Source organism: Tamandua tetradactyla, chromosome 9 (assembly GCF_023851605.1).
Source record: "Tamandua tetradactyla isolate mTamTet1 chromosome 9, mTamTet1.pri, whole genome shotgun sequence".
Taxonomy (NCBI): domain Eukaryota; kingdom Metazoa; phylum Chordata; class Mammalia; order Pilosa; family Myrmecophagidae; genus Tamandua; species Tamandua tetradactyla.
This window is the reverse complement of record NC_135335.1, coordinates 50,089,641-50,161,729: the sequence shown is the minus strand read 5'-3', so window position 1 is coordinate 50,161,729 and position 72,089 is coordinate 50,089,641. Positions and strand designations below refer to the sequence as shown.

The 72,089-nt window shown below is 46.7% G+C and overlaps 1 long non-coding RNA gene across 4 annotated transcripts; it reads right to left on the bottom strand.

Moving 5' to 3' along the window:
* Positions 1 to 30,874: 30,874 nt before the first annotated feature.
* Positions 30,875 to 70,860, bottom strand: LOC143646096 (uncharacterized). Of its 4 annotated transcripts, XR_013157273.1 has the most exons (5): positions 70,432 to 70,860; positions 62,044 to 62,194; positions 52,908 to 53,022; positions 51,714 to 51,791; positions 30,875 to 31,069 (listed from the first exon to the last, which is right to left on the bottom strand). It is a non-coding gene; the product is annotated as an uncharacterized LOC143646096 (long non-coding RNA). The 4 variants fall into 4 exon arrangements; XR_013157274.1 differs by lacking the exon at positions 51,714 to 51,791; XR_013157272.1 differs by lacking the exons at positions 30,875 to 31,069; positions 51,714 to 51,791 and adding an exon at positions 52,329 to 52,423.
* Positions 70,861 to 72,089: the final 1,229 nt, after the last annotated feature.

Sequence of the window (72,089 nt, the reverse complement as noted above, 5' to 3'; positions counted from 1 at the left end):
AAAGCCTTCCCATGGCCAAGAGGTGAGACCCTCAGAGCGGGAGGTTAGCTTACACCTGAAGGCAGGTAGGGGTTCTGGACGGATTTATTACAGACGTCCCAGGAGCAGCAAACAGTGCTCGGCAGGCTGGTGGGGGCCTTAGTCCAGCTGGACCGCCTCTGACTGACCGTGGTTCATTACTTGGGCACATCGCTGGAAACCTCTAGAACACGACAGCCAATGCGACAGCCACGACAGCATCTGTGCACAGAGCCTGCTGCTTTCGCCTCGGAGCTGCTCTTCTTGGGTGGCCATGGACTGTCCCCACTGACAGCAGAGATGCCAGCTCGTGCGGTCAGCGCAAGGGAGGCACAGCTGAGTGGAGAAGCAGCAGCAGGAGCAGGTAACATGCGTGTGCTTAAAAATTTTAAAGACCCAGTTTCCTTGGAAGAGGTCTCTGGAGGCAACTCCTCTGTGAGGAGCCGTCACAGGAAAGCAGGAGGGCACCGAGGCAGGAGCTGGGGAATAGAGAGGCGTGTGCTTGCGTGGCCCGAGCACAAACATGTGCAAGCACTGCTGGCCCCTGTCCAGCTCTAACCGAGAAGTGAGGAGGGAAAGAATTAGTATAATTACTAATTCTCTGCCCTCCAGCCCTCGACAAGGCACAGACACAACCCACCAAGCTCCTCAGCATAGAGAAAAAGGGAGGCACAGAACGGGTCCAAGTCAGATAACCAGAAGACCTGGAAATGAAGTTTAAATTTGGCATTTGAAAGTCCCTAGGGTGTGGCGGGCGTTGGAGCTCACAACTGCTCTGCCCGGCACCTGGCCGAATGTCCACTATGACGAGGCTGCATGCAGTGACCCTGGCAAGGACGCCCAGCAAGGCCGGCCAGTGTTTCGATGATGGGAGCACAGACCCATGCAAGGAGCCACCTGTTATAAGTGCAAACGGAGTAACTGTGGGGCAGCCCTGAGTGCCTCTAGGAGCTGCTGCTGCATTTATATAAATGCACTTCAGAGGCACCTCAGTAAATGCAGATTGGTGCTTAAGAAGACTATTATTTATGTAAACTAAAATTCCTTCTTGTTGGATGCTTCATTTCTCTAGTCTTACTTTACCTCTATACTCTGATTATTATATATTTCTTTTAAGATTGTTTCCAGCCAGCCTTATTTTGCTATCGCATTCTATTAATTTGGCCCTTTTATTATTAATGTATATATTGGCTGCTACTGTACGTGTCTGTCAGTTCCACTGTGAATTCTCAATGCAGGCATTTTGTTGTGTTTTTAATATCATTTAATATACATAGCAACAAAGCAAACACACTAAAGGCATAACTGTTATTTCCACTAAACTGTCTTTATAGCTTTTGTATGAACTTGGAGGTGCTCAGAAAAGAAGGCTCCTGCACTGTGGAATTCTATATATTTGGTTATTTCACAGTCAGATGCTTCACCAGGGCCTTTCTCCTGAAAATGGTTGACTGTCTCCCAAAGATTAGCAAGTTGTTTTTCCCAGCAGTGCTGAAAGATGCCGCTGAGTCTCCTGCTCGCGCAGTGTCCCACTCTACTGAAGAGGTTTGGATACAGGCACAGAGAGGTCAAGCAACTTTCCCAAGGTGCCACAGGATGAATCCCATGTATCCCAGGCAAGGCATCCCAAAGTAGCCTGAGAAGGTCATGGATGCAGAGCAGACCTGTAGAGCTTTACCACATGGGAAGGGTATAAATTTAAATTTTGGATTTTTTATTTTAACAGAAAAATGTTACAAGCTTATTATTACAATTTTGGAAAGCAAAAGGGAAAAACATCTTGCATTCTTACCCAGCTATGAGCACTGAAAATGTTTATGCCTTTCCATCTAGTTCCTGTTTTTCGTCTGCCCCCAACTCTTGTATGTATATCAGTTCCCCACGATTGCCATTATCTCCATCTTACAGAAAAAGAAACTGAGGCACGGATAGCGGGGTAACTGGCTGAAGCCGCACATCAGTGAGCAGGGGAACTGGAGGCACAGCCTGGCTCGGATTTCAGCATCCTGACAATGCCGCTTCAGGCTGCACACCTGACGAACGAAAGGACTAGAGATGTCAGCAACATCTCACCACTTTTTATTTCTGGGCCCACATCGTCCACATACTCTACGTCCATCTCCTCAGGGTAATTTCATGTTGGAAATGTTCCCAACTCATCAAAAAGGGCTGGACACATCCACCCTCCTGGCAGCCCCCACTCCAGCCGCGCCACCACCGATTCCTGCTTCCTGTGTTGGATGCTGAGAGGCTTGCAGGCTTGCCCATTCGCAATACCCTCCCCTGCACGTTTCCTTGTTCATAATGCTATTTGTGTCTAGGAGAGTTTTCTCGGGAAAGATTCCACACAATGGCTCTTCGGTGTAGACAGGAGCCTTTCCCCAGGCTCGGGAGAAGTTCTGTGTGGTTCACGCAGGAAAAAGGAACCCTACTCCTGCCCAACTTTCAAGATTGTTGCTTTCTTCACTTTTTATTGGCAGAGATTATCTTAATTTGCATTTTTTGTTGGTATAGTATTTGTGCTTTATAAAATGTTTCTTTCTCTGGCATATGACAAATGCCACTTTTTTTTTCACTGAGAGGCTGAGTTTTCCTTCTTGATTCACACATTTTAGGGACTCAAAACCTTTGTCTGCCAAATTTGTTAGACATATTTTTGCACTTGTCATTTGCTTTGGTTATAAGAAATCTGGTGACTTTTTCTCACTGTCAACAAGATACGTTGGGTGGGCCACGGTGGCTCAGTGGCAGGGTTCTCGCCTGCCATGTCGGAGATCCGGGTTCACTTCCCAGTGCCTGCCCATGCAAAAAAAAAAACCACACCCATAGTCTTAATTATAAGCTAGAACAATCACAGTAAATATTTCAGTGTTTTTCCTGTGAACAAAAATATACATTTTGCTTTTCAAAAATGGATTATACAATTTACAACATGTATCATTGCTGTTTGCAATTTAATTTTTTTAAATTTACTGCCGCATGAATATTTTTCTATATCACCCAGCATTATTTGCCATGCATTATTTCTCAATGGACAAATAGAGTCAATTAAGAAAGTACCACAATTTCTCAAGTTTCACACAGAGGTTGCTCCTTGTGTATTTGGTTATCAGCATTTCAGTTGCTAATAATCTGTGCATATAAATGGCCCTTTCCTGGAAACAAGCATTGAAAGGGAGTGTAGGACATCTGCTCTGCCGCCCCAGAGTGAACAAAACTGAATGGCCGAGATGGCGTCCAGCATGCAGGCTTCGCCCTCAGGCTCTCCGTGGCCGGTGAGCTGGTAAGAGCCCACGGCAGGGAGTAAATCACACACTACATAACAGAGGCGGAGCCCTGGACACCCTTCAGGGTTCCTGTCTCATGCCCTTTCCCTACTCACGGAGCTCTCCGGGGACAGGGAAACTGGGGCTGCCCATCTCATCCCGTGGACAGCGGCCTGGTGGCAGTGCTGTCACCTGACCTTCCTGAGCCCCTCAGGTGCCTGATGGAAGGTGGCAAGCCCCCATCAAGCCCGAAAGCAAAAGGACTTGCGGCCCAGAGCAGCTTCCCAGTGTGTCCTCCATTGGGCATTGCTGGCCTCCTCCGGGGTCCTACTGGGCCTCAAAGGAATTTCTCTAAGGGCACACACACGTATTTTCAGGAGAGCATTAATTTAAATTCTTTCTCTTTGGGCAAAATAGTCAACCAGACAAGCTTGTTTATAAAAAGTGCTTTGACATAATAACTGACACATGCAAATTGGAACACCCAGACCAGGTGGCTTTGTCTGCACACCTGTGTGGGGATGTCAACTGCCCCCTTCTCTATGGGTCTCCCAGGGCCTCGGGGAAGAGGCTGACCGTTCCCTGACCGACCTTAGCCATTTACAGGAGACTCCCAAATGCAAACCACTACCTTGAAAGCTCTCATCATTAGGGCCTCCTGGCAATATTATAATGAATATTGGATGGACAGAGCACCGAGAGAGGTCCCATGACAGAGAGGCCTCCACTCCCACAGCAGCCAGCACTGCTGGGGCTGGAGACTCTGCAGGCCCCAGTGGCCTGGACTGCCTGGGGTCAGGGGTCACTGGTGAGGGGACAGGCAGAAGCCTCTCCCACCCCAGCCATGCTGTGACAGTCTCAAAGAAGGTATGTGTCTGACCGCTTTCATAGCGTTCCCTGAGGGAGAAGCTGAGAGCCTGTCACAGCATCCAGCCACAATCCTCTGACCTCACTGGGGACACTGAGCAGCAGGTTTCTGGTCCATCACAGAAATATAGGAGAAAAGCCAGAGAAAATGTGAGCAAAGAGGCTTGGAGCTGGAGATGGTGTAGACATTTTCCTTCTTTGGGGTAGTCCACACTGTAGACAAGACACATGCCTTGTATGACCTCTGCAAGAACAGACATTAGATGCCATCTGTCCATCCCCCCGTCTCCCAAGTGAGGGGATGATGCCACTGCTGGTGACACCGGAGCCAGCGCTGAGGAGAACTCCCAGAGCAAAGACGGCCCGGGGAGGCCAGAGGCAAGAAAAGCCGTCTCCTCTCCTTTCTCGATGGCAGGCACCTGGGGACACTGTAACTCCTCATCGCAGCGGCACACAAACACACAGGAGTCGCCAGGGCAACCAGAAGTGCCCACCATCTGTGCTCCCTGACCACCAAGGAAAGACACCTTCCCGGCCCCAATCTGCCAGACGTCCGAGCTGAGCACCCACCAGCCCACCTGCCAGACGCCCCAGCTGAGCACCCGCCAGCCCACCTGCCGGACGTCCCAGCTGAGCACCCACCAGTCCACCTGCCAGACGTCCCAGCTGAGCACCCACCAGCCCACCTGCCAGACGCCCCAGCTGAGCACCCGCCAGCCCACCTGCCGGACATCCGAGCTGAGCACCCACCAGCCCACCTGCCGGACGTCCCAGCTGAGCACCCGTCAGCCCACCTGCCGGACGTCCCAGCACAGCAGACAAGAATTCAAAGCCCCAGTAGAACCTTCACAGTTTTTTTGCACAGGTAGGCACCAGAATTCAAACCTGGGTCCCCAGCATGGCAGGTGAGAGCTCTGCCACTGTGCCACCATGGCCCACCCGAACCTTTACTTTTGGGCTCCCACCGGGCTTAGAATGTTCTCCAGTGCACGGAGTCACCCCTCTCCTCTGTAAAGTAAAAGCCTCCTGTGTGGTAACGCCTAATGGCCTCCCCACCTGGTCACTCATGAGGCTGACGCTGTGGCCTGCCCCCCACAGCGCGCCCAGGGACCACACCCAGGGCTGCAGGGGGCCTCCCACCTCTTCCTCCTGCCTGGGGCAGCTCACCTGTGCCACCAGCCCCCAGCCCCCACTGGCCGCCATTGCTGGGGCGCTTGCCTCACTGGCCAGCTCTCACTTGTAACAAAATGTAGATACCCAGCAGCAGGACTTCTCCTACTGTAAGCTTTCAGGCAGGTAATAGATACTTCATCACGTTGCACGATGTGTTCTGTAACTTCCGTGACTTCCTCTGTGTGCATGTCATACATTTGTGGAGACGTGTCTGAATACACATAATAAACTACAGACAGACGCAGTATAGGAGACCCACCGACGCTATCTATGCCTCCCCCAGTGGGGTGGGGCTGTGAGAACCGGACACAAGCTCATGCCATAGCTAAAGCGAGGGCCCCAGAGGCAGCGTCTGGACCGGCTGGGCGAGGCTCACTCCATGCCTCGGTCTCCCCGTCTGGGAAACAGAGGCAGCAGTAACTCCTCCTGAGCATGCAGGGAGGGTGACCCAGGTCATCCCACGGGAGCCCGCTTACACCTCCAAATGCTACTGGAAAGGTCACGGACTGCAAAGCCACTGGCCTTGATGCAGATGTATGTCTGTCCGCCTGGCCTCGAGCCAGTGACCCAGCTCTTTTCGAGAGAGATCCTCCTACATGTGTAAACCGGACAACTGAGGGATGGCGCTGTGCCGGGACCTGGGTCAGGACTGGCCGCCCCCTGCCCCTCTCTCCAGAGATGCTGGCCCAAGCCCAGGCAGCTGTGGTGGCAGCAGGACGGGGGAATGAGTGGACTGGGTCAGCGGTGTGTGCGTGGACAATGACACGCCAGCCCAGACGCGGGAGCTCCCGAGCGCTGCCTCATGCTTCTTCAAGGAGAAGCAGAAGTGCTGTTCACGCGGCCTCCGCCCGGGTCCCTGCCGCCACCAGCCTGCAGGTGGACCGCTGGCTCCTGGACAGTGAGCACCTGGCAGCCTCCGTGCCTGGACGTCTGCTGAACTTGACCAGGCTGCCTGGCAGGACCCTCTTTCCTGGCGCCTGCATTCCTGGGGTTCAGGGCTGGGAGTTCGTCCCAGGGATTGGCGGTGGCTGGGTTCCCTGAGCAACCAGTCACTAAACGACCCTGGGTGGCCCCAGGTAAGGCACCTCCTCTGCGCAGTGGAAGCGTTACAACTGTAACTACTTCCCGGTTTTCTTTACGTGCTGTACAAAAGAGGCCCAGGAACCCTCCGGTTTCAGTGTATTCGTACTCTCCGCCCTTCGAGGTACTTTCAAATCACACAGCATTTGCACAATGGAAAGGTCTTATCGGTTTTCATTTTCTTTCAACAGCTGCAATCACGAATCAATCTCCAGCTGAGCCTTCTCAACTCTCCCCAGAAGGCTGGAGCCAAGAGCCCACGATGGGGTCCAGCTGTCAGAACACACACCGCCAGGCAAGGGCCATGCAGAGCAGCTCACCCCCGGGGGCCTACGGCTGCGTCCATGCCCTGGCGGGTGGGCCAGCTGCCGGCCACGCTGTGCTCAAGGTGGACGAAGGTGCAGCTGGAAGCCGCCGGCTGCAGCAGCACGTCCCTGTGCCCCACCAGACCCCGCCCTGGGCCTCCCTCCCCATGCTTTGCCACGTCATGACAGATGTAGAACTGCTTCCAAATGTAACTGTCTGCCTCCAAATGTAAATTGCCAGGCCCCCAACATTCCTCTCAGTGTGTGCCTGTGCGTCTCTGTGACTCCCCCAGGTGCGGGGTAGGTGGGCCGTGTCTCCCCCCAGCCAGGACAGCATGAAAGTCTCTTGGGACACGCAGTGGAGGCTGTGTCCAGCAGGCAGAGGGACGAGCAGAGAGCCCGCAGTGCTGGGGACACAAGGCTGGACAACAGGGGGCACGTGCAGAGTGGGAGAACTGCAGGGAAGCTCCCCGGGTTGGGAGGTGGGGGCGCAGGGGAGAGGTCCCTGGGGACTGAGAGCCCAGACCCCACACAGCCCTCCGGGCGGGCGCTGGGCCATGGTCTGCAGCCGCCCTTGCCCCCCACACTAAAAGATCAGGAAGACCAAGCGGCGGTGTGTTTGGAAAGCTCCCAGCTGGCCGTGGAGGAGGATAATTTGCTGCATAAATAATGAACCAGATGTGTGTTAACTTGGAATTAGTTCTCCGGTGGTTTGAAAAGCACGGGCGTGACTCCCGGCCCCGTGGGCTGCTGCGTCCTGGCGCGCCGGGTCTGTTTAAGCCTCTCACCAACCTCCCCTCGTGAGTTTCTTCGCAGGGTCCTCCCCAACTCCGTCTGCTGTGGCTGAAAGTCAAAAAATATTCACGATGTGAAAGGGCCCTTTCCCAGTTGCAAAGGGAACTGGAGGGCTCAGCCCCCTTTCCGTGGCTCTCGGCCCCTGCAGGAGGAATTTCAACGTCGATCTTTCCCCTGGGACTTCAAAGGCTCAGAGCCGCCCGGGGGAGAGGATCCCTTTCTCCTTCTCCCTCCCGAAACCACACACCTGCGCGTGTCCAGGCAGGCCAGGCGAAGACGACAGAATCCAAGGGAAAAGCTAGGAAGTGGGGCAAGAGTTGTGAAATACCACCTTGATGACCCGCCAAACCCGCGGGGGAGGCCGGGGGGCCGAATTCCAGGAGGCCCGGGCTGCCCACGGTGCGTGGGTTCCACCTGCCGGCAGCGAGGCCCGAGGAGGAGGCTCACGGGGCCTTCGGAGGGTCCTCGAGGCAGCAACCTCATCCTACCTGCCCAGCCCGGCCGGGATCATCCGGTCAGCAGTGGAGACACCAGGGCAGGGCAGCCAGGGCAGCCCTTCCCCCTCCCCAGCGCGAGCCACGAGACATTCCAGAGCCCGTGGCCCGAGGGAGCGCCTGTTCACGCTGGAACGCGTTGCTGGATGCAGCCGGGAAAAATTCCAAGATTACCACCACGCTCCAATTTTACACGTTTTCGTTTTTTTCTGCCCCGCGCCTGGGAACGGTTCCCCCCCCTCCCCCAGCTGGAGCCCCTCCTGCGGCCTCTGAACTAACTGCTCCAGATGCGCATCTCCACGGTGCTGGGCGTGTGGCCCCCTGTGCCGTGGGCCCTCCATGGCTGCCCGGCCTCTGCCAAGATGGTCTGTAGACGACGGGAAGGTCCTGGCCTCCAGGGACCCCCAGCACTTTGCAAGGGGGTGTCCTCTCTCAGGAAAGCATTGCTGGACACGAGAAGAGAACCAGTGCCCAGAAGCCACAAGCACGCACGGTGCCAAATGCACACTGGGCACCGGCTCCCTGGGCCTGGCCCATTCTCTGTGCCCCTCAGAGGGAGCTCCACCTCAGGTCAGCCCACCCCCTCCCCGACCCCCAGAGGCGGTGGTGGCTACAGTGGGCGTGGAAGCAGAGGGGAGAGCCCCGGGCCCCTAGCAAACCCAGCAGGGGCATGACGGTGCCCGGAGGCCTGGGGAGTGTCCCCCGTAGAGGTCTCCAGACCATCTTCAGGAGAAAGCAACTTGAAAAGCTTTTTGAAAGAATAACCACCCTAAATCAGAGGCCAAAGTTCTGCTTCATTTCAGTGGAGACCCACCCCACCCCCCACCCCATCTGCCCACCTTCCATTTGGACACGGGGACAAGTCGGGCGTTTTAGCACTAAGGGGTGAGCCCTCCTTTGTCAACCCGGGGGTGGGGGCCAGGGGAGCCCTGCCGGGACACTCACACGTCCCCCTAAGGACAGGCCGCTGAGGGCATCGCTTCCCAGGCAGGGACGGAGTTCTCCAGCGCGGCTCTTGCACAAGCAACTGGAACCTTCCAAGCAGTCGGGGTAATGAGCTGATGGGTGCCAGCCTGGACTTTGGGAGAGGCAGGATGGGGTGCAGGGAGGCTCGGGGTCAGGGACTCTGTGGTGGGCCCCTGGCAGTGTGAGGAAGGAAGGTGGCTGCGCACAGTGGGGTGGGCCGCACTCCAGCAGGGGAGAGCCAGTGGGGCAGGCGTCCACGGCCAGCGGAAGCCACTCAGTGAAGCAGAGCGTGTTGTGTCCGTCTCCCCATCCACAGCTCTCCCGGGTGGGCTGGCGGGCATGTCCAGGGTGCCCAGCGCTGGCCATGAGGGTGAGGGGGCGGGGTGGGGGCGGGGTGGGGCTGGGGGAGCTGAGCCAGGATCCCGCGAGGGCTCTGCGGGCGCAGGGTTCCGTAGGCTGGACTCCAGCCCTGCAGGGAGGGGACCAGGAGCTCATGGGGGGCGGCCAACGCCCCTCAGAGGGCACGCCCTGGGGTAGGGCTGCGGGTGGAGCGGCTGCCCCTTGGGCTGGGGGCGGGGCAGGGCCCGGGAGCCGCGCAGGGTCGGGAGAGGTGCAGCAGCGGGAGTGCCACAGGGAGCCAGGGCGGGAGGGGCCCACGGACAAGGAGGGGTACCCCTGGGGAAGGGATGGGGGCGAGCACTGGCCACACCGGGTGCCCACGTGGAGGCAGAACCTTAGCCCGTGGGCCTGACCGGGCAAAACCATTCCCCTGTCGAGCAAGGCTGGGCAAGGGTTCAGACCGAGGCCGAAGCCAATGGGATGGGAAGGACCGAGGGACATAGGACATGAGGCAGGAACTTGGATGGTGACCAGCGAGGTGTCAGTGGCAGAAAGAGGAGGTCGGCACAGAAGTGGCTTTGGCAGCAGCTCGGGCAAACATGGGCAGCGAGGTGGCCAGCAGGCTCTGGGACGTGGTCGGCCGAGTAAATCACTTAGTGCTGGTGAATCATTTGAGGTGTTCAAATTCAAGATGATTTTGTCTCCTTGTATCATTATTATGATGATTTTGCCTTTATAGATTACCCAAGTCTCAGCTGCTTTCCTTCTGCTTTGTCACAGTCTGGAGGTTTGAGACCCGAAGATGGAAAGCCCATCCCTCCAGGGGTCTCTGGGGTCCCTGGGGACCACGCTCCCTTCAGCGTGCAGCAAGGCCCTTTGTCACAGATGCCCTGCCCCCCACCTGTGCTTCGAGTCTCTGCCTCTCAGCTGATGGGAGTGGGGCGCCAGGGGGCCGGAGGGCCGGGCCCTGGACGAGACGCTCGCTTGCCCGGAGTCGGGAGGCATCTTGGCCTCGCCTTGGCTCCAGGGGTCCCAGCTGGCAGACGCCGGGAACACAAGCAGCGGCCAGGACCAGCCTCGGACATGCTCCCGTGCTCCACGCACCAACGTCACATTTCACACGTCCTGTTTGGGGATGGCTGAAGTTCCACCGTCTATGTTTCGGTGATGAGACTCTATGAAGAGCAAGACAGCTGCTCCTGCCGACAGCGTGAGTACATGTCTGTCTCCATGTATGAGCCGCAGCCCTGGGCCCGGCCAGCGTCCTCGGCTGGTGTCCACCTGGGACGACGCGTCCAGCTGTGCATGGTGGCCGCTGCTTGGCTCCAGCTGCGGGAGTGACAGAGTCAGTGCTGTGTCTTCACCAAGTTCTGCCAATACCGCGAAGGGGTCATTCCAGTTTCTAAAATAGCCATATTTAAGGCGCGCATTTTTAGAAATTATTCATCAGATTTCCTCTTGGTAATGCTGGGAGGAAGGTTAGTTGATTGCAGGTGGAAGCTGAACTCCTGAGGAGCTGGTCGCTGCACAAGTTCCAGAGGGAAGAAAGAGGGCGGGTGTCAGGGAGCAGCGAGGGGAGAGGCCATGCCGTCCCACGTGACCCCTCACCCCATCCCTTTTCGGCGACACCCACAGAATCTCTTGGTGCACTTGGTTTCTCGTGGTGGCTTCAGAGGTGAAAGGCGATCAGAGGGTGATGGGGTCTGCGCGGAGGCTGTGAAGATGCTGGACCCGGGGCCAAACAGCACGAGGGGGCCCAGGAACCCCTGCCAAAGCCCCGATGCAGGGTGAGCCACGTCGGGGTCTGTCCCAAGGGGGGCGTCCTTGGGTCTGTGACCCTGCGTGTCCCCACGGAGGGGGCACACGCTGCCTGCATGAAGATCAGCCCGTGACGCTTCCATAGGACGCCCTGAGCAGGAGCGCCAGCGGCACTCCCCGTGGGGGCTCAGCCAGCGGGGGTCACCCGCCCTGCCCCTGGGGGTGGGGGCAAGATCGACAGCAGCCCCCACTCTCCAGCACTGGACGGTCCACACTCCCCAATGCGGGGGTCAGTGATCTGGCCAAGCCAGCCTCCTTGGACTGCCAGGGAGTAGGGTAGGGCCGTCGGCCGGGCCTGCTGCAAAGTGCCTGCCACTGCCCCTGTCCCAGCCCCTGCCCCTGCCCCAGCCCCTGTCCCAGCCCCTGCCCCTGCCCCAGCCCCTGCCCCTGCCCTGCCCCTGCCCCAGCCCCTGTCCCAGCCCCTGCCCCTGCCCCAGCCCCTGCCCCTGCCCTGCCCCTGCCCCAGCCCCTGTCCCAGCCCCTGCTCCTACCCGTGCCCCTGCCCCAGCTCCTGCCCCAGCCCCTGCCCCTACCCCTGCCCCTGCCCCTGCCCCTGCCCCAGCCCCTTACCCAGCCCTACTCCCTGCCCTGCCCCAGTCCCAGCCCCTGCCCCTGCCCTACAACCAGCCAGAACCACCCACGCGGCCCCACTACCCAGGGCTCGGCCTGGCCAGCTCTGGGTCTTTTCCCTTTAACCTAATTGTGTCTCAACTAAAGGAGCCTCCTGTGGGTCAGCTCTCCTCTTTAAGGTATAGAGTCCACGTATTTCTAAGTGCAAACTCCCCACACTGGTCCCCCGTCCTCCTGGTGCAGGGACAGCCTCGGGCAGTGATGGGGTCCGGTGAGTTCTGGCCCCCCGGTCCATAGAAGCTGCTGGGACCTCGTCCTGAGCACTCCAAGCCAGTGGCCCCACAGACCGTCGAATCCACGTGGCGGGGAGGTGTCCCCTTTGCAGGGCTGGGATCTGGCTGTCCGCATGGCCTCCAGCTCTGCAGCGGCTCATGCCGCACCAGGTCCCCGTGTCCCTCCTTCCTGCAGCCCACCCGCTAGCCCAGACCTGCCTGTGGGGTCTCCAGCTCCCTCCTTCTGTCCAGAATTTCTGCTGGGGCTCCTCTTGTGCCGCTGCCACACCCACATGCCACATACACACATCACACATGCCAGCACATACAACATGCACACACATAGCACACACAACACACACGCCCATATAACACAACACAGATGACAACACACACACCACCACAATACAGCACACACAACACACATGCCTGCATAACACAGTACAGATAACACAACACACACACCAACACAACACAGCACAAATAGCAGCACACACAACACAACATTTACAATATACAGCACACATACAATACAAAATACACACAACATAAGATACACATAGCACACACAAATATACAACATATAATACAACGTATAATACAAAGCATACATGACTCAATATACATAGCACACACAACATGCAGCATACACTAACACAGCACACACACGTGACACAGCACAGCACATGCAACACAGTGTGCATGACCCACACCAACACAACATTAACACAACATGCATACATTGTATACACACCACAATAGTACACAACACAACGCACAACATGAATACGCCACACACAGAACAGACCACACACCACACACCACACGCACACATTCTGCCTCGAAGACTTCAGCAGAGACCAGGAGAGTCGGGCTGCCGCGTGGAAGCCTGCAGCAGCCCCTGCCCCTTGCCCACTGCCCGCTGCCATGCCCCCCGCTGACCTAGGCCTCCTCATCAGAGCCCACCCTTCCACGCCCTCCCCTGAAAATGGGAGTTTGGGAGTTCAGAAAACCCTCTGCTGTCGGGGTACACATTTGTGTTCATCTCTGGCTTTTGAGACGTTTGCCTCACCATAGACTCAAATATGTTATCGCTATTTCAGAAGTAAAAGCTAAAATTGGGATTTTTTTTTGCCTGACTGCCTTGTAGATCTTGGCAACAGCCTGAGCTGTGCATGCAGAGGGGGGCAGGGCTGAGGTGAGGCCGGTGGCCCCGACACCCCCATCCTGGCCTGCTCCCCACCCTCGCCCCTCCCCCACCCCAGCCCCTGTCCTTCCAGGCCCCTCCCCCCGCCCGCCTGCCCCCCACCCTGCAGGTCCCTCTCCAGCCCCTGGCCTTGGCTGGACAGCTCTAAAGGGCCGCGACTCCACAGGGACCCTTCAGAGGTGGTTTCTGTTCGAGTCAAACTGCATTCCTGTGTTAAATCTGCATGATTCAGGTCAGTTAATTTTCTCTTTTGTCCGTTTCACTTATTTGTACATACTTCTGTGGCCTGTCAGCCTGATTCGCTTATACCACAAATGCAAAAGTGGTTATTTGGGGCTTGAGGTGGTAGAATTCTGCCCCACCACCCCTGCCCTGGGGTGCACACCCCGAGAAGCCCCATCCCCTCGAGTGGGAGCGTGACGTGAACACAATGGGATGGGACCCCACAGGCAGGGCACTAACCATGGCTGGGTGCCTTCCACGGCACAGCTGCAGGGAAGGCCCCTAGTGCGCTGACCTTGGCTCAGCTGAAGAGCAGACTGTCCTCGGTGGGCCTGGCCCAGTCACATGAGCCCTTCACATCTGAGTTTGGCCAGAGGTGAAAGGTCAGAAGCTACACCTAACTCCCCCGGGTTGGCCCAGGACGTGCGTAAGTAGCCTCAGGGGTCAAAGGTCCCCTCCAGACCTATTTCTCTTGTTTGGTTGTTTTAATTTTATTTCTGCCCTTCCAGTTTCCAGTGCAGCAGATTTCATCTAACAAGTTATGCACATAACTTTATCTAAATTCTTTCAAAGTTCTTTGCTCTACCAGTCTGGGTTTGTTCCCTCCGCTTCAGTTTCAGGTCAGTAAAAAACCCATCAGCCATAAAATTAGCCTCTTTAGCGCATTTCTGGCAGGAGACATGGCACGGGAGGCATGCACTCAGGGCCCACTGCCCGCCTGCTTTGCAGTTGCCTCAGTTTCTGAAGCCTCTACTTGAGACTGAAATCGTCTGTAATTACCTTACCACAATGGTGAGCTGTCTGGACAGTTTCCGGAAAGTTCATCTGTTTTACCGTGTGCAAGATGGTAAAAAGACAAGCCATTCGAAACAAGGAAGGTGCCTGCGTGTACTTGAAAGGCCTCAACTTTAAGTTAAAAGAATTAACTTCTGTTAATTAACATATGTCTAGAATTTAGAGAGAAAAACAGACAAAATATGTTTTGGAAACTACAGAAAAGGCATTACTATTTTATTCATGGGTGAAATTCTTCACCCAAATATCTCCAGCTAATTAAAATATGAATATGATTTCATTACACTATTCCTAAAGGGTAGCCACTGGTTTCAGGGCTCAGAAGGTTTTATAGAGGGGGTACGAGGAGGACAGCATGTGACATACAGGACCTGAAGTTAACTGTCAGATTCCATGTTTACAAAGAAGGTCTCGGGCAGCTTTCCGTTTAAGGATACTGACTCCCTCTGATTATGTTTTGGACTAGCTGCCTGGAAGATGAGGCTAGTTAAAAAGTGCACGCTGCTTCTACTTGGTGGGCTGCCCATGGGTGGGAATGCAAAGACTGAGTCCAGTCTACTGCTTCCAGGTCTTCTTTACCAACCTCCCTTTTACCATGTCGCCGTCGAGGTACACTGGGCATATTCTCCTTAATCATTCTGTAACCTTCATTCTCTCCTGTGCATTTAAGTTAGATGTTAATTCTATCTCAATCCCAGTGGCAACTGTGTTTTGCATTTCCATGAACTTCTTCCCAGAATGTACTTCCAGATCTGTTTCCCTGCAGTCCACACCACTGAAGCCACATGTGAAATTCTCTCCTGGACCGAACCCATTGTGAACCCCAGAGCCATCCCCGTTCGTTCTCTTTGCTCACGTGCTGATGGACGTCTCTGTGTTAGGAGCAATCCCCTTCACATCTCTTGGTTTCACACAGCCTCCCTCAAAATTTAGTCTGAGATGTTTGTACCTCCCAACCATTCCTGAAGGGGATCAAAGACCCACTGCAAGACCCCAACAGCTGTGCTTCTCACTGCTCCAAAGCAGTGCACGTCTCCATGAAGCATCTTCATGACCTTTGACCATGACCATTATCTCGGACCATCGTCATCACGACGTTCACCCTCAGTCGTTGTGCACCCTAGCCGCCCACGACGCCCACCCACAGCCATGGCCCAGGATCCTTCCTCGTGACCTTCATCCATAACTCTTGCTTATGACCTTCACCCTTGCCTGTTGCCCATGGTCATCTCCCACAACTGTCACCCACACCATTGCCCATGGCCTTCACGTGTGACATGCATTAGGAGCACCTCTGATGACCTTTGCTCATTACTATTGTCCATGGCTCCTGCCCATAACCATTGCCCATGACCATTGTCCAAGACCATGACCATGGCCTCTGCCTGTGGTTGCAGAGGTGTCCATTGTGGAACTGGACTTCCTCCCTTGGAGTCTGCAGTGCTGGATCTATGACAAACTTTAGGATGATGAAACACGTCAACTGAGAGAGGTGGACAAATCCCAGGCATTGCGGGACTGAAGTGGACCTGTACTAACCACCTCTGTCCTCTGTGGTCAGGCAGTGATGGGACATCCCACTGGAGGCCCTGTGTGGAGGCTCTGTCCAGGCACCCAACCGTCCCCACCCAGAGTGCTGCCCAGCAGAAGCCAGAGCCTGCTGCAGTGACCCTCCTGGGTGTAATACGTGGAACCATAAAACCCAGACTCTGCTGGGACAACTCCCCGGAAGGGAATTGGGTTTAACTCACTATGTATGTGTTTTCAGAGAAATACTGTTTATTAGTTTGTGGATATCCCTGGCCAAGAGGTGACATAGGACCATATGTTCAAATGGCTACCTTGCTTATTAAAATGAAAGTCATCAGGATGGGCATTTTTTTGTATTTTTTTCTTTTTTTAAATAAAGGCACAATTTTTAGTTCCTCAATTTTCAGCAATTTGCAAACATCATTCTTGGTTTTGGATTTCCACAATCCACTTGTTATATTTACTGTCCTTCTAACAGCTGCGTCCCTATTTTCCTAAATCTTTTCTTTTCGGGTGTCTAATTGTAACCCCTCACTGCCCGGGCAGGTGGATGGATTTTGGAAACACACTCTTGTGTAGTCTTCTCACCTTTACTTACTCTTTTTATTGATTGTAGAGAGTCTGACAATTCCTGAAGAAGAAATTTGACTTTTTGACCTGAGAGGGCACCCCAGGGAGATGGGGAGCCTCTGCTTTCAGTGCAAGCCCACCTTTTCTTTCTGCTCACTTTTCTCAAAAGGAGATGGGTAAAAAAGCAAAAAGAAAAACCAATAAAAAAACAGACTGGAGAGATGACATATGAAATAAATTCTAAAATCACCCATGGACTTTTGGGATATTGCTGATTACCTTACATACACAAACACCACATACATGTGGACACAGTGTGCATATATGTGTGAGATACACACATCTTTGTTTGTACCCAGATGTGAAATCTTTATCTGATTCATTAATATTAAATCAAAATTGCCTGGATCTTAAAGGTTTTGTGTAGGAAACAGTGCTTTTGCGGATTTTTTTCTTTACTATAATGCAATGTATAGACACACAAATATTGAAGCTACGAGCTTTAATATTTACCCAGCGGCCAGCCCACTGCAGTGCACTTCTCATTTCCACGAGGCCCTGGTACGGGCAGCGGCTCGTGTTAATAGACACCACGCAGTAGAGAGGGGAGGGCAGGTACGTCCCCACTCAGCCAAGAGCCAAGGGGCACAATATGTTCAGTGGGTCAAAAGCACACGTCCTAGAGGGGCCGGGGAGCTAGAACAGTGTCTTGGTTATTAGTCCGGAAATTGCATTTCTAGAACTTATATTGTCGACTACATAAGTCCCTATTTCTCCCTCCTGCAGATTGCTTTTTCCTAAAAATCAAGCAAACTTTCCTTTGTTCCTTCCAATGGGGTGATGGCCCCTCCAACGTCCTCTGACCCTGGGTGGGGGGTCCTGCCTGCCGGTCCCACGCAGCCTGGGAGGCCCCGTGTTGACCTGCACAGGTGGCCTCGTCAGGAGGCCTGGCGGCTGGGCCAGCTGTGCTGTTGAACCCAGAAGGACAGGCTGCCAGGCCAGCGTGTGGCAGGAGGTGTGGGGTGCATGGCAGCTGCAATTCCAAGGGGTCTCAGCACTCAAGTCCCTCCTCTCTCTCTCGGCTAAAGGACAGCCCCCCAGGGCAACCCCGGGAACAGCCCCCCGAGGCAGCCCCTCCCATGCACATTCCTTGGGTCTGATTGATTTTCTAAAAAGCGAGTGCGTGTCCAGCTCTGAGCACTGAGCATCCTTTGAGCACTGAGGCCGCAGGGCTTTCCTGAGGACCCTGAGTGGATGACCCTGAGGAGAGAGCAGGAGCCCCAGAGCCTCAGCCATTTCTGGGGGAGAGGCCGCCGCTCCAGCACGCCCCTGCCCGCTGCCAGCGCTGTCCTCACAGGAGCCGGGACCTCACACCTGGCCTTCACAGTCAGGACCCTGGTCCTGGCTCAGCTGAATCTTCCAGAACCAGCCAGCTCCTTCCCTCCGGTCACTCTCAGGGTTGCTGTGAGACTCAAGTGGGCGGCACGCATAAGCGTGTGCACGCACGTGTGCACCTGTGTTCGGAGCCTGCCTGCACCTGTAGGGCACGGTTCTGCCCACTGGCCTCAGGTCCTCCCAGGAGACCCCCCGGCCGGCTTTCCTGAGCCGGTCGGGACACGGGGTGGGAGCGAGTGTCCGGGTCAGGGAACGCCCGAGGGAGGTCACTGCTGGCCACCAGAAGCCCTCCCAAGTGGCCGGGCACAGTTTCAGGAGACATGGATTGCTGACCCAACCCAACTGGCTGACCAGAGGCCAACGGTGCTGCCTAAAGCTGAGTGCAGACGTCTCTCTCCCCACCTGGGTTGGGCCCTCCCTACCCAGTCCTGTGCAATTGGGGGAATAAATGGTGCCAGTCCTTTCCCCCGGACGTCTTCTGTGGGCATATTTACTTAGAGAAGAGGGAGTGGAAAGGGCTCAGGCATTCAGAGCCTCTTTACCAGCCCGTCAAGGAAAACTGTGGTCCATTTGGAGGTCCTCCACCCATCACACTGAGGCTTTCAAGACACTGTAATTGCATGAATGCATTTCGAAGACCACAATAGCGCCTTCCACTGATCTACGGTGGAGCCACTAGCCCGTTTCAGGAGCCTCAGGCGGCTCCATGTCAAGAGGACAGTGACAATTAACAACATAACCGGTGCCAAGCGTCCCTTCAGTCTCTCATGGGTCGGAGCTCTACGCCCATAAAATAGTCTCCTGCCATGATTTAAATGATTAAAACGATGCCCAAAACACACAAAGCATTTATTTAATGTGAGGAAATTATTTTCCTGTCTAAGACCTTTAGGCTCTGCAGAAAGGATGCATTTTATATTTCTTCCAGCTGGAGATTCAAAAGTGTATTCGGGTTCCAGACAGCACAGTAAAAAATTGGTTCAAAAAAACCATACAGTGGGTGCACGGGTGGTTCTGTGGTAGAATGCTTGCTTTCCATGCGGGAGACCCTGGTTCCATTCCTAGACCATGCATCCCGCCTACACCCCCCCCCAAAAAAAAAACAGAAAAGAAAAAGCCGTGAAGCCATTAATGAACACACTGATGTTTTGAAATGCCACCCTTCCCTAACTCTTCCCCTCCACCTGGTCTTTGGCTGCTTCAAGTGGATGCAAAGTAATTTGCTTTTGCAACAACCTTGCCAGTGGGTCAGCTCAGAAGAGCTGCGCCAGGTTCCAGGCATTTTCTAGAAGGACTTCGGAGCCGCAGAAATCACCTCATGGCTTCCCAGATCCTGAGAATCCATCTCCGGAACAACAAGGAGGCAGCTTCAGGACCAGCTGGGCATGTGTTCCACGTCGGCCAGCCAATTCGGTTCCGTGTGACGTGGAGGGCGGCAGAGGCCACAGACAGGCTGTGCAGCCCCGGCTCTCTGGGAAGCACCAGCGCCTGTGGGCAGCTGCCTCCAGGCGCCCGGACAGGGACGCCCCCCCCCCCCGGAAACGCGCCGTGTCTTCAAGTAGCTGTGGAAATATGGTTTCAAAACCACGTAGCCACCGCAAACCAAGATTCAGAAGATGAGCTCAAAATACAATGAAGAGCATGGTTAGCGCACTCCGATCGTCCAGGCTGCATGCTTCTGTTAGAAGAATCTCCTGGATATCATACAGGAGACACATACAAACAAAATGACAAAGTAAAATTACAAGATTAAAACATGGGGAATAGGTGAGGTAAATGCAAATAAGAAAAGCAGAGGGGGCCCCCCCCAATATCATACAAAGTGAAATTAAGGTAAAAACATAACATGGGAAAAAAGAAGGGCACTTTATGGTGATAAAAGTACAATCACTAAAGAGTATGAGCCATGGATTTTTATTCCCTTAAAAAGAGAGCTTTGAAATGTATATGGCAAAAACAGTTATAAAAGGCAAGGAGAAATGGATAAATCCATAATAATAAGGGAGGCTTTAACACAACTATAAAAAATGACAAAATATACAAAAAGCAGGAGAGTTTGAACACACACCTGCCAAGCTTGACCTAACAGATACAGAGAAAATAAGTTCTTAACAGTGCACCGATTATTTTCAAACAGCCATGACACATTTACAAATAGACCATTTCTTGGACCACAGAGATAAGTTCAATGAATTTCCACCGCCGATGCCCACCACAGGACTGATCTGAAGATTAAAAATGTTGCATCCACTTCTCATTAACACTCAAACACATGACATCAGAAGCCCAAAGGACACGTCCCGTGCGGTGAGGAAATAGTAGCATTTCTTCCTTTAAAGTGAAGAACAAGACACAGCTAGGTGCTGTCCTACTTTCCATGACTCTCTTCCTAATCAATGCAATAAGGACAAGGACAAAATAAGAAATGCGATCAGAAGCAGCGTGTATCTTATCAAAAGCACCCATGACGCAGATGCAGGCTCAGAGCTGAGGGACAGGAGGTGCAGGTGAGTCAGAACTTCCACAGGTAGACTGGGAGAAAAAGGCATTAGGACTGCGGGGTGGGTGGTGCGTCCCAACCCCTGGAGCAGGATGGAATCCAAGGAGAGCTGGCACTTTCAGTCAAATCTGCACTGCATTTAATGCACTTGTTTTTATGCTAATGGCATTACATGCATTAAGACCATTAAATGAGAGGAGGAGAAATGAGGGGAGGAGAAATACATTGTCCCGCTAACCTGGTCTGGGGCAGCTGTCAAGGGGTTGGGAAGGGGTTTGTGCAATCAACAAACGAGGATTTCTTTAAGGGAAAGGACATCACTTATGTATGAAAACATGAGCGTGCATGCCCAGAGAGTCCCTGTAACGCTAACCCTCTGCCCCAGAAGAGGGGCTCAGCCAGAAACACAAAGAGGAAAAGACAGGGGCCAAAAAGAGGAAAAATATCATTGAGGCATGGTCAAAACTCTCATTATATGAAATTTGTTTTTCATATACATCACCAATTGTTCCAGCACAATTTGTGGAAAAGACTCTCCTCTATCTACCAAATTACCTTTGTTCCTTTATCAAAATTTGCTTGACGTATGCTTTGGTTTATTTCCAGATCTTCCTTTCTGTTGTACTGCTCTGTTTGTCTATCTTTTTGCCGATCCCACACTGCCTTGACTTCAACTTCACAGTAAATCCTGAAATCAGATAGTGAAAGTCCTCCAAATTTATTCTTCTGTCTCAAACTCAGTTTGGCTGTCCTAACTACGCTGCATTTGCACATAAATTTCAGATTATTTTTTTCTGTAAAAAAGAAAAATTGGGGATTTTGATTGTTATTGTACTGAATATGTATTTCAATCTGGAGGGAACTGACAGCTTACCTTATTAGTGAGTCTCCTGATCTATTCCCATGTTCAGTCTCTTCATTTATTTAGATTTTTTTTACCCTCAACAAAGTTTTACAAATTTTCATTGGAAAGGTCTTGCACATTTTTGTCAGATTTATCACTAAATATTTCATATTTTTACATCATTGTAAATATATTTTTTCATCTTAAGTTCTTATTGCTTATTGCCAATTGATTTTTATATATTGATCTCATATCATGCAACCTCAAATAAACTCACTATTTACTTCTAGTAACTGCTTTGTAGATTTCATGGAATGTTCTACGTAGATAAACATGTTGTTGGCAAATAAAGACAGTTTCGCATCCTTCCCCATCTGGGTGCCTCGCATTAGGTTTCCCGCTTTGTTACGCTGGTAGAGCCTCAAGTCCAAGGCCCAGTGAAGTGCTGACCACCAGTGGCAGGCCTGGTCCCATGGGGGCACTCAGGCTCTCACCGCTCAGCGTGACTTTAGTTGTAGGTTTTCCTTCCATCGTGTTTGGTAACATTCAGCAGCAAAGCCATCCTAGGCCTGGAGTTGTTTTTTTTTTTTTTTTTTTTGGTGATGGGAGGGTTTTTAAATACATATTCCATTTATTTAATAGCTATGAGGCTTATAGCTCAGGCTAGATATTTCTGCTTGAGTGAGCTTTGGTAGATTCATTCAGGGATATGTCCATTTTAATCTGTTTCTAATTCACAGGGAGAAATTTTTCCATAATATCCCCTTATTTTCATTTTAGTATCTGTAGAATCTGTAGTGAAGTCTCACTTCTGATATTTATAATTTGCATTTTCTATCTTGATCAATCTTACAAGAAGCTTATTCATTTTATTGATATTCTCAAAGCGAAACTTTTGCATTTCATTGCTTTTCTCTAATGCTTTTTCTAATTTATTTCTTTCTGTTCTTATGCTTATTATTTCCTTTCTTCTCTTAGTTTGAGTTTCATTTACTCTTATTTTCCTAATTTCCTATGGTGAAAACTGATGTAATTTATGTGACATATTTCTTCTTTTATAACACGAGCATTTAGTGCTATGCATTTTCCTAGAAGTACTGCTCTAGATGCATCTCACAAATTGTGCTATGTTGTGTTTTCATTTTCACTCGATTTTAAATACTTTCTAATTTCCCTTTAGATTTTTTCATTGATCCATGTGATATCCAGAAGTATATGTATTTAGTTTCCAAATATTTGTTATTGATTTCCAGGTAAATTTAATTAGAGTCATAATATATGCTTTTATTGTTTAAAGTCTTTCAAGCAGAGACTGGTTTTTGCCCATAATATGGTCTATCTTGGTAAATGTTTCCCTATGCACTGAAAAGAATGTGTCTTCTGCTGCCACTAACAGATGGGTCCTAATGTGAATTAGGTCAAGTTGGTTGACAGTGCTGTTCTTTTCTTCTGCAGCTTTGCTAATAGTTCACCAAATTATTCTATCAATTATGGAGAGAGAGGTGTTGGAAGCTCTGACTATAACTTTGCAGCCCCTTCTATTTTTGCTTCATGTATTTGAAGCTCTATTTCAAGGTTCATAAACATTTAGTATAGTTAAGCCCTCTTGATTAATTGGCACCTTCATCATTATGTAACAACCCTCTTTATACTTTTTCTCTGAAATCTATTTCATCTGATATTATTGTAGATACTCCAGCTTTATGCTGGTTAGTATTAGCGAGATATGCCTTTTCTATCCATTTGCTTTTAATCTATTACTGTCTTTGTATTTTATGTGGGTTTCTTGTAGTTAGCAAATAGTTGGTTCTTGCTTTGCTATCCACTCTGACAATCTCTGTCTTTCAATCAGTGTTTTGATCATTTACAGATCACCACTATGGCTGTTTTTGTCTCTGGCATCTTGCCACTCACTTTCAGTTTGTCCCATTTGGTTTTCAACCCCCTTTGTCCTCTCCCTTAGCTTTCTTTTGGATTGAATACAATTTATGATTCCATTTTATCTCCTTTGTTTTCTTATTACTTATTATTCTTTGTTGCCTTATTTTAGGAGTTACCTTAGGGTTTATAGTATACGTCCGTAACTTATATTCTGTTTCCAAGTGATATACTAGTTCACTTACACAGCCTCACAATTGTATGCATTCATTTCTCCTTTCCTGTCATTTGTGCTATTGATTTAATATATTTTATTTCCACATATGTGGTAACTCCAAATAACATTACTTTTAATTTTACTTAAACATTCCATTACCTTTCAAGGAAATTTAAATAAAAAGAAAAATCACTGTATATTTACTCTCCTAGTTGCCATTTACAGTGCTTCTCCTTCCTTTGTCTAGATACAGATTTCCATCTCATATCATTTTTCTTCTTCATAGAGAACCTCTGCTAGCATTTTTATTGTGTGTAGGTCTACTGATGATAAATTCTTCCAGCTTTTGTATGACAAGAAATGTCTTTATTTTGTCTTCATTTTTTGAAAGATGCTTTCACTGGATAAAGAATTCTAGTTTGATAGATTCTTTTTCTTTCACTGTTTTAAAAATATCATTTCACTGTCTTCTCACTTGCATTGCTCCTGCAAGAAACTAGCTTTCATCCTTATCTCTGTTCCTCTATGCATCATGTCTTTTTTCCCTGTCTGCTTTCAAGATTTTCTCTTTATCAATGGTTTTATACAACTTGATTATGATACTCCCTGGTTTTGTTCTCTTCATGTTTCTTGTACTTAGAATTTGTTAAATTTCTTAGATTTGTGAGTTTATAATTGTCATCAAATCTGGAGAACTTTCAGCCACTATTTCTTCAAATATTTTTGCTCTGTTTCCACATTCTCTTTCTTTCCATACCTGCTAATTGTTGTTTGGATTCCAGATGTTGTAAATTTTAATGGATATTTTTATACTGTAAATATGATTGGATTTTGTAAGGGGTGCAGTTACATTACTCGGATAGTTTGAGCTTCTTGAGTCTTGCTTCTAAGTTTTGTTAGGTGAGACCAGAGTCTCAGGCTACATTTGCTTCATTAGTGAAGAGGACTGTTCAGGTAACTCTGCTAAATGCCCTAGAAAGTGCGAAGGTTTGCACTCTGGCTGGTGGGAATGGGTAGTATTCCCAGATCTCTGGAATCTCTGAATTTAGTTTTCCTCTAAAACTTTAGGATCACTTATCCTTACTCCAGGGAAGCCTCCAAGGGACCCTCTGATGACCTCCCTGTCCATGCAGCTCTCTCCCCACCAGCCCTCTGTCCTGTGACCTCTAGCTGGCCTGGGCTGGTGGAATGCCCAGCCCCCTCTCTCCACCTCAGGTTCCCCTGCCCCCCACTGCAGCCTCCCTCCGGGCAGTGAGCTAGGATGCTTATAGGACTCACCTTGCTTGTTCTCTGCTCTCAGGAATCACCCTTCTTCAAATTGCCTGATGTCCAGAGAATTCTAAACCTTTGTCTAGTGCTTAAGCAGGTGGAGGGTAACTAATCATTATAATTCCACCTTGTCCAGATTCAGAAGTGTTAATCACTCAATGGTGTGCTCACAGCCTACACACATTTTTGTGCCAACCTAAGCAGCATTGCCTAGGAGAATTTGTAGAGAGTTGGAAAAAACTGGCACATTTGATATCTAGAGCAATTTTTAAATACCCTCTTCTCTATACAACACAGTTGGTTCAGCAATAATTATATAAGCAGAAGTAATCATTATGCTCTGGATAATATTCTTTGGTTTTCAAGCAATTAACAATTTTAAAGTAATACGCTTAAATTTTAACGTTTACGCAAATTAAATAAAACAGTTCACGTATGAACCAAAATTTGCACTTTCCAAACAGAACTTATCTGTTTCACAGTTTTAACTCTTTTTTTTTTTGCATGGGCAGGCTCCAGGAATCAAACCTGGTCTCCGGCATGGCAGGCGAGAACTCTGCCACTGAACCACCATGGTCCACCCTTCACAGTTTTAACTTTTAAACCCAATAACTCCAAGTAATCACCAAAATGCTGGAATTGTGTATTCAAGCTCTGTCTGTCTGCATGTGCAGTCTCTGCGCTCTCATTCTGTGTTCGAATCTGCCAGGTAAAGGGAGGGCCATGCGGATCGCAGGTGGGACCAGCACACTGTCCCCAAAACAAGTCCGCACCACTGCCGTTGTGAGCTGCCTCCTCTGGAAACACAAATGTGCCCGAGGCCAATTTTATCACTGGAAGTTCCCCAAATTAATCTTCCTTGAAATATAAATATTTCATTAAAGGACAGGTAATAAAAGCAAGCTAATTAGCCACTGACATGGGTGTTATTATGGATTGTTACTGCAGCGGCTGCTCACGACTCCAACTGGAGGATCTTTGCAGGGAGGAGGAGGAGTCAACGACCGGCGTTTGTGTCAGTACCAGTGACGCGGTTATTGTTTACAAATCTGCCACTGGACAAAGGCCATCGTTTCTACTGCCCATTTTCCTGAGACACCAGGGTTCCAAAGAGAGAGACAGTTTATAACTAAGCGCTTGGTAGGCGAGCAGCTGGCCAAGTGGCCCAAAATCTGTCTCCCCACACTGCAGCAATTCAGGTAGTTTAAAAAGAAAAGGCGGGCAAGCTGCGGGACGACGAGCACGTGGCCCCAGGTGCTGCGATCAGAGGGGCTCTGGCTATTGAGCACACGCGCGGACACACACTCAGCACAGGATGGGTGTGAGGAGTGAGGCCCAGGTGGCTCGTAGGTTAAAGTCTCAGCTACTGCACATGGCAGGGGGACACATTTTGGTTAGATCCGGTCTCAGTCATCAAGATTACTTGGACTTGGGGTGGGCTAGTTCTGGGCTGACCCAAAACCCTTCATTAATAAGCATTAGGGGCTGTCTTTAGTGATCATAAGACTCCAAAGTTGAAAAACTGGATGACTGGGTACAATGGGAGGTTAGCCACAAGGTTTCCACAATCACAGGGCAGAAGACAAGGGCTCTACAATCCTTATTGGAGATCAAGACAACTGGGTTACAATTCAGAGATTTCAGGAATTTCCCTCTGTCTACTCCAATATAACAGAAAGCAAAAAGGAATATCTATGTAATGATTCAGTAACCAAAATCATCCCTTAAATCCTCATTTCCTGGTTACAAACCCACACAGGCGCTGCACCCCCGCACCTGCGAACAGGACACAGCACAGACTCCCCCGAGACCGCGAGACCCCGCCATGGGAAACTACTGAAATAGTCCGATAATGGAAGGGGTCGATCTCTTCGGGGTGCCTTTCTTGGTAGAATCAAGGATAGTGGTCAGCTGATAGCGTGTTGACTCAGGGGTCCACAAAGGAATGAAACACACTAGCGTGTAGGCACCTGCCAGCCAAACGGGCCACAGAGCTGTGCCTGGACTGGGCCACTCGGAGGGGCTGGGCTTGGGCAGGGGCTGGATTTAACTGCACAAAGAAGCATTTAGAGGGCACAGAGGGTCTGCAAGGCCAGGTGGCGTGGTAGGGGTAGGATTCATGCACACTGGAAATGCTGGCTGGGAGGTTTGGGCCAGCAAGCTGGTAACTGGGACCGACAGCTTCAAAAGGGTGCTGCGGGCACCGGTCAGTGAGGACGGTCACCCACGGAGCAGGCAGGGTAGGTGTGGTGCACAGCACCCGCACATGCCTGGGCAGGAGGGCCGGGGCCTGGTCAGGGGACAAGCCTGCAGCAGTCAGGTGAGACGGTCCCCAGCCACTCAGCATAGAAGGATCTGGAATCCTGGGGACCATGGCTCTAGAGGACACGAGGGAACTGCAGGAGGTGCCCACCCGGGACGAGGATATGGGGGCCACCACCTTTGTGTATGTGAGGATGTTTGCGGGGGAACGTGGCGAAGACACAGCAGCTCTGCAGGCGCCATTAGATCATTTATTTACTTGAATTCCAGTGACCTCCCCCACACACACACACCCCTACTTCATGGGCTAGTGTCCGTCCTTGCTATCACTCACAGCATCCTCCTGGACACGGGCAGCTGCCACACCACTCCCTGTGACTCCTGGGTATTTAAAGCAGTTCCTCACCAAAGGTGCCGCTTTATAAGAGTTTAATTGTTGTGCATATTTCAATAAAACATATTTTAATATTTGGAAATGACATATCAGATAAAGGTCTAGTATCCAGAATTTATAATGAGATTGTTCAACTCAACAACAAAAAGATAGCCAACCCAACTACAAAATGGGAAAAAGACTTGAACAGACACCTACCAGAAGAGGAAATACAAATGGCCAAAAGGCACATGAAGAGATGCTCAATGTCCCTGGCCATTAGAGAAATGCAAATCAAAACCACAATGAGATATCATCTCACACCCACCAGAATGGCCATTATCAACAAAACAGAAAATGACAAGTGCTGGAGAGGATGCGGAGAAAGAGGCACACTTATCCACTGTTGGTGGGAATGTCAAATGGTGCAACCACTGTGGAAGGCAGTTTGGCGGTTCCTCAAAAAGCTGAATATAGAATTGCCATACGACCCAGCAATACCATTGCTGGGTATCTACTCAAAGGACTTAAGGGCAAAGACACAAACGGACATTTGCACACCAATGTTTATAGCAGCATTATTTACAATTGCAAAGAGATGGAAACAGCCAAAATGTCCATCAACAGACGAGTGGCTAAACAAACTGTGGTATATACATACGATGGAATATTATGCAGCTTTAAGACAGAATAAACTTATGAAGCATGTAATAACATGGATGGACCTAGAGAACATTATGCTGAGTGAGTCTAGCCAAAAACTAAAGGACAAATACTGTATGGTCCCACTGATGTGAACCGACATTCGAGAATAAACTTGGAATAGGTCATTGGTAACAGAGACCAGCAGGAGTTAGAAACAGGGTAAGATAGTGGGTAATTGGAGCTGAAGGGATACAGACTGTGCAACAGGACTAGATACAAAAACTCAAAAATGGACAGCACAATAATACCTAATTGTAAAGTAATCATGTTAAAACACTGAATGAAGCTGCATCTGAGCTATAGTTTTTGTTTTTGTTTTTTTTTGTTTGTTTTTTTTGTTTGTTTTGTTTTTGTCTGTCTGGTTGTTTGTTTGTCTTTTTTTTTTTTACTATTATTACTTTTATTTTTTTTCTCTATATTAACATTCTATATCTTTTTCTGTTGTGTTGCTAGTTCTAAACTGATGCAAATGTACTAAGAAACGATGATCATGCATCTATGTGATGATGTTAAGAATTACTGATTGCATATGTAGAATGGTATGATTTCTAAATGTTGGGTTAATTTCTTTTTTTCCGTTAATTAATAAAAAAAACATTTTATTAAAACTTTCAGGTTGACTGTCCACTCTAATCACATACATTGGTCAGCTTTTTCTGCAAAAGTACCACTTGAAGAAAGGACGACTTGTGATGAAAGTGACAGGAAAAGCAGGATCACACAGAAGGGCATCTGGCAGCATCTGAGTGCAGGAAGGATCCCAGCCCCAGCAGGGCAGTGGCAGCTGAGAGCCAGATGCTGTCCGAGCTGGCCAAGATGCCAGTGAGTCCCCTCTATAAGGACAACGGAGGGCACATGGCTGCCTCACCACCTGGCTGTCCCAGTTTTGTTAAAAGAACTCACAACTCACCTGGTAAGAAGCTTCAGCGGCAAACCCAGGCACCCTGGAATTGATGGCTGAAGGCCAACAGCGGTGGTCACTCTGATACAGGGAAGCAGAGGACAAACCACCATACCTCAGGCTTCTGCTGCCCAAAAGGCACTAACCACCTGCACCCAATTGGTTGTTCGCACCTAGGATAGGGAGGAAAATAAAAAGGAATTATGTGATACCAACCTATTCCAGTTTAAGTGAAATTAGCAAATGCACAAATGCTGTCTCACTTTCGAGTGGAGCTAGTCATTGAAGCTGATTCACAATAGGGGGATGGTTTGCTTTGATAATTACTGCACATTTATAACAGGTAAACTGCTTGCTAAGTTCAAGTCATGTATGACAATTAACCAGATGAGAGATCATTAAAAGCCTGTCGTACGCGTGCAGTGGGCTCTGCACTTGCCCACAGGACAGTAGGTGAGATAAGCAGTGCATGGTTTCCATCCGTATCTCCGATGTATTAAGGATGCTATCGTCAGCTCTGCCTTTTACATGTTCCCCTTATTATAGTACAAATAGCATAATAAGGACAAATGTAATTACACATGCAGGTGATTTCATCAACTCTCCTGCAAAGAACTCCTCATTGCCAAAATCTTAACTGGAAGCCAGTCACATCAAGACATGGTTGAATTTTTGCCTATCATTAACTGTAGCAAAGCCCATATTTTGCCTATGAGGTATATTTTAAAGTTTTAATCTGCAAAGATAAAAATGTGGGTTATCTTTATGTTGAATGTCTGGATATTCTCACATTCTTATATATTTTTCTCTCAAACTATAAAATCTAGAAATATTTGTAAATATAAAGAACTAGCAACATCATCAAATTATTACTGTCATGATGAAAATAAACTGAAAACTCACTAAAGAAAGAACATGAAACAGTTACCACCTTTAAGGATACTTTGTTTTTCACAGTGAAATAAGGGACAGTAATGCTTTCTTTGTTCTGGGGTTTCCTTCCACTGAACTCCCCTCAGAAGCATGATCCCCAAATTTCCATGACCCCATAATCTTCACTTGGTCATCTATTGATAAAGCTCATGCCTTAATTGCATGAGCCCCCAAGTGTCTCACAGCCAAATACATTGTAGAGAAAAATTAAAATATGAGTCTTGCTTACTACAAAGCAAACAGGTGCTGAACTCATGAGTCCAGCTGAGAAGGTCTCCATCTAGTCCAGTGGTGGCCCATGGACCCCACCTCTGCATCGGGCATAGACGCTCGTTTTCTCCACCAGTGGTTCCTGCCACTGGTGGGTGCTTCACTTTCCTGAAGCTGCTGGAATGCAGTAGGCCACAAAAGGGTTGGCTTTTTCAATGGGGATTTATTAGGTTACACATTTACAGGTCTAAGGCCATGGAAATGTCCAGATTAAAGCATCAAGAGGAAGATACCTGCTCTGAGGAAAATCTCATCTAGGGCTCCTCTGTCATGTGAAAAGCACATGGCAACATCTGCTGGCCTTCTCTCCTGGGTTCTGGCTTGGATGTCTCTCTCCCAACGTCTCTGGGTATTTTCTCTCTCTTATCTTCGTAAAGGACCCCAGTGAAGGGATAAAGATCCACCCTGAATGGGCTGGGTCACAGCTCAACTGACCCACAAGGTCCACCCTCGCAGGGGTGGATGAACAGAGCACGGCCTTTTGTGGCCTCCGGACTAGCACAGTGGGCTTTGCCAAGTACTGCATGCCACGGCCTAAAGGCCACACATCCTATATTGTAACCTCTGGCATGGGAATATCATTGATAATGGTTCAGTTTCCACTGGACTCCTTTTAACACCCCCCAGGGCAATGGAGAGACTGCAAGAGCATTACAGGGTGGGATTGGCGAGGCGGTGGGCTGGATCCTGCTCTATGAACTTGGTCTTCGAGAGCGTGACACATCAGCATCTATTCCAGCGGTGAGTAAAAGCAACAAGCACAGGCTCACTTGCTTGAAGGCTCAGGACCAAGAGGCATCAGGGCATGTCAGGAGGCTCTCCACATGGAACCAATTGGAAGTTGACACCTTAAGACCCGAGCCTGGGAGAATCTCAATGAACATGGAAGAAAATCTGATACTCATTAAGAGATGGTTTCTAATTTATCAAAATTATCTCCTGCGGTCTTAGAGCAAAATTAAATGGAAGAAAAGAGTCGTATGAAAGCTTAATATAAAAATCAAAGACAATTTTCAATAAATAAAATTTACACCTTATAAAACATGGAAGGAATTCCACAGTCCTTGATGAGTGCGCCGATTGGGATCCCCCGCACAGCTCAGGAGGGTCTGGAACTGATGGTGTCGTCACTTCTGGATGTGAACCCGAAAGGAATTACTCGGGTGCCCTCGGCAGTAGAAGCCACATCCATCCACTGTTTTCTCCATGAATACAAGTAAAGATTTGGCCAAGAGCTGAAAGAAAAGCATTTTCTTAACTATGACTCTCTTGGATGCAAAATTTTTAAATGAAGGTTTAGGAAGAACAGAAATTGGGAATAATGCAGAAAATGAAACTTCTTAGAAAATGTTCTATGCACCAGTATTCAGTAATTCTGATATATTTTTTACTTTTTTCCTGTTTTCCCAACTGAAAGATTTCTATATCTGCCTCATCATATTAAAAATATTAATTACAGAAAATCTAATTTCCTTTGTTTTTCTACATTTCTATAACATTAATTTTCTATGACATAAAATATTGGTAGAAAGATAATATTTAATACCTTATGGTACCTCAAAATTTGAAATGAAATTTCAGTAATTTTTAATTTTTATAATAAAGAACAAATATTTTATTTAAGCCATCAAACAAATTACACCAGGTGGTATATGTGTTGTGGTTAAGGAACAAAACTGAAGAGGTTCTCCATTCCCTAAGGAACTAGCAATTTAAAGGTAACAAAGGTTTTACTTTTCCCTCAACTTTGATGTGATCGATTTGTCTTTTTTTGGTGGCAGTGCAAATATTTTTCTGCTCTGATCTGCATTTCAGATACAAAGCCTCCTATTTCAAGGCTTCTCCCAAAGCTGGTAAGGAATTGACGGCTGGTGGCCCGGGACATCAGAGGATGTCTTGGAGGCCTCTAGGGACCTCTGGGGGGGAGCCGGGGGTTGTTGGGGGGGAACTGGGGGGCCACTGGGGGGGAGCTGGGTGGCCGCTGAGGGGAGCTGGGGGGGAGCTGGGGGTTGCTGGGGGAGGGCTGGGGGGAGCTGGGGGTTGCTGGGGGAGTGCTGGGGAGTGTTGGGGGTATTGAGGGGGTGCTGGGGAGCCACTGGGGGCCGCGCCACGGGGCTAGAATTGCCTTATCAACGTTGGTCATTTTTAAGCGAACACTCTCGCAGGGGCTTTGATTAGCTTTTACAAGCTTTTCTGCAACAACTAAACCCAAAGATGAGGCCAAGAAATGAAGGCTTTGTGAAGAAAAGTGGGGATGGACTCGTGGTGGGGCAGAGGCACCCGGGGCCCAAGGCCTGCGGCGGTGCAGGACACGGCGCTGAGCCGCGATCACCTTCCCCAGAGCCCACCTCCCCACTTTCCAGGGAGCCCACCTCCCCACCTTCCCGGGAGCCCACCTCCCCACCTTCCCGGGAGCCCACCTCCCCACCTTCCCGGGAGCCCACCTCCCCACTTTCCAGGGACCCCACGTCCCCACCTTCCCCAGAGCCCACCTCCCCACTTTCCAGGGAGCCCACCTCCCCACCTTCCCGGGAGCCCACCTCCCCACCTTCCCGGGAGCCCACCTCCCCACTTTCCAGGGACCCCACCTCCCCACCTTCCCGGGAGCCCACCTCCCCACTTTCCAGGGACCCCACCTCCCCACCTTCCCGGGAGCCCACCTCCCCACCTTCCCGGGAGCCCACCTCCCCACTTTCCAGGGACCCCACCTCCCCACCTTCCCCAGAGCCCACCTCCCCACTTTCCAGGGACCCCACCTCCCCACCTTCCCCAGAGCCCACCTCCCCACTTTCCAGGGACCCCACCTCCCCACCTTCCCCAGAGCCCACCTCCTCACTTTCTAGGGAGCACACCTTAGCCTGAGGCTCAGCACCCGAGGACACCCCTTCCCCTGAGTTTGGGGATCAGACCAGGTACCCACTTAAGCCAGAGTCAGCACGGCCACAAGGCTAGTGTTCTCTAGTGAACAAGGCAGCGCCACAGCGAAGGTATCATGTGACAACTCAGTAAAAGAATTGACAGAATTTTGGCTAAGGAAAAAATGTGATTATCCTGAGCTAGAAACAAAACCCCTTGAATAAAATTCCATTTTCTATAATGTACTTATGTGAAACAAATGCTTTCTGCATTCGTGTTAAAATTCAAATGTGGAAACGCTTAAGAAAAAAAGACCTGAGTCTCTGTGTGCTACCTCTTTTATTAAACTAAAAACTCAGAGGAAAATAGTCACATCTTGCTTTTCTTTACTTCCCCACGGTGCCTAACATATTAGTTGGTTAGTAAATATTTTATGAATAAATCAAACAAGGAATGAAGTCACTGGTCTCTTTAAACCCATCATAATGCATCAGTGTTGTGAGCTTAGAAACATTTATATACATTGAAATAAATAAGAATTTTTCCCCTTTAAAATAGTCAGTAGAAGTAAAGATTGGGAAATCCGCTGTAATTATTCATCTCAAGCACATCAAAGGACTATTCTGCATTTGGCAGCCATTCAAAAAACTGCAACCCTGAATACCTGAATATCTGTGTCACAGGCATAGTTTATCTGCTATTACTGTTGAATTTTTATCTCAAGTTTAAGTTTTAATTCTTTTTTTTTTTTTTTGCTGGCACAAGTAAATGTTTACTAAGTGTTTGTTGGAATAGTGGCGATAATTACTAATTTTTTATTGTAAAAGAAAAACTTGAAAAAAATCTCAGTCACTCTTAATCACATAGATAACCATTTTCATTTCTGTCCTTTACATTGATTCTCTTTCTCTGTTTGATCTCTCAGTCACTGATACCTTATTTTATTACACTTCTTCTCCCCATTTTGGTCTGGAAGGCATTGTCAGTCTCACAGTGCCAGGGCCGGACTCATTCCCAGAAATCATGCCCCATTTTGGCAGGGAGACTTTCACCCCCGAATGGCATGTCCCATGTTGCAGGGAGGGTAATGAGTCTCCTTGCAGAGTTGGGCTTAGAGAGAGATTGGCCACATCTGAGCAATAAAAGAGGTTTCTTGGCAGCAACTCTTAGGCTTCATTATAAGCTTCTCCTCTACAAAAAAAAAAAAAAAGTTTCATAAGAACAAGCCTGAAATCAAGGGTTTGGCCTATTTTCTCAGGAGTCCTTAATGGTTGAGAAGGCACCTGGGGTTTCCCACAAGGGATCCCACAGATACTTTTTAATCTCAGTCTCCTGTATATCAAGCTCTACAGAATTATAAGGCCTCATTCTCATCCTGGACTCCAGGAGTTTGAGTTGTTTAAATGAACTATCTAGACAAGTTGATTTAGACTACGTGTTACTGAAAATTTAGGTTCTAGACATAATAAACCTCTCTGCCTTTGGATTCATATAGTAGGTGAAGGTCTAATATCCATACTCATTTTTAAATTGAGTTCCTTGTCTTCTTTTGGGGTTTTAAGTCTGGTTTATATATTCTGAGTACTAAGTCCTTATCAGATATATGATTTGCAAATATTTTTCCCACTCTGTAAGTTGTCCTTTTCACTCTTTTGATAGTGTCTTTTTTATATAAAAGTTTTACATTTTGATGATCTCTTATTTATTTATTTATTTATTTATTTATTTATTTATTTTGCATGGGCAGGTACCGGGAAACAAACCTGGGTCTCCGGTGTAGGCAGGTGAGAACTCTGCCTGCTGAGCGCTGTGGCCCTCTCCTACTTATTTTTTTTTCTTTAATGTTTGTTATTTTGGTATCATATTTAAGAAACCATTGCCTGGTCTAAGATCAGGAAGATTTTCACCTCTTTTCTATATGCTTTATATCTTTTTTTCTTCCTCAGTTTCTCTACAACTCTCTCTTTTATGTTAAATTGATATTTTCTTCGGTACCATTTTTATTCTCTTCTCATTTTTTATTACATATTTTTCGATTGTTTGCTTAGTGGTTGCCCTGAAGATTACAATTAGCCTCTTACTTTATAGCAATCTAGTTCAAATTAATAACAACTTGGTTTCAATAGTACACAAAACTTTACTACTATATAAATTACTAATTTTTTATTGTAAAAGAAAAACTTGATGTTGCTATTGTCACAAATTACATCTCTATTGATTATGTGCCATCAACATAGATTTATAATTATTATTTTATGCAGTTGCCTTTTAACTAACAGGAAAAAAAAAAGCCTTAGAACCCCAAAATACATTAATGCAAACTCTTATATTTACTATGTAGTTACCTTTACCACTGCACTTTATATCTTCTTATGGAATCACATTACTGTCCAGTGTCCTCTTATTTCAGCCTAAGGGACGCCTTTTAGCACTTTTTTATAGGGCAGATCTACTAGTCATCAAACACTCTCAGTACTTGTTTATCTGAGACTGTCCTAATGTTTCCTTCATGTATGAAGGCTAATTGTGCCAGATACCAAATGTTCTAGTTTGCTAGCTGCCAGAATACAATATACCAGAAATGGAATGGCTTTTAAAAAGGGGAATTTAATGAGTTGCTAGTTTACAGTTCTAAGGCTGAGAAAATATCCCAATTAAAACAAATCTATAGAAATGTCCAATCTAAGGCATCCAGGGAAAGATACCTTGGTTCAAGAAGGCCAGTGAAGTTCAGGGTTTCTCTCTCTCAAGTGAAAAGGCACATGACGAACACAGTCAGGGCTTCTCTCTCAGGTGGAAGGGCACATGGTAAACATGGCATCATCTGCTTGCTTTCTCTCCTGGCTTCCGGTTTCATGAAGCACCCTTGTAGGCATTTTCCTTCTTCATCTCCAAAGGTCGCTGGCTCATGGACTCTCTGCTTCATGGAGCTACAGCATTATCTGCTCTCTCTGAATCTCCTTTCTCCATTCTCTTTTATAGGACTCCAGAAACTTATCAAGACCACCCAAATGGGTGGAGACACGTTGTCACCTAATCCAGCTTAACAACCACTCTTGATTAAATCACATCTCCAGGGAGATGATCTGATTACAGTTTCAAATATACAGTACTGAATAGGGATTATTCTGCCTTTATGAAATAGGATTTAGATTAAAATATGGCTTTTCTAGGGGACATACATACTTTCAAACCAGCACACAGAATTATTAATTTACATGTTTATAGCACTGTAAATATGCCATCCCACTGCTTGCTGGCCATCATACTTTCCGCAGAGGAATCAGCTGTTAGTCTTATGAGGATCCGTGTCTGTGGCTATTCCTTTACTCTTGCTGTTTTCAGGATTCTCCTTTCATCTTTGGCTTTCAACAGTTGGCTTATAATGTGTCTCTTTGTAGATATCTTTGAATTTATCCTACTTGTAGTTCATTGAGCTTCCTTGATGTGTGGACTCACATTTTTCATCAAATTCACATATTTTGTTATCAAATCTCTCAGTCCCACCCTCTCTCTCTTCTTTCCTCCTGGGACTCAACAATGCTATATGTTGTTGGTATGCTTGATAATGTCTTATAGGTCTTTTAGGTTCTATTCATTTTTATTCTTTTTTTCTTCCTGCTCCCTCATACTGGAAAATTTTAATTGACATATCCTCCAGTTTGCTGTTTCTTTTTTCAGCCTCCTCAATTATATTGTTGAACCACTGTAGTGAATTGTTCATTTAATTTAATGTACTTTTAACTCCAGGGTTTCTATTTTTTCTTTTTATTATTTCTTTTTATTGATATTATTTGGTGAGACATCATTCTTATGGTTTCCTTTGGTTCTTTGTTAATAACTCCCTTTAGCAATTTGAACATATTTCAATTAGCTGACTTACAGTCTATATTTACTAAGTTCAATGTCTGGGCTTCTTCACAGAAAGTGACAATTAATTTCTCTTTTTACACTTTTTTGGTGTTTCTTTTTGTTTTCCTTTTTCAAGAACCCAGACACACCTTCACAGATACTAGAGGCAATTTATAATGCTGATAGCCACTCTGTCTTCAAAAACTGTTTACCCCAGTGGCTGGCATGGTGGGTGACAGTTATGCCTGAGGCTCATTCTTTAAGGAAGGCTCCATTCCAGAAAGCTCTGCAGTCACTGGCAAACAGAGGTAATTTAGGGCCATTCCAGCTGCTTGTCAGCCATGACCTGACAACGTGGTATGACAGAAACCTTACAACTCAGACCTTCTGGGATGGCCACTTAATCTTTTTTTGAGTAAATTCCTGGAATTTCTAGGACAAATTTTTTGGGGAAAAAATGCAACTTTTGATTATTTTTGCCAGTTGTTTTTAATCATTTTATGTATACTTATTTTAGGGGAAAAACTCAGGAGAATTCTGTATTCTTAATTTTATGGACAGAGTTGAGTTAAGCTAAAATTTTATTTTATTATTATTCTTGTTATTGAGCTACCTATCAATCATTTGTGCATCTATCACCATTATAAGATGAAATCATTCTACAAAGTAACATTTTACTTATTCTGATATTTCTGAGTAATAAAAGCATGTGCCTATCTTGTCCCCATTTATTTACAAGTTGAGTCATGGAGAGTCATGGAGAGGGCAGTGGAATAGAAGGCAGGAAATTTGGTTATCTCTTCTGGCTGAAAGCTCAAGAATCTCAGGGAAGTCAGTTGACTGTGCCAAACTTGTTTTCTTGTCTCTAAAATGAATGGGAATCTGTCAGGTCTTTTCCCCAAAGAATAGGGAGAAAATTCCAAACACATGGGCACACATTCTTAAGAAATGGGAAATCAAAAATAATTAAAGCAAATTTAAGTTTCTCTCTTCAATGGCCCTCAAGAAGCAAAACAGAGAACAGAAGTTTCATTGCTATAATTTTAAAACTATTGTTGTTTTAAGGTCTTGCTATTGCTATAATTTTGATAAGTTTATTTTGTTCCTTTATTTACATGACCTCTGTGAAGTCTCAGATATATTTTTCAGCAGTAGCAAAGTAAACTTTCTATCTAATAATTTGAGAACAGGCAAACTTATTAGTTGTGAAGGGTTGTTTTGTCTGTTTTTATCACTTTGTAGACACAAAAGGCTAAAGGCAAAGTACCTCTAATTAGGATATAAATAAGTCTCAGGCAATAATACCTTCTTTGGGTATACTCTCTATTTCATATTCTGTTATTTAAGCGCAACTGGATAAAAGAAAGCCAATTGATCCACCTTAAGTTCAATCTTAATATTTCATCTTAATCACTTTCCCTGGCTTACATGGTCTTTTAATAATTTTATTTTTAATGACCACAAAGTAACTAGCTGAGAAATTTATGAAAATATAATTATACTCCCACTGTTGAAAAATTAGGTTTCTTAGTGTGGGAGTTAAGTGTATCAAGTCAAGTTCAGATCCAAGCCTGGAGACTCAAGATGCTAAAATCTTGGGAAAGTTATTGAAACCTCGAAGCCTCCATTTCTTCATTTTTCAGAAAGGAATAAAAATGCTATATATCCCATTATAGAGTTTTAAAGATTGATAGGATCATACATGTAAAAATTTACAAAAGAAATTAGCACATAAAAAATGTTCACTTAATGTAATTTATTATCACACAAAATATTACATTAACTAACTTGCCTGTAAATAATTCCTCTATATTTCTTTAGAATAGGTTCTTAGAAATGGAATCCTTAGATCAAAGAACGCAAATATTTCATTTGTTTAGGCCGTCGATGCATATTGTGTATTGAGCACTGGCATGCTTATCTCAGCACCTCACCACCAGAACCAGTTTGGTTTTTCTTTACCACTTTCACAACACAGTAGCAAAATATTTTCTTCTTATTTTACAATTATTTGACATTTGTTTGCAATATTATTTTATATTGCTGTTATGTTTTTATTTCCGCAAAGAATAATTGAATATTCACCTATATTTTATGAGACTATTTTTATGATTCATATCACATGTACCTCTTTTAAGCGTCTGTAAAATATTATGAGATGAGATAAAGTTTAGCTTCATTTTTTTTTTCTAATAACCCACTTTCCCAGTCCATTTGTTGAGTAGTACACCTCTCTCTGGTTTATTTGGTCCCGATTTCCCAAACTAAGTTCTGATTTTGTTCCTAAATCATGTCCTAAACAGTCAGGCCCCCCTGATCCTGCATCTAACCGAGAAACAGGTCTCTTTATCTTGGTGAGGAGGTGAGCTCATCGAAGATGCATGAGCAAGGACCTGGAGCAAAAACTGCCGAAGATCACTTCAGAGTGGGCATGCGGTTTGGGCTTTTATAACTCCAAACAGACAGAGAAATGGCCAAGGTCTAGAAGAAAGCAAACAAGAAGCAAATGGAAGAGGAAAACCTGCTTGGTCAGCATCTCCTGTTGTCTGGAGGCCCCTCTTGTTGCTGCCTATTTGGGCCTCTGACCTTGATCTTCAGACAGAGGAAGGTACCCATGTTGGCTCCTGCCGTGCTGCGTTCCTGCAGGCAGAGCAAGGGGGGTTTCCTGGGAGCAAAGAGCAAGCTTTCTCAGGTTAGACTAACAGCAAACTGTCTCAACAAGGGCTTTTTATGCTTAAAATAACTTCAAGGCTGCTTTTAAGTTATTTTAAGCATAAATAAATCATAACAACAACAACAACAAACATTTTTCTAGCTACTGAAAACTATACTAAGCATTTTAGCTAAAAGGTTACATTCAGTAATTTTGTCTGCCTATTCAGCTATCAGTTTCAGGATGTCTAATTTTGGTCTTCTTGCTTGTACATATTTATTTTATAAGTCACTGCAGCATGAATTTAGATATTTATTCTACCGATATGTATTGAATACTACCACCTACCAGCATATACGAGGCAGTGTTCCAGGCACCAGAGGTGCCGCTACTCCAGCCCTCAAGGTGTGAACAGATAATCACACTAATGAGTTAGTGAATGCCAGGCAGGGAAAAGTGCTGTGGAGAGAAATGTGCTGAGAACAGGTTAGGGAGTTCTGGTGGGCTCTGGGGTGCTATTTCACACAGGGTAGGCAGAAGGGACAAACCTTATGGGACGACGAAACAGAAATGGCAGGAAGTGTGGGAGCAGGGGGTGTGGCTGTGGATGGGAAGAGCACCCAGCCATGCAGGGCGGGAACCCCCGAGCACAGGGCGCCCACAACCGGTCTTGTTCTTGATTGAGGACGGGCAGCAACGGGGCAGACGGGAAGCCGCCGCAGAGTCCCCGTGGGAAGCACGGTGGGTGTGGGTAGGGCTGTACGACTGGAGGTCCTGAGCACTGGCGGGACTCTGGATATATTTTAAATAACATTTCCCAAAGTATTAGAAATTTGAAGTGAGAAAAAGGGAGTCAGTCATCAGTCATGTGATTACTTTGATTCTTTTTTTAAATGCCTATGGATAAGCTAAGATATCCATTTTAGGTGGTTAAAATTTCTATATATTAATTGTAAAAATATTTGTATCTCCATATTTCCCCGAAATAAGGAAAATATTTAGGAACCGAGGTCATTATTATAGCAATGCAGATATTTGTAAGGACTTCCTACTTGATATTTTGAGAAATTCACAGTTTTGACAGCTGGTCAAATGGTACCTAAGTTAGTTTTTAATACTTAGAATTTAAGAATTTTGCTATCCGCATACATAGATTTTGTCCCTCATTGCTTCATTTTAAATTGGCTTATGAAACTTACTGTACAAACACAGGCTTTACAGTGATTGTATGGATACTTTATTTATATATGCCTATGGTTAAGTGGACTAGGATATCCATTTTCAGTGGTTCTAAGTGTATTGTTTGTTTACTTAAATAAAAAAATGTAAGAAAGTAAAAAATAATGATCAGTCATGGTTTTAGGTCTGATCAAGTGGAAGCATGGAGTTTCCACTCACTGAAAGTGCTCAGGCTGGGAGAGCATCAGAAGGTAGGGTTGGGACCTGCCTATGTGGGATATTGAATTGACACTTAATCACTGAAGATGAGGGAGAGGTTGGGCTAGAGGTATGAGGGGCCACAAGGAGAAAAATGGGGTTTCAAGTCAAGAGACATTGAAATTACTGGAATGTAAGTAGACAGAGAAGAAGCTGCATGGTCTGAACCAGGTCCACCCATCACCTGGAGGTCAGGGAAACAGGAGGGGCCACCAGGCCACTGAGCAGGTGTGATCTGTGAGGCCAGAGAGAACCCAAAGACAGCTGAGATTTCAAGTGCTCAGGACACTTCTCTTACTGGAATTAGCAACATGAAGATGACAGAGGCAAACCCAAATATAAGCTCCATGACAGTAAAAATAAATTAACTATGTGATCCAAGCAAAGGCAAATATTAACCAGACCAAACGAACTTTTAAAAAACTATATGGTCTTTTCAATGAATGGGACTGGAACAACTGGACATGCACATGAGAAAATGAATCTAGAGATAGGCGTTACCCCTCACAAAAATTAAATCAAAATAGATAATAGATCTAAATGTAAAATACAAATCTCTAAAACTTCTGGAAGATAATGTAGGAAAAATCTAGGTGGTTTTAGTGGTGACTTTTTAGATGCAACACCAAAAGCACAATCCACAAAAGCAAAAAATTGAAAAGTTGAACTTCATTAAATTTTAAACCTCTGCTGCGCAGAAGACACTGTGGAGAGAATGAAAACACAAGTCACAGACTGGGAGAATTTATTGGCAAGTCACATATCTGATGAAGGGCTTGCATCCAAAATACAAATACAAAAAAAATTCTCAAATTCGACAAAAAAGAAATTTAACCCAATTAGGATGAGAAAAAGATCTGATCAGACCCCACCACAAAAGAGGAAAGATGGAAATCAACCTAGAGAAATTTGCTCAACACCATGTATCACTAGAGAATTGCAAATTAAGACAAGGTCCCACCTCACACCTGTGAGGACGGCTAACCCAAAACACCAACCATGGAAATGCCAGGAGGACGTGGGGCAGGAACCCTCCTTCACTGTGGGAGGAATGGAAAACGTTTCTGGAAGACAGTTTGGAAGTTTCTTACATACATAAACATAAACATGTCTTATTATACGATCCAGCAATTGCACTCCTGGGAATTTATCCAAAAGAGTCAAAAACGTGTGTCCACACATGCTGATGTAGATAACAGCTTTATTCATAATTGCCAAAAACTGGAGATAACCGAGATGCCCTTGAAAAGCAGGAATGGATGAGCAAATGGTGGTGCAGCCGTACAATGGAATATTATCCAGTTATAAAAAGAAATGAGCTCTCAGGCTACAAGAGACATGGAATCTTAAATGAAAAAGGAAGTCTAAAAAGGCGACATACTGTTATGATTCTACAGAGGCAGAAAAGCATCAGTGATTGCCAGATGTTCAAGACACAAGGGGAGAGGAGAGTAGGGGAGCACAGGGGACTTTTAGGACAGTGAAAATACTCCATGTGACACTGAAATGGAATGGAGGGCACGGGACATCGTGCCTTCATCAGAACCCCAACTGCACAAAACATGTAAACTGCGGGCTGCGGTGAGTAATAACCTGTCAATATTGGCTCATCAATTGTAACAAACGCATCACACTAATGCAAGATACTAATAATACAGGAATCCACGTAGGGGGAATAGATGGGAACTCTGTGCTTTCTGGGTTGTTGCTGTTTTCTGTAAACTTATAACTGCTCTAAAAAATCCTATCAAAAAAGGAAAAAGGGGAAACATAAAAACACAAGGGTCATGCATGGGTAAAAGTGAAAGAATGTATGAAGCTACATTGTGTGACCACCAAGCAAAAGAAAGTTCCTGCTGCTGTACGGATGGAAGACCAAGTAGACTTTAAGTAAAGCGTGTAATAAAGCTAAAGAAGGATGTTTCATAAGGATAAGTTGTCAGCCCACAGGAAGATGAGACAATCTAATTTAGTATGCACCTTATACCGCAGCTTCAAATACATAAAGCTAAAGTCAGAAAAATTTAAAGCACAACTAATTAACCCAAAATTTCAGTAACAGGGGGTGCAAGGGTGGTTCAGTGGTAAAATCCTTGCCTGCCAGGCGGGAGACCCAGGTTCAATTCCCAGTCTCTGCACGTCCCAAAAAACAAACAAGAAAAACAAAATTTTAGTAGAAGAGTTTAATACAACACTCTCAGGAATTGATAAAAGACGTAGACAAAAGTGAGGATGGCTATAGAAAATTTGAACAATGTGATTAACAACTCAACATAATTGACGGCACAGAGGATTCAGCCAGCAACTGTGGAGTCTGCATTCCCTCTTTACAGGCATGTATCATACATTTACAAGGTGTCATCAGATATCGAGCCATATGTTATGGCACAGCAAATTCCAAAGGATTGAAATCATACAAAGTGTGTGCTCTGACAACAATGCAGTTAAACTAGAAAACAACGATACTTAGCAGGACTAGAAAATCCCCATATGTTGGCAAATTAAGAGGTAGAATCTTAAATAACCAATGGACCAAAGAAAGCATGAAGTAGATTAGACAGTAATTTGAACTGAATGTAATGATGCATTACATAGTATAATGTGGAGGATATAGCTAAATTTGTAGAGAGAGATCATTATAACCTTTAACTAATATATTAGAAAACAAGAAAAATTGAAAACGATGTATCTCTTCATTTGTTCAATCACGTTTACATACATTACTACACAAAACCTTAGTATGATTTTGTGGTTTTCTTCATATAGGTCATCCATTCAAATCACGTTTATATACCTTAATAAACAAAACCTTAATAAAGACTTGAAGTTTCCTTTATATAGGTCCTATGCATTTCTTATTAGGATTTTTCCCAGGTGCTTTGCTACTCTAGCAGCCAGAGCTGCAAAGAGGGCGCGGCTAAAGAAGCCCTGCCCCGAGTTTAAAAATGTAAGGGGACATCAATAAAACTCAGCAACCAAGATAAATAGTACTTTAATGTGATATTTTATGAAAATTAAAATTAATGCAAAAAAGCCCATGATGAACAAAATATCAGCATTTTAAATAAAGGCAGGCAGTGTTCCTGAATTTACCTTTTGCCTCCAGTGCCTCTATCACCTGACATGGCGCTGTTGAGCCACTGGGAAGTGAGTATTTCTTTCTGTGTTTTATCTACCATTTGGTATACTTTTCAGGAATATATTGGGCAAAAGTGGGCTTGTTATTTCTTTTAGTTTCCAGTGCTTGGAGCAGCTAGAAGGAAAAACCTAAAATTGTGGAACTGTAACCCATATCAAACTCTGAAATCTGTTCTATAATTGATTGCTGTGGTGCGCTTTGAAATGTCTTGCTTTTTTGTATATATGTTATTTTTCCCAATAAAAACTGAATTGTTGGGAAGGCTGGAGGAGCAGGCTCTGGGCCCAACCCTGGAGAAGATGCTGAGGGCCCCCAGCCCTTTTTAAGTCTGAGAGGAGACATGCAGCTGGACAGCTGAAGTCGGGAAGCCAGAAGCAAGAGTTGCCCCAATGCCAGGGGGCTGTCGAGCTCAGGGGACCCCACGGAAGCTCCAGGCTCCCCACAGCAGCCCTCAGGGAGCCAGCAGGCAGCTCTCTCTTGCTTCCAGCAGCTCAGCTCGTGTGAACGCACCCATCAGGCAAAACCGAAAAGTGACACCAAACCCTGGCTGTGAGGGCGGGCGGGCTGCAGCGTCTGGCGATCCGTGATGTTAGTAGACGGTCCCTCTGTGCCGACACGATGGCCAGCGCTGAATTTGCTGCAGCAGCTGCACCTGCATGCCTGGCTGTCCCACAACGCCCCGCTCCAGCCAGAGCGCGGCTCTCCCACCCCCGTGGTGAGGGTGACACCAGTCAGGGGCAGCGCCCTGCCTGGTGGGTTCTGGGGCAGATGGCCACGTCCTAGGTGGATGCTTCGTGCTGAAGACCTTAGCACTCAGGTGTCCCAAGCTGGGATGTTTTCCCCAGGGGACTACCTGGGCAGGTGGCCCCTGACGCCTGCACAGAAAAGAATGCCCAGGTGTCACAGGCGGCTCTCCATAACCCAGGGGTCCAGAGCCCCTCTTCCGCCTCTATCTCTGTATTTCTTGTTAGCGCCGCATTTGGACACCTGCACCCAGGGAGGGCTATAGGGTGAGCTTGGGTGGCTACTTCCCCCTCTCCTCCTGCCTTTCCTCCAGCGCAACAACGATTATCCAGCCGGAAGCACGTCGTCGGATAAAACCCCCAAATTCAGCAGAGGAGAAAATGTTATTTTGATCTTTGGTCTCTAGCAAACAGTTGTCTAAATTATTAAAAGGCAGAATTAGCTGTTTTTCAAATGTCAGTGCAGCATTAACTGGGGGAAAGTACCTTGTGCTGGATCGAGATAAATGCTGTCGGTGCCTTGACCTTTACCACATGGCCTCCCGAAGTGTGACTGGGTGACAGGCCTGGATGCGGAGCCGGGGAACGCGCATTGTGCAGGGCCCCGAAGGAAACCGGCCGCCTCAGGAGCCAGGAAGCATTCGCTGCTGCTTTGGGGTGACTGAGAAAGCAGTGCAGAGTCTCATCTCTCCTTATCCTCAAAAGCTGGACACACAATTCGTTCCCTTCCTCATTCACTCAGCAAACTTCGGCCAAGCTCAGGACTTTCTTGGCATTTGGGCTTTATGGGGACAGAAATGGTGGCAACTCGCTTGGTGCTTCTGAGGATGAGCTTGAGGCCACAGAGAGAATGAAGGGCACAGCGGGGAAGATGCCAGACAAAGCGCGTCCAACTCCTCCTCCATCCATTCATTCGTGGGTTCACAAACGCCCCTGCGCTAGCATGCAGACGTAAAGAGGAATAAAACAATGTGCTTGCCATCCACAGCTGGAGGTGTGGTGGTTGGAGCTGTGTGCACCCCAGAAATCCACGTCCTCAAACCCACCCATTCCTGTGGTGGGAGTTCACGGTGGGAAGGGCCTTCCGACACAGTCACTTCAGCGAGGATGGCGGCCAGCCCGGTCAGGATAGCCTCGGTCCCATTGCTGAGTCCTTTGTAAGAGGATGAAACGGAGACGGAGGGAGAGAGCCACGACAGAGTGGCCAGAAGCCCCTAAGAGAACGGGGAGGCCAGGAGAGGCCGCCACATGCCCGGCCACATGACAGAGACACCCAAGATGGCCAGCAGCTGGTCCTTGGGCAGGAATCATTACCTCATTGGGACATTTTCCTGGCCCCAACACTGTGAGGGAATGAACTCCTGCTGTCCCACCTGGCCTGTTTTGCAACTGCTCTGAGCAGCCGGGAAAGCTGAAACGGGGGGGATAGACGAGTAAGGGCGGCGAAGCAGGGCCAAGAGCCACGGCAGTGTGGTGGCCTGCTGTCCCTGCTTTTGGAGACTGGGGATAGGCCAGTGGAGGACAAAATGCAGCTGAGAGTCCAGGGGCAAATGAGCAGCCGCTGGGGGACTGGAAACCTGTGAGCTTCCAGGCTACGTACCAGCCAGTGGGAAAATATTCCTCTGAGAACCAGGAAAACGTTAGCAGAAGTCATTCAAGGCAAGAGGTGAGACTCAACATCTACCAAGCCACGTGGGGCTGGTCCAAGCTGGTCAGATCGGGGACGCACTGCGCATTGCACACAAGAAGCTGAGCTCAGAAAACAAGGGAGCAAACCCGGCTCTCAGCAGCATCCGACACCAACTCTTCCTTCACCCACCCACGAGTCCCTCCTGCAGAGCTCTTGCCTGACACACAGCCACCATCGTGATCAGAGCCGAGCAGCGCCGGGGCTACCCAAAGTTACGCCACCGCCTCGTGCTCTGCCCCAGCAAGCAGAACGGAGAGAAGGGAGAAGAGCTGCATCCTCCCCCCACACAAAACCAAGCCCACGCCCACCTCCCGAGGGCTCCCCAGTGCTTCTCAGACCCATCGCGGGGAGGGCGGCCTCTCCGCCTCGAGCCGAGGACGCCTGTGGTACAGGGCGTGCCTTACGAGTAAGACCTGGGTTCCTTTTCGTTTTTATTGGTTGCATTTCAACTGTGTAATTTATTTTAGTGTCACTTTGATTTCTTCCAGGCCCTGAGCCTGGGCTAATGTGTATTTCCAAAGTTTGAAGGCACTTATTCGTGGGGATCGACAAATTGATACTCATTTTCTTTCTTTTTCTTTGGGGTTCTCAAAGGTTCTTAACTAGAAGCAAAAGTTAATTTGAACAGCACATTCCCAGAGCACCCCCTGCTGTCAGCGAAACAGAATCAACAGATAGCTGCGGGCCTGGAGCTGTGTCTGGAGGCATGGAGGGAAATGAGACCGTCAGAAAGCTGACGCCCAAAAGCGTGGAAAAGGGGAGGTGACCACCATGAGACCTTAAACCCTGCTGCCTGGGTGGCGGACACTGACATCCTGAGAATCCTGCTCAATTCACTTAAACTTTTCCAATAAAGCCCTTCTAAGTGTGTGAGGAGTGAGCCAGCCTCCCCTCCGGGCTGCACGGCCTTTGTCCTGGGAAAGGCAGCAGACCCATGCTTTAGTGCTTTCACCCCACACCACCAGACTTCTCCCTGGGCACAGAGCAGCAGGCTGGGGCAGGGTAGTCTGCACCTTGGCTCACTCGGGGACCGGGCTCTCGGGGCACTGCATCTCCAGCACCCGGCCTCTGAACTTGCCGTGGAATAGGAAAGGAGAGCACAGGGCCGGTTTTGAGACAGGCTCAGCCTGGAAGTAGCATCCATCTCTCCCACCCACTTGCCACCACTCAGGTCTTGCACACATCCCCGGGGAATGCAGCTGTGATTTGCTTTCATCCACAGAGAAGAGAAACAGTATTACCGAATGGCAGCATTCTCTGCCACAGTGTCCCAGCATAAAACTTGAAGGAGGCCGATTCTGTGCTTTATTTGAGGTAATTTGATGCAAAACAGAACCAGGTCAGTTGTCAATGGACAGGGCAGAACACTCAGAAATTGTGGGCCCAGCCTCCCCTCCTCCCCTAGGAGAAGCTGGAGGCCCCGAGAGAGGCTGGGTCTGCAGGTGTGTCCCACACAGACAGTGATTTCTTCCGGAAGCCTTTCTCGGAGAGCCGTCTGGTCCACAGCTCAGTGGTGCCTTCCCTCCCCTCATTCTCCCCAGCCGTGGCACCGTGCTTCATGGTGTGCACCCCAGAAGCCACGACGGGACTTGGATCTGCAACCAGTGGCTGAGGAGGTCTGACTGCATGCAACTGCAGGTCTATTCTCTCATTCCCTTTGGAAAAGTTGTTCCTAGAGAAATGTGACAGAAGGCGGTCGAGCTCCAGCGGCGGCAGGGGTCCTAGGGTGCTTCAGGTCCCAAGTTCAGAGCAATGCCTGGAGGCCGGTCCTCCTGGGAAGCGGCCCTGGGCTGTGAGCTGTTAGAGAGCAGGAGCTGCTCACATGTGCCCGCCGGCATGCAGAGCCCCGCCCGCAGGCGCTGGTCCTCGCACACGCTCACCACGCCGCAGCACAAACAGCCTCGGAGCCCGGTTAATATTTAATGGGTGAAGATGGTGCATGCCCCAGGGTGACCCTGGGGGAGTCCGTGAAGGCACTCAGCCTCTCTGCTTTGCTTGGAGACGACAGGTCTCATCCGTCTCCTCTCGCGGTCCTCGGCATGTTTTGAGGTCCATGAAATTGCTCAATAGTCCAAAGACTTCCCCTCTTCATTCTCACACAATTTGCCCCATTATACCCAGGGATCCAAACAGTCCAATTCTGATACAGTTAAATCCTTAATAAAGTCTAAGGGATTTGACGTGGAACTCTATTTCCCTTTTATGTTTATCGTTTGTGTAGGTATTTTGTAAAGATGTGATGTAATTCTAAAAAGGAAGACGGGATGAAACAAGTTGTAAGAAGATGACATTGTTTTTGACCTTCAAATGGGCCTCACCAAACATTTTAGAGTAAACTTTACTAAAGCTCCGCATGACTACAGTGCCCATGAGACGCGTGCTTGAGTCACGCCTGCTTTAGGAGACGAGCAAAGCCCGGAGCTCGGGAGAGAGAGAGCAAGACCGCAGACAGCCTCGCCGGGGCACGAACGAAGAATCCTCACATTCTTCTAGGGAGACTTTTTTTAATGTCCTCCCGACACTTCATCAGATGCCTTGTGGTATCCAATAGGTCAGAACAAAGATTTTTCTTACCCTGTTTCCAGAATTCCCTGGAGATATTATAAACTTAATTACAAACCTAATTTCAAAAATCACATGATCTTGGCCATGCATACACCCCTTAACCGAATGCTGGTGTGGACCAGCATTCTTGGCTGGTGTAGACGGGTGTTCAAGTCACAACTAAATCACATCTTCCTCCCCCGCCCCTTCTTTACCTCCTCTCCTTGTTGTATAATTGCACTGCTCCTGCCAAGCCATTTTTGAAATATACCTTTCCTCTCAGCGTGTCCCAAATGAGGCACATTTAATGAATTGGTTTGCAGGGAGACTTGAGTGAGTCAGCCAGCACCCCAGGCACAGGAGATGGGGCATCAAATAATTGCTCATTGTTACTCTCAGATGCCAGAAGAAAACCAAAAGAAAATAGTTTGCCGCAGCGCTCAGAAGAAAGCATGGGTGGCAAATGGAAACCCAGGGGCTCCCAGGTAGCATTGCCTGCTCACATTCGGCAGAGCCTGAACTTTGGGGCTGGATGTGAAATCAGATAACACACGTCTGTGTGGGCACCATTTTCCTGAGCCAAAGAGGCAAGACCAAAACGATCCAGGAAGATATTGATTGCGTCTGTATGTATAAAACCCTTTAATGGTTGCCTTCAAACAATGAACACCTGGCCTTATTAAAAAACAGCAGCCTGTCTGATTGAAGTGAATCACTGGTTAATTTGTTTATAATCCATCTTATGGTGAAAACATGGAACGTGGAAAAGGATAGATCTGTCTAACACAACAATACAGACTTATCAACCCACCTGAAGAAACAAAGCTTTGAGAAGAAATAATTCTTCCAAGTTAGCTGTTTGGCATTAGGTAGATGGTATAATTTTAGTCTTAATGTTTTGTGCCCTCTGCATACACTTTTGGCTGGTGCTTTGCTTTGTAGATATTGCCTTTTTTTTTTTTTTTTACAAAATGAAGGTGTGTGACAAACCTTGTGTGACAAACCTGTGTTGAGCAAATCTTTCGGCACCATTTTTCTCACAGCGTGTGTTCACTTCATGTGTCACAGTTTGGGCAGTTCTTGCACTATTTTAAACGTTTTCATTATATCTGTTGTGATGATCTGTGATCTTTGATGCTACTATTGCAATTGTTTTGGGACACCACAAACCGTGCCCATATAAGAGGTGAATTTAATCAATGAATGTGTGTGTGTTTTGAACTCCACTGACCAGCCATTGCCCACCTCCTTCTCTCTCCTCAGGCCTCCCTACTTCCTGAAACACATCAGTATTGAAATTAGACCAGGTAATAACCCTACAATGGCCTCTAAGCATTCAAGTGAAAGGAAGACTCACAGGTCTTTTACTTTAAATCAAAGGCTAGAAATGATGACTTAGTGAGGAAGGCATGTTGAAAGCCAAGAGAGGCTAAATGCTAAGCTTCTTGCACCAGTTAACAAAGTTGTGAATGCAAAGGAAAAGTTCCTAAAGGAAATTAAAAGTTCTACTCCAGTGAGAAGACGAGCCGATCTCCGTAACATCAAAGTGCCAGGCGCAGCCGCCAGCGCTGATGTAGAGGCTGTAGCAGGTTACCCAGAAGATTGAGCTAAGATAACAAGTTGAAAGTGGCTATGTTAAACAACAGGTTTTGAATGTAGAATGGCCTTCTACTGGAGGAAAATGCCATCAAGGGCTTTCATAGCTAAAGAGGAGAAGTCACTGCCTGGCTTCAAGTCTTCAAAGGGCAGGCTGACTCTCTCGCTAGGGGCTAATGCAGCTGGTGACTTTAAGTGGAAGCCAAGGCTCACTTAGTGTTCTGAAAATCCCAGGGCCCTAAAGAGCAATGCTAGATCTACTCTGCCTGTGCTGTATAGAAGGAACAAAAAGTCTGGATCTGTTCACAGCATGGTTTACTGAATATTGTAAGTCCATTGTTGAGACCTACTGCTCATAAAAAAGAGTCCTTTCAAATATGACTGCTCACTGACCATGCGTCTGATGGCCCACAAGCTGGGATGGAGATGTTCAGGGAGGTCTGTGCTGTTTTCATGCCTGCTAATGTAACATCCATTCTGCAGCCCACGGATGAAGGAGTCATTTTGACTTGAAAGGCTTATTATTAAAGAAATACATTTTATAACTCCATAACTGCCCTAAACAGTGATTCTTCTGATGGAGCTGAGCAAAGTAAACTGAAAACCTTCTCTATTCATGTCATTATGAAATTAATGATTTGGGGAGCTTGTAAAACAAGTCAACAATGACAGGAATTTGAAAGAAGTTGATTCCAACTCTGATGGATGATCTTGAGGGGTTCAAGACTTCAATGGACGAAGTAACTGCAGATGTGGTAGTAATAGCAAGATAACTAAAATTTAAAGTGGAGCTGAAGATGTGAGTGAATGGCTGCAATCTCATGATAAAATTTTAACAATTGAGGAACTGCAAATAAAGTAGTTTCCTGAAATGGAACCTACACCTGGTGAATATACTATAAACATTGCTGAAATGATGACAAAGATTCTAGAATATTACATATGCTTAGCTGATGAAGCAGTGGCAGAGCTTGAGAGGATTGACTCCAATAATAAAAGAAGATCTACTGTAGGTAAAATGCCATCAAACAGCATTGCATGCTTCAGAGAAATGCTTCATGAAAGGAAGAGTCAACAGATGTAGCAAACTTCATTTCTGTCTCATTTTAGGAAATAGCCGCAGCCACCCCAACCTTCAGCAACCACAACCCTCATCCGTCAGAATCCATCACTACCAAAACAAGCTCCTCCACCAGCAAAAAGATCATGATTCACTGAAGACTGAGATGATGCTTAGTATTTTTTAGCACTTAAATATTTTAAGTAAGGTATGTACTTATTTTCTAAGGCATAATACTTAATAAACTATGGTACAGTGTAAACATAATTTTTATATGCACTGAGAAATGAAAAATTTCATGTGACTTACTTCATTGTGATATTCTGTGATAAAATGAATTTTATTGCAGTGGCTTGGAACTGGATCCATCATATCCCCAAGGGGTTCCTGTACCAGAGAAAATTAGGAAGGAAAGAGGGAGGGAGGAAGGAAGGAAGAAGGAGGAAGGAGGGGGAGGGAAGGGGAGGGGAAGAAGGAAGGGAGGAAGGACAAAAGGAGGGAGGGAAGAACAACAACAAAAAGCTTTGCTTCTCTCCTTGTCAGAAAGCCTAGACACCGATTTTACAATGAACTCTTGGGGGGTACCTGTGGACTGCATAGTTCCCCCACCCCCAACTCCTTCCCTGATAGTCCCTCAGTCATCACGATGCATCTGTGCTGTGCATGGCCAAAGGGAGAACCTAACAACTGTCCCCTGTGATCCCGGGCTAAAAGGCCAGGGGTGGCTTCACAAAGCACGCAACTACGAGATTACATAAGGCTGCTACATGCAGAGGCTTCAAGTTTGCTTTTAATGCTTTGTTCTCACCTTCTCAAAATTCTTAATATTTGAACAAGGACCCTCACATTTTTATTTTGCACTGGGTCCCACAAATTCCATAGCTGGTCCTTAAGCAGATCCAGGAAACAGTCATGCTTACTCACTTGCAGCAGCATCTCTCCAAAGGGCCAGCTCTGGGCCCGCATGACCACCAAAGCTCGCTGAGGTGAGCCAAGATGGTGCCTCACCTGCTCACATCCTACAGGGACCAAGGCAGGGAAGTAAGGGCACAATGGCTCAATGACTGCATTGCGCTTTGGAGGATCCCAAATTGCCCTGCTAGTCACCTGAAATCTCCCTTTGATTTTAGTCATATTTGGGGGTAAATTTAGTGACTTTCTGAGTAATAACAATTGAAAGCTCCTCCAAAAGGAATTTTGGAGATGGTGTCAGATTTACTTTGGTATGCAAATCACCTATTTGCCTAACTATTTCATCAATGGGCAATGGCCAAATTGTCTTTATTTTATTTTTATTGGGAAAAGAATCACAATTGTCTTTCTAAAGATTCAAGGAACCACAAAGTTAATGGATAAAATACAATTTACCTTCAATTTACTCAAAGGACTTCTACAGCTGTTCTCTTTCTGTTTGTTGGAAAGATCAGAAGGAAACATCTTAAGCTGCAAATGCAAAGACAATTTTCCTCCTGAGGGAAGTCACTGAGCAGTATGATGACTTACCCATGGGAAACTGTGGAATTTCCTCCTCCAAAGATCTCCCAAGATCCTGGACAGAGTAGATGGTACCCCAAGTCGTGTCTTTGAGATGTGCTTCATTGCAGGTTTGAACATTGCCCTGAAACATACAGCAAAGTAATTGTTGGTACAGGAACCATCTTTGCAAAGACCAAAGAAAGGAAGACTGAGGTGAGAAGGACAGGGAAACACTGTTCCAGAGACCCCATTCTCACTTAAGGCTCCGATGCTTTGCAGAGCAGTGGCCATTTGAGTTTTCTTTGGTTTGGTTTTTAAATTTCCATTCACTCAGCTTCCTTTGGCCTGTAGGATAGTCAACTCTGGCACAATTACCCCCTTCACTATTGAGTTAGCTGCTCTTGATTTCCTCTAGACCAGCAGTGTTCAAAAGAAGTAGAGTGTGAGTCAATGGGTAGTATTAAATTTTCCATAGCCACATTAAAAAACTAAAAAGAAACAGGTGAAAGTAATTTTAATAATATATCTTATTTAACCCAAAGTTACAAGATACAAGATAGTGTCATTTCAACAGATAATTGATACTAAAATATTCTTAGTGAACTGCTTCATAAAATGTTTCTGTACTATGTCTCTGCGATCCAGTGTGTGGTTACATGTAAAAGCACATCTCAATGCAGAACAGCAATATTTCAGCTTAACAGCTGTCCATGGCCAGTGGCTACCATATTGGACAGCATAGCCCTACACAAAATGGAAATCTTTTTGCAGCCTTATTTTCCATTTTCCAATGTGTAGGTTTATTTTCTCCTATTTTTTTTTTAACTTCATTGACTTTTTTAAAGAATAGGAGGAAGTAGCTCAGTGGTTGCCAAGCCTGGCCAACGACTCTGCAATAAAAATGAATGTCAAATGATAGAGACATTAGGCAGCACCCACAGTCCACTTTGTCCTTGGATTGTCATCAGACACTCCACGTGCCCAAGCAACTCATGACTTAAAAGGTAAACGATGGGCATACAGGGAGTCAGCACAAGAGGGGCAGGGAAGTTAAGCTCTTTTGCTATAACTTGGAGATTACCTAAGGAAGTAAGGGGAAAGCCACCTGGGTTCTTAGGTACATGTGGCAGCTTCTACCCCCTCTTCTACATTCCTGGAGCTCCCCAACCTTGGCAGTACCACTGGATGAGTTTCTTTTGGCTGCTGGAACAGGCTGGGTGGCTTGAAACAATAGGAATTTATTCTCTCACAGTTAAGGAGGTTAGAATTCTGAAATCAAGGTGTCAACAGGGTTATTTGAAGCTATTCCATATCCCAGAAAAGCCATGTTTTAATCCTGATTCAATCTTGTGGGGGCAGTCATTTCTTTTTATTCTGATTCAGTATACTATAGGTTGGAAACTTTTGATTAGATTATGTCCACAGAGAGGTGACACACCCAATCGTGAGTACGAACTTTTGATTAGGTGGAGATGTGACTCCACCTATTCCACATGGGGCTTGATTGGTTTACTGAAGTTCTTTAAAAGAGGGAATATTTTGGAGAGAGCAGAGCTGACACAGATGCCAACACTTGGACAACAGAGACATGGGTATTTGGAGATGCTTGGAGCCCAGCAGACACTGCCATGAGATGCTGAGCAAGCCAGAGTTGGAGAGAGCCAAGGGAAGCCAAGAGATGAAAGCCAGCCCTGGAGAAGCAAAGTGAGGAGCCCCCACAGGGATAGAGGCTAAAGGCTTTGGAGCCCAGGAGCAAGGGCCTAGCAGATGCCAGCCACATGACTACCCAGCTGACAGACGTGCTCCTGACCCATCAGCCTTCCTTGAATTAAGGTATCTTTCCCTGGATGCCTTAGTTTGGACATTTTTATAAGCTTATAACTGTAAACTTGAATTTATTAAATTCTTTAAAATAAAAGTCATTCCAATTCCGGTATATTGTGTTCCTGCAGCTTAAAACAGACATGTTTTCTTTGAAAACTCTAGGGGGATTCCTCACTCCTATCTTCCTGCCTTTGGTGTGGAGAGAGAGCTGAAAACACAGGCTCAGGTACCACAGAGACTTTCAGCAAATGACCCTTTCAATCCTTACACAGCACAGACATCCCAGACGGTCTCCAGAGAGGCCAACTGCTCAGGTCAGGTCAGTGGACAGCCGCTCCACATGCCCCACTTCACATTGGTGAGGAGAAGTGAATCTGGGCTACCCATCAGGAAGCCCTGACACCCCAGGGAGGAGGCCCTGACACCCCGGGGAGGAGGCCTTCCCACTGAGAGTCTCTGCCCTTATAAGAAGCCAGAATTGCTTGTACCTGGTTTAGGGTTTAACATATGGTCAGGCAGCTCCACTAGACCCAATATCTCCCTCAGACTGCAGAATGGAAGCATATTGAAACACCAGTGCATAATAGAAAAAGGTGGGGGTGGGATGCCTGAGGGCTGTGAGAGGGCAGTGAAGTGCATCTGGGATTTCCCCAGCATTCTTTGGCCTGGGGCCACACCACTTCCATCTCTGCTTCTTTCTTTGTGTGGCCTCACTCTCTGTGTCTCTCTCTGCCTCTAAACCCCCCACTCCTGTCTCTTATAAAGTGACCAGTCATTAAATTTAAGGTCATCTTCAGGTCTTTCATTACTTCAGTCTGCAAAACCCCTATTTCCAAATGGGCTGGCTTGGAGCTATGCACCCCAGAAAAACTTGTTCTTAAACTTAATCCATTCCTGTAGGTGTGAAGCCACTATAAGTAGGACCTTTTGATGTTACTTCAGTTAGGGTGTGACCCACCTCAAGCAGGATGGGTTTTAATCCTACTACTTAAGGCCTTATAGGAAAGCCATGGACAGAAAGAAAGCCAGAGGCTGGAAGGCAACAGAGCTGCAAAGCCAGGAGAGGCTGTCATGTACCACGTGGTAGAAAAGCCAAGGAGCAACGTTGGCTCACAGCCAGCCCCAGAACACCAGTCTTGTGGGAGAAAGCACCGTCTTGAGGATGCCTTGATTTTGGATTTCTAATCTCAAAACCATGACAGTCAGTAAATCCCATTGTTTAAACCAACCCATTGCATGGTGTTTGCTTTGGAAGCTAAGAAACTAAAACACCAAATAAGTCATGTTCAGTTTCCAGGTAGACATGAATTTGGAGGGGTCCCTTCAGCCTAGTAGAGCCACAGTGCTGGTTTCAACCTGTCATGTACCCCAGAAAAGACCATGCTATTTTGACCCAATCTTGTGGGGGCAGACCTGTTGTGGGTGGGACTTTTTGATTACGTTGTTTCCATGGAAATATGACCCCACCCATTCAAGGTGGGTTTTGATCCCTTTACTGGAGTCCTTCATGAGAGGATAAAAGAGAGACATTTTGGAAAGAGCTCAGAGATGAAACACCCCAGGAGAAACCAGCAGGGACCCATAGAAGCCCAGAGACATTTTGGAAAAAAGGACCAGCAGACATTACCGTGCACCTTCCCGTGTGACAGAGGAACCCAACGCCAGCAGCCTTTCTTCAGTGAAGAAGTGAAGGTATCTCCCTCTTGAAGCCTTAATTCGGACATTTTCAAGGACTTAGAAGTATAAATTTGTAACCTAATAAACCACCTTTGTAAAAGCCAAACTACTCCTGGTATAATGCATTCCACCAGCTTTAGCAAGCTGAAACAGTCACTTACAACCAACACTGATGGTTGCTGAAGTCAAATGCCCTTTTAGTCAGAAGTGTGAAATCATTTTTTAACATCTGGAATGGTTAATTCTCCTCAGAGAAATGAACATGCACAAGTTTGCAATATCAAGGGCACTCATTTATTCATCATGGTCTCAGCAGAGAACCCCACCAGGTTAGAATGGTCAAGAGCTTTGGTCTATAAATGGTGCCAGGTGAGCCCAGAGGTGACCAGAAATGAGCCTAGAGACTTGCAGAGCTCATGTGGAAGAGAGAAGCACGTGAAAGCCCATCAGCCCTGGGGGTCCTGCCTGGGGACTTGGGAATGGACAGAACTTCTCCACCAAGTCAGTGGAGTTTGGACACCACACTGAGAGAGTCAGGGACATCTCACAGGATACCGGACTGAGGAGCCTCGGTCAGCTGTGGCCTTGCACGGAGGTCCCCAGGGACTGTCTGGAAGAAAAGAGCTTCAACTAGAAACCTGCCTGGGTCTGCCAGGAGCTGGCACAGGAATGAAAACAACAGCTTCCCTGGCACATTGTCCTGTTCCAGGGCTGGGCACACATTTTTATGTTCTGCCAGAATTATTTTAAGAGAAAATTAATAGTATGTTTGCAAATTAGGTCATCTAAGACATAAGTGATAACAACCAGCAATCTTGTAAAATAGAGATGCAGACAATGCCTCCTTTCTTGATTGTTGTGAGAAACCTCTTTATAAGTGGTCGTCAGCACCCTTTCCATGGCAGGTTTTCCTGGGTCGTAACCGAAGCCTATTAAAGATGTTGAGAACAACAGTAAAACATGACTAAACTAAAAAGAGTCTTCACAACAATTACTTTAAGTAAAAATGAAGAAGACTTCTAATCTTGCCCTTGCAAATGAAAAGGGGGTGTGTGGAAGAGAAGGGGCACCAAAGGATGGGGTGGCAAGAGTCTGGTGGTGGTGTGGGTACCAGGAGGTCACCAGGTCAATTGCAGGTGACCTCCCAAGCCCTGAGTTACCCTACCTGGAACCAGACAGGTCAGAGGTTCCCAAGCCCCAGAGAGGTTCTGTTTATGAGGTTCTATCCATCTATATGTATCTATACTGTTCCCTGGGAACTACTGTTCTAGAGATGCCCCATCCCATGCAGAAGCCACTAGCTCTCTGTGGTACTGAGCACTCAAAATACATGCCACGTTTCAAAGGATTCGTATAAAACAGAATGCAAGCTTTCTCATTATATTTTATATTAAGCTGTTTGTTTTCCTTTGCTAAAGTTGACAAAATGCAAAATACAAGAAATGAGTGACTTTTGCAACAGGGATTTATTAACTTACAATTTACAGTTCTCAGGCCATGAAAACGTCCAGCTCCCGGCATCACCAGGATGACACCAGACTCCAAAGAGACCCAGGACTCCTCTGTCACATGGAACGGCACATAGCCGGCATCTGTTCCTTTGCTCCCCGGTTGCATTGCTTTCGGCTTCTGGCCTCAGAGGCCACCTCACTCAGCAACCCTGTGTCCTCCCTTTCAGCTGTTGTATCTCTTTGCTTTGCTGGGGCTTTTTCTGTGTTTTATCCTCTTAAAAAGGACTCCAGTAAGATTAAGACCCACCCTGAGGTATCCCTTACTGAATTAACCTCAACAGAAATAGGTCTGACCTACAGGGATGGACTGAGAGTGCATAATCTTTTCTAAGGTACATACAGCTTCAAACCAACATGCTGTTGAAATGATAATACTTTGGATATTGTTTTCATTTGCCAAAGTTGTTGGAATGTAATATCTCAGAAATAGATCAATTTTTATAAAGGAGTTTTATTAAGTTACAAGTTTCCAGTTCAAAGGTTTTAAAGCTGTCCAAACTCAGCATCCACAGAAAGATACCTTGACTCAGGAAAGGCCGATGTCTGTCACACGGAAGGCACATGGTGATGTCTCCTGGCCCTTTACTCCTGGGTTTCATTGCTTTCTGCTCCTTGTTCCAGCAGCTTCCTGTTTGAGCTTCTGTCCATCTCCAAGCATCTCCAAACATCTGTGTCTGAGCTTTCTCCAAAATATTTCCCCTTTTAAACGCCTCCAGTAAACTCATTAAGAGCCATCTTGAGTGGATGGGGCCTCACCGCTGTGGAAATAATCTAATCCCATTTTGGTCTGTCAGATCTCCATGGAAACAACCTAATCAAGAGGCCCCATCCTACAATATTGGATCAGGATTAAAAGAACATGGATTTTCTGGGGTACATAACAGCTTCAAGCCAGCACAGATATTGTAGGTATGGAGGATTGTGTCTTGTCCCCCAAAAAGACAGATTCAAATCCCTCGGCCCTATGGATGTGGACTCAGGCATAAATAGGACCTTCAAATCCTGAGTCAAGTTGGGCCTGTGTCCACATGGCCAGAATCCTTACAGGAGAGGAGATGAGGATGCATTTGGTAGAGGAGCCAGAGAGGCCGCCCTGTGACCAGTGAAGGCAGCCAGCCGGTCCCAGGACCCTGCAGACCGCAGAGAAAGCCCGGCTCGCCAACCCTAGAAGTTGGCCCTCTCACCTCCAAAACCGGGGGCAACAAATCCCTGTCTTTTAAGACAACCTGTTGTGTGGTATTTGTCATAGCAGCCCCTGCAAACTAAGGTATTGGGTTAAATCAGACATTTTAATAAAAACAATTTAATAATTATTTTAAAAAGACAGTTTTACTGTGACTATTAGAAAATTCTGAATTATCTATTTGGTTCACATCATCCTTCCTTTGGGCTGAACTACAGCACCCAGGATGGACCAGCTCACCTATGTCCCCCCTAGGAAAACACCCAAACTCTTAAAGAGTTCAACTCTAGAAGCTAAAGTATAAAGTACAGCACTTGGAAAATCCTGGAAAAAATTGCCTCTGTCCATAATCCCATACCCCAAACTACATAAATTTGTCAAGAAACAAAATATTTCCCAGGTTTACCTGGCAAAATTCCTACAAAAGTAAATATACTTTATCGAATAAAAAGGAGTAGCAAAAGAAGATTTCCCAGTGCAGAAAGGCTGATCAGCCTTCCTTGGCTGGCTGAGGGTCTGCCCCAGATGCACTTCCACTGGGGAGGAGACAAAGTCATTAGCTGTTGGCAGAGAAATGGTTTTAATCCCACTGCATGTTTGAGCAAATTGCCAAAATGTAACTTTGGTTTTCCTGTGTTACCAATTAGTAGCCTGGCAGCATGAAGGATTCAACCTCCTAAAACACCATCAAGAACCACTATTTCTCTTTTCTAGGTAGGTTTTAGTAAAATTGGTTGTGAAACAAACGTCAGCAATTAACACGTCCCAGCTCCCTTCTCGCATCACACTGAGGACCGGAAAATGGACCCCGTCCTAATGGGACTCGGGCTTTGTAGGGGTGCAGGTGGCAGGTAAGCAAACGTTGGAACACAGAATACTGCTGCAGATAGTGGTGGGCGCCATGCGAAGGGGGGGCATGGGGTGGTTGGGGAGGCCCCACCAAGACAGAGCAGTTGAGCCGACCGTGGTGACGGATGGAGCAGGCTGATGAAGGGACAGCCGCCCGGCACAGGGACAGCTGTGGAAAGCGTAGGACAGGGAGCAGAGTGAGATGCCGGCAGCCCTTCTCCCAACTGCCCTTCTCCCAGCTCCAACCCCAGCACTGTCCCTACTACATGGATGCCGAGCCTGCCCTGAGCTTGTTCATGCTCATCCGTAGCACATGGACGGCGGTGGCACCTGTCTCCCAGGTGTGCCGTCGGGGCTGGATGATCCGACACGTCTTTCCTAGAGCCTGGCCTGGCACAAGTTAGCTGCAGCCAGAGGACCGAGTCCTGGCCAGTGGAATAAACACGGACCAGATATCCCGGCTGCATGCATCCTCTCTCATCCTCCACCCCGGGCTGGGTCTGGGGGTGGATCCAGGGGCTGAGGCCACGATGGACGGATGCGGATCCCAGAACCACAGTGTGTGCCCCACCAATCATCTCATCTGCTTTACCCGAAGATCTAAATGAGCGTCTTGTCAAACCTCTGACATTATGGCATCCATTTGCTACGGCAGCTGGCATTACTTGTCCAAACAGAGATTTTGCTATTTCAAAGCACTGGAGGAGAAAACAAGTCTGCACATTTGTGGCTGAAGTGGCTGGAGGCGCTGAAGTGAGGCGGAGAATGACAGGAAATGGGGGTGAGAGGTAGCAGCACCCCAGCATGGAAGTGAGCAGGGCCAGGTAAGTCCTCAGGGGTTTAGTCTACATCCTTGTGGGGGAAGGGGGCTGACCTGTGCAAAGGTGATATTTATTTTAACTGGATAAATTTAGTTGCCGCATTAAGAATAAAATTCAGGAGGCAAAGTCCAAGGAGAGGACATCCTGATAATATGGGGGTCTGAGGGCCTAAGCAGGACAGGGATGGCCCTTGGCTCCTGGCCTGAGCCAAGATGGGTGAAGCTTAGTGGGGTACCTCCTCCTGCCCTTGGACCTGCTGTCTGTCCCCCATGCCCTGCTACCTGCATCCACAGGGATTTAAAGCAGAGTTTAGGAGATGCTCTGTTATCCTCCCCTAGCATGTACCCCCTTAGTGGAAATGGCCCCTCTAATCAAATATGTGTTGAAGTGTTTCTATTTGAATATAATAAGACTCTATGTACTTTATTTACGTAGTATTGTGCTTGCTTAAGTGTAAAACGCATGCTATTTCACAATCTATCGCTTCTTAAAGCTGGCTGTGCCTTAAAACGGATGTTCTGGGGACTTGCCAGTGACCAGGCGGCATGGGCTGTCCACAGATGTCTCTGCCCACCCCCAACTGGATGGAGCAGGTGAGCCCCTCAATGGGGCAGTGGGTTTCTTGGTGGAGAGTCTGGGGACAAAACTTCATCATGCGCCCTTAGAAGGCCATCCCTTGGGGATGGAGCTTCCAGCTGAATGAAGCTTTTGAGAACGTCTCAAAACATTTTGGGGTTTCAAAGCAATTTGGGGTTCAAGAGAAGCTGTTCAACCTACCTGTCCTCATTTGTTTATTTAAGGAAAACTAAGCCACAAATTTAACCACGTATGGAACACAGTGGGAGGCTGGTGTTCTCTGACATGCCCAGATTACATACCAAGGAGGTCAGACTCCTAACCAGGCTGTGGAATCCAGCCCTGAGATTGGGGGTGGGGGCAGCTCCCTGAGATCCGTGGGTGTGAAGGCTTCTCCGTCGTTACTGAGAATCACTGACATATGTGCTGCTGCCCCAAGCTCTCATCTTCTGCCTGAACTTCCCTCCAGATCGAGCCCTCTATTGCTGGCCACTTCCTGGACACGTGCAACAAGTAGTCCAGTGCTTGAAACAGCATAACTGCAGCCCCCAGTCACCTTCCCTCCAAATGTCTCCTTTCCTCAAACCCCGCTCATTGCACAGTCCTCTGGTTCACGCAGTGGCCACAGTGTCCTGTCTTTTACCTGTTTTAGTTTTCTGGCCTGCTCAAAACAGATACTGTAAAACAGATTGCCTAAAAACAACAGGAATTTAATGGCTTACCGTTTGAGGTCATGAAAATGTCCAAATCAAGGCATCATCAAGATGATGCTTTCTTCACAAAAACTGGCTGCAGCAACCCTGGGCTCCTCTGCCACGTGACACAGCACATTATGGTGTCTGCTGGCCTCCCTTTCTCTTCCTGGTTTCATTCCTGTGGCAGTTAGATTCAGGTGTCAACTTGGCCAGGTGAAGGCACCTAGTTCTGTTACTGTGGACATGAGCCAATGGTACGTGAACCTCATCTGTTGCTGATTACATCTGCAGTCGGCTAGGAGGCATGCCTGCTGCAATGAATGATGTTTGATTTAATTGGCTGGTGCTTAAATGAGAGAGCTCAACGCAGCACAGCCCAAGCAGCTCAGCACACCTCATCTCAGCACTCACAACTCAGCCCAGGCCTTTGGAGATGCAGACAGGAATCACCCCAGGGAAAGTTGTTGGAACTCAGAGGCCGGAAGAGAAGGCCAACAGAGATTACCCTGTGCCTTCCCACGTAAGAAAGAACCTCAGATGAAAGTTAGCTGCCTTTCCTCTGAAGAACTATACATTTACTAAATAAATCCCCTTTTATTGAAAGCCAATCTGTCTCTGGTGTGTTGCATTCCAGCAGCTAACAGACTAGAACAGTTCCTTTCACTCTCTTGTTTCCATGACTTTCTCTCTCTGTCTGATTTCCCTTCTCTAGTAAAGGACTCCATAATAAGATTAAGCCCCATCCTGAATGAGGTGGGCCACACCTTAACTGAAGTAGCCTCATCAAAAGGGCCTAACTAAATGGGTTCACATTTAGTTCCAGGAATGGATTAGATTTAAGAATATGTTTTTCTGGGGTACATACAGTCTTCTGAACTCAAAAAAAGACCTGTTTTTCTACATGCAGAATACATTCATTCCATCATAATATCACAAAGCCTTAAGTCATTTCATAAACAATGTTGAATATAAAATTTCATCAAAGTCATTTATAGGTGTGCTCTTTGCTGAGCACAATTCCCTCTCTTTGTGGACCTATGACACCTAGAGAAGAAGTTACCTGCTCCCAATATACAAAGGAGGGACAGGCAAAGGACAAACATTTCCATTCCAGGAGGGAGAAACTGGAAAGAAAACAGAAGTCATGAGTCCCAAATAATTCCCAAACCCTGCAAGGAAAACTCCATCAGATTTCCAGTTCTGAGAGTCTCCATGGATCGATGTCTTGTCCTCTGAGCCTAATGGAGCAGCAGCCCCAACCCTTCCAAGTGTCCACATAATGGCCACACTCTCCCTGGACACTAGAGTGAAGGCTATACCCTCTTCACTATTGGGATGGCTGCCAGATACGTTTCTCCTAAAACATCAGGCCACATGCCCTACCCTCTTAGGACAATGGGGTGGCAGCCAGACTCTGCAATCCTCAGGGTACAGGCTCAACCTTCTCAGAAAACTGGGGCAGCAGCACTCTTCCTAAACTATGGGATGGGAAGTCCCCCTCTCCAAGCTCCAGGGAAGACTCACCCTTTTCACAGACATGGGTGGATTCACTATCTTGGCCCAAGAAGGTTTTTGGTCCAGACCTCAACTTCTGTGATCCTGAACTTGAAGGCATTTTTCTTTCAGTCTGTCCTTTTCTGTCACTTTTATTCCAGGCTGGCAGTGTGGTTCCTTTCATACAGATCCCGCAAAAACTTGTCAGTTTTGCATATACGCAGGGTTCCAAACCATTAGAGAAAAAAGCTTTCCATAGGCCCTTCCTGGATAGCTGCATTTCAAATCCTGACTTGCAGTGAAATGGCTGACCTCCATGTTCAGTTAAACCCTCACATGGAGAACCCACTTTCTGGAAGCTCAGAATTTTCCAAATCATCCATTTCTGGTTTCTTTAGGTAAATTTGTTCAGTTCTCAACTTATTCCTTGCCTCTCACCTTTTACTATAAGCTGCAAATAGAAATAATAGAAATCAGGCTGCATTTTTCGCACGTAACTTGGGAATGTCCTCAGCTAAATATCCAATCCCATCACTTTCAAATTCTGCCTTCTATCCAACTTCAGAACTCAGTTTTGCCAAGCTCTTTGCCACTTTAAAACAAGGGCCACCTTTCTTCAGTTTCCAATGATGTATTCATCATTCCTGTCTAAGGCCTCATCAGAAATACCCTTAGCATCCATATTTCCACCAAAAGTTTGTTCAAAGCAATCTAAACCTTTACTATCAAACCTCACAATCCTTCAATCCCCTACCATTAACTGACTGTGAAAGTGCTTCCACATTTTTGGTATTTACAATAGCAGCACCCCCCTTTCCCAAGACCAAAATCTGTTTAGTTCCCTAAGCTGCTCAAGGCAGATACCATGAAATGTGTAGGCTTAGATGACAGGAATTTATGGGCTTACAATTTTGAGGCTGGAAAAATGTCTGATGAAAGGCTCCTCATGGCAATGTTTTCTTCCCAAAAACTGGCTATCTGCTATCTGTGGCTCCTCTGCAAGGCACATGGTGGCATCTGCTTATCTCTCTGTTCTAAGTTTCCTTGCTTTTAGTTTCCTATGTCCATGGTTCCTCTCTCTCAGGAATGGATTAGAGTTACATATATGTTTTTCTGTGGTGCATACTGCTTCAAACCAGCACAGTACTCAGGTATTGTTTGTTGAACCTGCCCATGTCTTATGCCAAAAGCCCAGATCATCTTTGGGGCAGCCGTGGACTAGTGTCATCCCACCTCGGTGGGAGTCGCCCACATCAGCTCAGCACATCTTCTCCACAACCAGCAGTTTTCCTCCCAAAGCAATGTGGACATGTCACTATGCTGTTGGTGTCCCCCTCCACGAGACAGAATCTCAACTGCTTGACTGTGAAGGCCTTTGTCAATCTTACTCCATTTGCACCACCCCACCCACTGCTCCAACCACAGAGACTTATGCCCTGAGACCCCACTCATTCCCCTGCCCTTGGGACAAACCCGCAGGATGTTCTGTACAATGCCCTCAACTCCCACAGTCGGCCAGAAGTTTCTGAAACTGGGTCTCCACAGCCTGCACATTTCCACAGCTGCTTTTCCTCATTCTTCACCATGGTTCATCTGCTTACCTTCTGTGCTAGTTTGAAAGGTTTATGTACCCTAGAAAAGCCATGTTTTAACCCTCATCTAATATCGTGGAGGCCGCCCTTTCTTTTAATCCCTATTCAGCACTATTGGTTGGAGGCTTGATTAGATTATCTCCATGGAGATGTGATTCGCCCAATTGTGGGTATCAACCTTCATCAGAGGGAGATGTGACTCCACCCATTCCAGGTGGGTCTTGATTAGTTTACTTTGGAGAAAGCTTCAGAATGACAAGATCCATGAGAGTTACAAGATCGGCAGAGCCCATGAAGCCAGAAACCTTTGGAGATGAAGAAGGAAAGTGCCTCCGGGGGGAAACTTCATGAAACAAGAAGCCTGAAGAGAAAACTAGCAGATATCACCATGCTCATCATGTGCCTTTCCAGTTGAGAGAGAAACCCTGAACTTCATTGGCCTTTCTTGAGTAAAGTTAACTCTTGTTGGTGCCTTAATTTGGACATTTTTTTATAGACTTGCTTTAATTGGGACATTTGTTTGGCCTTAGAACTGTAAACTCACAACTTAATAAATCCCCCTCCTGCCCTTTTTAAAGACATTCCGTTTCTGGTATATTGCATTCCAGCAGCTAGCAAAGTAGAACACATTCCCATCTTGCTACCCAGATGTGAGGTCCTAACTCTGCCATGCCACATTCTTTAATGTCTTTGTCAGCACCTGGTACAGTGCTGGTTTTGGCTGGTTGTGGAGTAGATATTTGTTTCAGTTAGCTAAAGCTGCCAGAATGCAGTATATCAGAAATGGATTGGCTTTCAAAAAAGTATCCTTGCCTGCTTCTCTGTGGACACCCTCTGCGCTCTCTATGTCCTGTGGGTCCACTTTTAGTGTTTCCAGGACATTTTCTCTCTCTGGGCACTATTTTAGCTCTCTTAAAAATGTCTCTGGGTGTTTCTTTCATTTCTCTAAATGTCTCTGAGCTCCCTCTCATAAAGGACCCCACTAAAGCATTATGGCCTACCTTGAATTGGGCAGGTCACATCTCCATGGGAACGATCTAATCAAATGGTCCCATACACAAGAGGTCTGCCCCCATAAGAGTAATTTAAAAGAACATAGGGTACATAGGGGTACACAAACAGATTGAAAAAGCACATTCCACCCTCTGAGCCCCCAAAAAACATGTTCTTTGCATATGAAAAATATTCATTCCATCACAAATCACAAATGCTTAAATCATTTCAGTAACAATATTAAGTAGAAGTCTTATCAAAATCAGTTACAGGCGTGGTTTATCCTAAGGCAAAATTCTCTTCTGGCTGCAGACCTGTGAAACTTGGAACACGTTATCTGCTTCCAATGTACAAAGGAGGGACAGTCACAGGACAAACGTTCCCATTGCCATAGGGGTAAATTGAAAGGACAACAGGGTCAGAGTTCCCACACAGTTCTGAAAACCTGCAGGGCAAACTTCATTAGATTTCAAAGTCTGAAAGTCATCTAGAGAATGATGTTTCCTCCTCGGGGTTTGAAAGAGCAGCAGTCCCACCCTCTCCAGGGGCTTATGCTGTGGCCCTGCTCTCTTCAAACAGTGGAGTTCTACATTTCCAGGCTTTGGGGGGACCACCTTGTTCTTGGCCCCAGCCTCCTCAGGCTTCTGGGTGACACCCAGAATCTCTGCCATCTCCGGCACACATGCTCAGCATCTTCAGAACAGTGGGGTAGCAGCCAAGCTCTCCCCAGTCCCCAGGAAATGTGCTCCACCCTCTCTGAGACCTAGGGCAGCAAAACTCTTTCTGGACAACAGGGCAGGCAGGCTCCCCTCCATCAACTCTGGGACAAACGCACCCTTTTTGTGCATCTACGAGTCCACTCTTCCAGCCCAAGTCTTCTTTGCTCCAGACCTCAGGTTCCATGGTTCTTCCATTGAATTTACTTTTCCTTCAATCTGTCCCCTTTAGTCTGGACTGAAGTTCTGTTTATACAGCTCTCACAACAAACTTTTTGGTTTTCCATTCAGCATACAGAGGTCTCAACCATCAGAAAATAGGACTTCCACAAATCCTTCCTAAATAACTTCATTTCCAATTCTTGCTTGTGATAAAATGGCTGACTGGTTCCATGTTTGCTTAAATTCTCACATAGGGTGCTATTCTCTGGGGACTCATTTTCCAAAAGCTCAAAATTTTCCAAACTATTGGATTCTGATTTCTTTGTAACCAAGAGTTCAGTTCTCAGCTTATCCCTTTCCTATTGCATTTACTATAAGCTTCAAGGAAAGCCAGGCTGCATTTTCCATATTTAGTTTGGAAATTTCCTCAGCTAGATATCCCAGCTTATTGCTTTCAAATTCCCCCTTCCATCCAACATCAGTACTTAATTTTGCCAAATTCTCTGCTACTGTAAAACAAAGGTCATCTTCCTTTCAGTTTGCAACAACACATTCATCATTTCTGTCTAAGGTCTCATCAGAAGTATTTTTAGAGTCCATATTTCTACTAACAATCTCTTCAAAGGAATTCAGGCCTCTCTTAGCAAGCATCTCACAATTCTTCAAGAGTCTTTCCAATATCCATTTATAAAGCCATTCCAGCATTTTTGGTATTCGCCAACTACAGCACCCCACTTCTCTGGTACCATAATCCATTGCTGTTTTTTAAGCTGCTAGAATGTCATAGACCAGAAATGGATTGACTTTTAAAAAGGGGATTTATTAGTTTACAAATTTACAGTTCTAAGCCCACGAAAATGTCCAAATTAAGGCATCAAGAGACAGATACATTTTCTGGGAAAAGGCTGCTGGCATCTAGGGTTCCTCTGTCACATGAGAAGGCATCTGCTGTCCTTCAACCCTGGGTTCCATTGCTTTTAGTTTCCATGTATCCTTGCCTGTTTCTCTGCAGACACCTCCCTGAGCTTTCTGTGTCCTGTGGATCCACTCTTAGTGTCTCTGGGGCATTTTCTTTCTCTCTCTGGACTCTCTTTTGGCTCTCTCCAAAATATCACCAGGCATTTCTTTTTTCTTTCTGAATGTCTCTGTGCTCCCTCTCATAAAGGACTCCACTAAAGGATTAAGACCACCTTGAAATGGGTCACGTCTCTATGGAAACAATCTCGTCAAATGGTCCCACCCACAAGATGTCTGTACCCACAAGAATGGATTAAAAGAACATAGCTTTTCTGGGGTACATGTGGACTCAAGCCAACACAATGCCGAACACATTTTTCGGAATCTTGGTTCTAAGTAGATTTCTCTCTCTAAAAGTAATGAGTTTTTCTTTGCCTGGTGCATCAGTTTCCTTAGAAGGGCCATAACAAATTACTACAAACTGGGTGCCTTAATACCACAGAAATCAATTTTCTCACAGTTCTGGAGGCCGAAAGTCCTAAATCAAGGAGCTGGCAGGGTTGGTTCTTTCCAGAGGCTTCAGGGGGGTCTGCTCCTGCCTCCCTCTCTCTGTGGTGGTCACCGGGACCCTTGGGTGGGGCATGCAACTGCACTGCCCCATCTCTGCCCTCTCTTCACACGGCCTCCTCTTCTCTTCTGTTCTCCAGTTTCTCCTTCCTCCTACGAGGGCTGGATGTAGGGTCCAACCTGAATCCAGGATGACGTCACCTCAAGAACCCTACTATATCTGCAAAGACCCTCTTCCAACAAGCTCACATTCACAGGGGACAGGACTTGGATATGTATTTTGAATGCCAAGAGGTGTGTGTGTGTGTGTGTGTGTGTGTGTGTGTGTGTGTGTGTATTACACACCAGCAGCTGCTTCCTTGTGCCTTTGATGCCATGTGCCAGACACCCTGGGAGGATCTGTAAGTATGGAACCTTCGCTGGACATTAAGGCAGTTTGGGGTTATTTCCCAACCTGTACCTGATGTCCTGAGAAGGCTCTCAGGCACCCTTTTCTTCGTGAAACAAAGACCAAATTTAGATCACATGCCATGTCCGCCCTGGAAGTCATGGAGAATGCCAGGGCTGGGGCGAAGGAGTGGGGTAGAGACCTCGACACACCCTGGGGCTTGGGAAGTTCCTGAGAAACCCTGGGAAGTGCCTGCTCCTTTGCAGAAGCTCAGGAAGGAGGGCAGCTTCTCTACAGCCCTCCAGGCCAAGCAGCATTCCAGCACCTGCAGAAAAATGAATTTCCAAGAGAACACGCTCCTTTTACAGCCTTGCTCTTCAGGATTACTCATTCTGTGGCCCCTGCCCAGAGGGCTCAGACCCTGCAGCCGTGAGAGGGAGGCACACTGTTTCCAACAAATATGCACAGCCAAAGAGACCTATTGTACACATGCCAAGGCCATGGGGCAGATAACAAAAACACCAAGTGTCTGTTTTTAACTGAAACTCAGTGGATTCAATGTGATAGCCATGGTTTCTCATGATGAACAGCATGTTTTATAAGTAACTAGGTATTTCTTGTTATAAAAAAGTTTTAAGGGGTGCACAGGTGGTTCAGTGATAGAAGCTAGCCTTCTATGCGGGAGACCCAGATTCAACTCCCAGACCATGCAGCTTCCCCCTCCCCCCAAAAAAAGTTTTAAAAATAATTTTATTGTTATTTAATAAAGATCAGTTTTGGTAGATAAAGTTCTCACAGAGAAAACACCTTCATAGCAGGATGCAATGGCAAGAAGATTAGAAACTGCTGATTTAACTCCTGAGTTTGTTATCAGATGAGATTGGTAGAGTGGAAATTTAGAATTTGGGTCCTAGTGTGCCAAGAAAACAGACTCTCTCTCTCATTCATTGCTCATGTCTTCATCTTTTTGAAGAGGAAGCCTCATTTGTAGAAACTCCAGGCATGTGCCTCTCCTTCTCTGCCCTGTCCCTTTTGACACACACCTCGGGGTTCCCCATAAACGAAATGGACTGGGCCTCAAAAGCTCATATTTCGTTTGTTTTTGTAAAGTAGGTACAAGGAAAATTCAAATTAGATTACAACTGGGAGTAAAGACTAGGCAAGGCTCCATGGTGTCACCCCACATTTGATGGAAGCAGTTCCTCTACCTTTTCATGGGGGCAAGGTGGGAGCTGGGTGCAGCCGTGAACTGACCACGGGTGACTCAGGCACACATAGCACCTGAGACCATCCTCATGGTCCACTCCCCTGTGCCTGAAATGACCTATCAATTCAGTGGAAAGGTGACCCAGGTGTGTGCATGGCACCTGAGCACAGCCACATGAGCCCTATAAGGTGACTCAGGTGTTGTTTCAGTTTCTTAAAGCTGCCTGAATGCAGTATACCAGAAATAGAGTGGTTTTTAAAAAGGGGCATCTGCTAAGTTGCAAGTTTACCATTCTAAGGCCATGAAAATATCCAAATTAAATTACCAACAAGAGGTTACCTTCACTCAAGAAAGGCTGATGCCATCCGGAACACCTCTGTCAGCTGGGAAGGCATGAGGCTGGCGTCTGCTGGTCCTTTGGCCTCTGTCAGCTGACAAGGCATGTGGTGACATCTGCTAGCTCTCTCTCCAGACTTCTTCAACGGCTTCCCTGGGGCATTTTCTTTTATCTCCAAAGGTCTCTGGCTGTGTGGGATCTGTTAGCTCTGAAGCTTTTTTCCAAATGCTTCCCTCATAAAGGGCTCCAGTAAGCAACCCCACTTTGATTGGGTAGAGACGCCTCTCCATGGAAACCACCTAATCAAAAGGTACTACCCACAATTCAGTTGGTCACATCTCTATAGAAACAATAAAAAAAATCCCACTCAGCAATACTGAATAAGGATTAAGAACAAGCCTTTTCTGGGGTACACAACAGTGTCAAACCAGTACATGTGTGCAAAGCAGGTGAGCCTTGCCACGTGCCCCACCTGCCTTTGTGACTCCCTTCTCCAAGCTGCCAAGCACTGCTAGGGAGCATCACACCCTCTTGGGTACTTGCACACCAAATGCGTGTAGCGTTCAAACTCATCTATGTCCCTGGTATTCTCGAAGCCTTTTCTAGGACCTGAGGCATCTCTGTCTTCCACAATGTCTATTTCAGCCCCTCCTCTTCCTCCTCTAATACCAGCCCCAGCCCCTTCCTCCATTTCTGAATGCTGAGAGCCGGAAAGGTGCCCTGCACAGCTTTGTTTTCTGAACACTCCTGCTCAGAATGCGGAGTGGGGACGGTCACGGGTGGGGTTAAAGCAAGGGCCTGGGAGCCGGGGGTCCCTCCATGTACTGGGAAAATCATCTTTCCCCAAATCATCCTATCAATTCAATGTTCATGTCAGTAACGAACTCACAGGATTTTTGGTGTCATTTGGCAAACTGCTTATAACAACTGTATGGAAATGCAAAGGGCAAAGGTATCAAGACAAACTTGAGAAGGAAGAAACTTGACTCCCAAATATGAATATAAATCTACAGTAATTAGACAATGAGAATTTGTATGAGGATTTCTACAGATACCAGTAAAGTGAAATGGAATGTCTATAATAAAATGCATACCCATACAGATGGTTGATCTATGAAAAAGGTAACAGGTATTGGGGAAAGATGGTATTTTCAACAAAAAATGCTGCACAAATCAGATCTCCACATAGAAGTCACACACCTCGACCACTGTTTCCTACCATACAAAAAATTCTGAGCTGGAATGTTGATCTACACGCAAAAGGTAAAAATAAACAAAACTGACAGAAGATAATATAGGGAAGATTTGTGTGATTTGAAGAATATGAAAAAAATACTTACATATGACATAAAAGGCACTAACCATTTTAAAAATGATTGAAAATTGGACTATAATAAAATTAATAATTTATTTTCATCAAAGGACACCATTAAGGAAGTGAAAACACTGGCCACAGAGGGAAATGTATTTCCACGTGTGAATAACCAGTAAATACAATGTAAGACGATATATTGAGTGTTTCGATACCTGCATATAGAAACTCTCATGCACAATGAGGGGAGAACAAATTGGAATGATCGCTTTGAAAAACTCAAACTCAACGACCTAGCTGCCTCCCTCCTGGTTCTCTTCCCCATAGAACTCCTGAACAGCACATGAT